At 44.0% G+C, this 71287-nt stretch overlaps 4 protein-coding genes and 4 long non-coding RNA genes across 21 annotated transcripts in view; 5 read left to right on the top strand and 3 right to left on the bottom strand.

Annotated features, from left to right (window-relative positions):
- LOC136351280 (uncharacterized) overlaps window positions 1–1030 on the top strand; it is a 1706-nt gene extending 676 nt beyond the window's left edge. The window contains exon 2 of the long non-coding RNA XR_010734246.1: window positions 504–1030. This is a non-coding gene — a long non-coding RNA (uncharacterized lncRNA). The remainder of the gene's footprint in view (window positions 1–503) is intronic.
- On the bottom strand, window positions 327–2011 carry LOC4345222 (peroxidase 40). Its single transcript, XM_015793466.3, has 4 exons — window positions 1595–2011; window positions 1308–1499; window positions 1032–1197; window positions 327–946 (listed from the first exon to the last, which is right to left on the bottom strand). Exons 1-4 carry the CDS (start codon window positions 1907–1909, stop codon window positions 516–518), a joined length of 1104 nt encoding a protein of 367 aa, XP_015648952.1. The 5' UTR covers window positions 1910–2011; the 3' UTR covers window positions 327–515.
- Window positions 2012–3933: 1922 nt separating this feature from the next.
- On the top strand, window positions 3934–6880 carry LOC136351544 (uncharacterized). Its single transcript, XM_066303723.1, has 2 exons — window positions 3934–4115; window positions 5596–6880. The coding sequence occupies exons 1-2, from the start codon at window positions 3934–3936 to the stop codon at window positions 6878–6880; spliced, it is 1467 nt and encodes a 488-aa protein (XP_066159820.1).
- Window positions 6881–26892: 20012 nt separating this feature from the next.
- On the top strand, window positions 26893–29967 carry LOC107281812 (uncharacterized). Its single transcript, XR_001547869.3, has 2 exons — window positions 26893–27440; window positions 29196–29967. It is a non-coding gene; the product is annotated as an uncharacterized lncRNA (long non-coding RNA).
- A 3238-nt stretch (window positions 29968–33205) lies between these two features.
- LOC4345220 (probable sucrose-phosphate synthase 4) lies at window positions 33206–46021 on the bottom strand. 2 transcript variants are annotated; one of them, NM_001422530.1, is made up of 14 exons: window positions 45588–46021; window positions 45384–45473; window positions 43585–43829; window positions 41622–41685; window positions 40749–41447; window positions 40541–40654; window positions 40299–40430; window positions 39947–40123; window positions 39579–39632; window positions 39425–39487; window positions 38410–39321; window positions 38182–38309; window positions 36735–37037; window positions 33206–33647 (listed from the first exon to the last, which is right to left on the bottom strand). In NM_001422530.1, exons 1-13 carry the CDS (start codon window positions 45825–45827, stop codon window positions 36755–36757), a joined length of 3201 nt encoding a protein of 1066 aa, NP_001409459.1. In that variant the 5' UTR covers window positions 45828–46021; the 3' UTR covers window positions 33206–33647; window positions 36735–36754. The 2 variants fall into 2 exon arrangements, with proteins under 2 accessions (NP_001409459.1, NP_001409460.1); NM_001422531.1 differs by having other exon boundaries at window positions 36739–37037.
- A 3771-nt stretch (window positions 46022–49792) lies between these two features.
- LOC107277737 (uncharacterized) lies at window positions 49793–52646 on the top strand. 2 transcript variants are annotated; one of them, XR_001548057.3, is made up of 6 exons: window positions 49793–49929; window positions 49994–50099; window positions 50185–50344; window positions 50616–50678; window positions 51023–51147; window positions 52416–52646. It is a non-coding gene; the product is annotated as an uncharacterized lncRNA (long non-coding RNA). The 2 variants fall into 2 exon arrangements; XR_001548056.3 differs by lacking the exon at window positions 49793–49929 and having other exon boundaries at window positions 49950–50099.
- Window positions 52647–60733: 8087 nt separating this feature from the next.
- Window positions 60734–63118, top strand: LOC9271909 (uncharacterized). The gene is made up of 3 exons (XR_010734468.1): window positions 60734–61013; window positions 62164–62331; window positions 62469–63118. It is a non-coding gene; the product is annotated as an uncharacterized lncRNA (long non-coding RNA).
- A 4501-nt stretch (window positions 63119–67619) lies between these two features.
- The window catches only part of LOC4345219 (pentatricopeptide repeat-containing protein At5g65560), an 8893-nt gene continuing 5225 nt past the window's right edge, over window positions 67620–71287 (bottom strand). For 6 of the 12 annotated variants that reach the window (XM_066303474.1, XM_015795500.3, XM_015795499.3 and 3 more), the window contains 3 exons: window positions 71050–71246; window positions 70865–70950; window positions 67620–67919 (listed from right to left, as the gene is read on the bottom strand). The gene's annotated coding sequence lies outside the window, so the exon portion shown is untranslated. Of the gene's footprint in view, window positions 67920–68889; window positions 69500–70864; window positions 70951–71049; window positions 71247–71287 lie in introns of those variants that run through there. The other 6 variants (XM_066303476.1, XM_015795507.3, XM_015795506.3 and 3 more) reach the window with 5 other exon arrangements.

Raw genomic sequence — 71287 nt, 5'->3', positions numbered from 1 at the left:
AGTTTTGAATGACTGGATGGCGCATCTGCTGGAGCTGGTTTTTTCGCTCCTATGCGCCAATTTAGGGATGGAGAATCGGATAGAGGAGCTGCTGGGATGCTCTAAAGGTTTCAGTACGTGCGCTATAAATTTTGTTTAGAATATAGCTTGTGCAATAAACATTTTTATTTTTTTAATGTGATTATTTGTATCACATCCTGTAATATATATGACTGAAAATGACTTGCCCGATTTTATTAGTATAGTTATTCGATTACATGCAGGATAGTCATATATATATCAGATAAGCTGATTAACTAAACAAATCAAATATCAGACACCATTAGTTAATTTTTTTTAAGATAATGGATAATCCAGCTATCATCTTTTTAGCTAATTAACGATACATGACTAGATTGAGAAACTAGCAGACACATACATATATAGCTGGCGCAATTATCTGATGCACAGATACTCCTAATTAATTTTGGGAGCATAATCAGCTTCCTTCTTGTTTCATGCAGCAACCTAGCTAGCTAGTTCACCACCCGGCAGTTGCGGCGGACCTCGCCGGAGGCGGTGCCCGCTCCCGGCGCCAGCCTCCCCATCCGTAGCATAGATGATGCGAAGTCGTCGAAGAAGAGCAACGCATCGAAAGCGTAGGCTGCGATGAGGCCGGCCACGTCCTCCGCCCCGGCAGCAGCTGCTCCGGCCGAGGCCAGCGCCTGGTCGGACGGCAGCAAGCCCTCGCCGGAGAGCAGGTTGACGTAGTACTGGTTGTCGAAAGTGGCCGGCGTGACAAGGTCCAGGTGCGCCAGCGCCGAGCCGGCGGACACTGCGCACAGCTGGTGCAGTGACTCGAGGAACGAAAGGTCACCTGGAGTGGCACCGCCGCCGGCCGAGGCGCCGACGCCAGCGAGGCGTGCGCTGAACGTCGTGCACCGCGCCTTACCAATGGTGTGCGCGCCTGCGTCATGCATGGACGCAATCCATGAACATATGCGAGCTATCTGTAACGTATTCGAATTCGAAGATGGAGGAGCCTTGGTTACCGGAGAGAGCGACCATGTCTTTGGCCGAGAGGCCAACGTTCCGGAACTTCTGCACGAGGGTGGCGACGCCGGACGTGGGCGCCGGGAGGTTGGTGTTGGCGCCCTGCAGGCTCGCCGTGCGGCTGTCCTTCCGGCCGACTTCCACCTGCCAGCTCGGCCCGCCTGACTGATCATTCGAAAAAGACACAACCACAACGTGAGCAACAATTACAGTTTGGATGGTTTACACACATGCGTGGTATATATCTGCTTGGCTATTAGCTAGATATGGCTTACTGCCACGACAGAGTCGCGCGCGGCGATGGCGAGGACGTCAGCGCAGGAGACGGTCTCCGGGCACGCGTTCTCGAGCTCGGCTTTGATGGCGTCGATAACCTCGAATCCCCGGAGCGAGTTTGCGTTCGGCCCGGCCGTCTTCTCGCCGATGAATAACGGCTTGTCGTCCAAGAGCACGGAGCCATCACAGCCCTAGCAAAAAACACACATCGACATGCTCACATCAATGGCCCTGACGAGTGACGACCACTTCACACATGTAGCGCGGCAAACAGAAAGATAATCACATTGACAAAGCAGTCGTGGAAGTGGAGACGGAGGAGGGACGCCGCCATGCGGGGGTCGGCGGCGACAGCCCTCTCCACGACGTCGCGGACGATCTCCTCGGCAAGTGGGCAGGCCAACCAGTACGCGTCGGTGCCAAGAGACACGCCGGCGCCGGCGCCAGCGCTAGCGCTGGCACCACCGTACCCTATGCTGACGGCGGCGCCGGTGCTACCATTGAGGCAGGACTTGTTGACCGGCGTAGCAGAGGCAGCAGCAAGTGCACTGGCAAGAGCAAACAGCGGGACTGCCACCGCCAGGGCCAGCAGCTGATCCATGGCTGGAAGAACAATGATAATGGCCAGTAGCTTTCAGCCCGGAGAGAGGTAGCGCTATCTACTCCAGTTGCAGTTGGTGTTTGTGATGGTATGATTGAGAGAGACGCCCTGGGTGATGGTTATATTATATAGACCCAGCCAGGAGATGGAGACCGGGTCAGGGGCTCAGGGCTACTCCTCATGGATGATGGTAGAGTAGGTATAAGTGGGTCTTTGGGGAGATGCAGGCTTCCTGCGTGACTGTCAGAGATTCGTTGGGCCGTTTTTACTGGGCAGAACTTTGTCGTAGTTGTGTTCATATACTCCATGTATATGTCTACGTCAACGATTTTGCTAAATATCTGTCAGCCGATTTTTTTTTTCTTGGGGTATTTAACGTTTTCTTCGCCGTAGGATCTTGCCACTACTACGAGAACCTTCATAGGGACCGGCACATAGCTTTTCCCACCTCCCCACGATGGAAAAAAATATATAACCGGCACCTTTATACACGCTAGAACCGGCACCTATACTATAGATGCCTGTTTTTTAAAATAACCGGCACCTATAGTATATTATAGGTACCGGTTATTTAAAGAACTGGCACCTATACCTTTGAGCCGAGACGGAGCCGAGTATCTCTCCTAGCCATATCTACTTGTATCGATCCCTCCCAGCCCTTCTCGAATGCCTCCCTCTCTCTCTCTATCATCTCCCTCCCCTCCCCCGTCTCTCTCTCTCGTCTCTCTCCCTCCCTGGCAGAGGCGCGCGGGCTCCCGCGGCTGGTGGCCGGCTGGCGGAGGTGACGAGCACCCGCGAGCGGTGGCGGCGAGCAGAGCAGGGGGTGGCGGGGGGCTCCCTCCACCAGCGGCTGCCAGGCGGAGGCGGCGCCCTCCCCTCCGGCAGATCTAGCGTGCTCCCGCGGCCGGCGGCTGTCGGCGGAGGCAGCTGCGGCGCACCACGGCGGCGGCGGCGGCCCCCTCCTCTTTCACCTCATCCTCCACCGCCCTCCCCTCCCCCTCCCCCTCCCCCTTCCACCTCCGCGACGGACGGCATCCCCCTCCCCCTCCGCCCCCCTCCCCCCGATGGGCGGCGCGTGGAGATGCAGCGCATCCAGTACTTCTGTCACGCCTGGAAATATACACCATTTCCAAACACTCGGTGCATTAATCCTCCTCCCAAGAGGCGAGGTACACATAGACATTGTTGATTTATTACAAGGCACACTTGCGGAAACATAAAACAAGTACTTTATTACATGGGCGACTCAAGGCCCTCACACTCTGTCAGGGTTACGGATAAGGTATACCCTATGTCCTTGGATATACGTTGTATACTGATATGGTATACCAGTGCGTATACGGATAGTTTCTGTATGCGTTAAGGAAATCTATCACGAAATAGATACAGAATCCACGGATGGAAGGAGTTCTACTCGGACAAGACTAGGTTTTTGCCATACCGTGTGGGGTCCGATATCTTCGAGTCCAACTTAGAGATCAACTGACCCGCGGTATAAAAGGGACCCCCTGGGCAGGACCTAAGGCATTGAATCTCACCGCCAACACATCCACCACAGCCTACGAAGCCAGAGCTTACAGGAGCCAAGTCGCCGGGTGATCTAGTCGAACCAACTCGACTACGGTCTCGTCGGTATCATCGAGTTCCATTATTCCCTTTGTAATCTTTAATTTCCATCACATAATCCCATACCAACTGGATTAGGGCTATTACCTATCAAGGGGCCTGAACCAGTATAATCCTTATCTTTCGTTTGCTTGATGTCGTATTACGTAGATCCTCGTTCCAACGTACCCCAATACTCTCTATATCCGGTCTACGGGTATCCCCCGTCGACAGTGGCGCGCTAGGTAGGGGGGCTTGGTGCTCAAGGTTCTACTACTATGACTTCAAGCCTTCTCGACGACAACGCCAACCCCGGCATCAACCAAGGATCTTCGACCTCAACGATACTGGTGTGGACCCAAGTCGGCGAAATCGTTTTCCCGGTCTATACCACGATGCCGATCTCGACTGGCCCAGCAATGGCCGGAAGTGAGAGTGACGTGGTTACGACCTTGACAGACTCCATGTCGAAGGATCCTCCCGCAGAAGCGGAAAACGGAACATCGACAACGTCTGAGCCCGAGAAGGATCCTAATGCGACCCAATCTTGTCCCTCCGACAAGAAGTACGAGCCGACAAGGACAACTTCCGAGGCGACAAGGTCCTAGTGTCCTATTCACAAAACAAGGAAACACACCTTGCAAGCTTGCTGGGTTCTTCTCAACGTACAAGCCGAAATCCGTGCCTGCAGAGAGCGCGGAATTCAACGTATTTCTCCAACCCGTGATGTCTATTGTCCTATCCACAAGACGAAGAATCATGACCTCTCAAGCTACAAGGTTCTTCTCAGCGCCATGAGGACGTCACCTCCTAAGGTCCAGCAGTCACAAATCTCTCCTAGAGATGCGGACAAGGAACGAGGAGCGGCAGCTATCTCGGATCGATTCGTTGGGGTAATCGATATCGATCCCCACGAGCCGTATGTTCTACATTTGCTCGAAGACCAGGCCTCATCATCAACAAGTACACCGCGCGACGTGTACGCTATCGATGGGACCAGCACGTCCAGGGGCGGCAACACGGAAGCGGAGGATCAAGTGGCTACCCCGGCCCAGCACATTAGTACCATCAACGCAATACTAAGGGAAACCCCTTATGATCCCGTTCTGAACGATGATCTCGAACAGTGGACAGAACGACTACGTGAATCAGTGGCCAACCTCAGCAACACGTTCGAGGAGGCCGCTGCCAGGGTACCGCCAGAACAACCGCCAACCGGTGGTGACAATGGCGAACTGCCTGAGCAGCGGGCGTCACCTCGTCAAGCCACCCCTCCGCCTCGTGGCACCAGTGATCTCCGTGACCACCTGAATGGTCGCCGAGAAGCACAACGCACGCGAAACAATGAAAATCGTTCCCAACATCGCCTCTTCGCAACGTCGCGAGAACGAAGAGCAAGGATGACATCCGAGCGAGAACTAAGATCGTGATAATCGCCACAACCGCCGCGAACACGATAATCGCGAACAGCGGATGCAGGGTGATACTGGTCGAGGACGCCGCCGTAATGATGACGACGACGGAGATCAGCGCCGGAACAACAACGGTGGGCGATGACAGGATTCTCGAGAACCCAGGTCTCATCCTTGTAATCGCACACCGGAACCGAGTAACTCATCGTCATCGTCATCATCCTCATCATCTTCGTCATCAGACAGACATCCACGGAGGACATATGATCGCCGACAACCCACCGCCCCCGGCGGCGGATGCAGGGCTTTCAGTCGTGCTCTACGAGATGTCCGATGGCCTGAGAGATTTCGACCGGGAGCGATAGAGAAGTACGATGGAAGCACCGACCCTAAGGAGTTCCTTCAGGTCTACTCCACATACTCTACGCTGCCGGAGCAGACGACAACGCATTGGCAAAGTATTTGCCGGCGGCGTTGAAAGGATCTGCACATTCATGGCTAGTCCACCTCCTGCCCTACTCGATTTCTTCATGGACAGATCTGTGGCAGCAGTTCGTCGCCAACTTCCAAGGAACATACAAGCGCCACGCAATCGAGGACGACCTACACGCGTTGACACAAAATCCAGGCGAATCATTGAGGGACTATTCGGCACTTTAATGAGTGCAGAAATACGATCCCCGAGATCACTGATGCTTCTGTAATCCATGCATTCAAGTCTGGCGTCCGAGATCGCTACACCACCCAGGAGTTGGCGACAAGACGGATCACAACTGCTCGTAAGCTATTCGAGATTGTCGATCGATGCGCTCACGCGGACGACGCCCTGAGACGCAAGAACGACAAGCCGAAGACGGGGGGAGAGAAGAAATCAGCCAAGGATGCACCTGAGTCAAGCAAAAAGAATAGTCGCAGGAGTGGGAAACGGAAAGCTCAAACAGAGGTCCTCGCTGCAGAATATGCGGACCCACCCAAACACCCAGACTCACAAGGCGACGATACGAAGAAAATATGGTGCCCTATACACAAGTCGGACAAGCACTCCTTGGAGAGTTGTTTCGTCTTCAAAAAGGCGCTCGCGAAGCAACTGGCGTTGGAGAAGGGCAAGAGAGTACGTGTAGTCGAGAAGGCCGCTGAAGCAGCTACTCAGGACTCAGACTCAGCATACCCAGACTCCGACCTCCATGTTTCACACATCTTCGGAGGTTCCACGGCGTACTCCTCAAAGCGAGAGTACAAGAAAGTGGAGCGTGAAGTTTGTTCAACATGGCAGGGGGCTGCACCCACAATGAAGTGGTCAGAGCAGAAGATCGAGTTCTCAGAGGCCGACCACCCCAAGACCGCTGTCATCCCAGGGCGATATCCGATCGTGGTCGAGCCCACTATTCGGAATATCAAAGCCGCACAGGTTCTAATCGACGGCAGCAGCTCCATTAACCTACTCATCGCCAACACCTTGGACGCAATGGGGATCCCACGAAGCGAGTTGACGCCCACCGATCAGCCCTTCCACGGAATCACTCCTCAGTCATCGTCCAAGCCATTGGGCAAGATTACGCTGCCTGTGACTTTCGGCCAAGCAAACAACTTCCTAACAGAGCAGATCACCTTTGATGTTGCTGAGTTCGACACAGCATATAACGCCATCATCGGGAGGACTGCACTCGCGAAGTTCATGGCCGCATCTCACTACACGTATCAAGTACTCAAGATGCCTGGACTGAAGGGAACAATCACTATTCAAGGGAATGCGATGCTAGCGGTACAGTGCGACAAGCGGAGCCTCGACATGGTTGAGCACACCCCCAACCCACCCGCCACAGCTGAGCGACCCAAGAAAGTGAGCAAAACAAACAAGACGCCGAAGCCAGATGGTGCAACCAAGATCGTTCCACTCTCCAGCGCCAACCCTGACAAGACTGTCAAGATCGGGGCGTCACTGGATGAGAAATAGGAACTCGCGCTCATCACCTTCCAACACGACAATGCAGACGTATTCGCTTGGCAGCCGTCCGACATGCCGGGGGTCCCCAGGGAGGTGATTAAGCACAAACTCATGGTGCGACCTGATGCCAAGCCTGTAAAACAAAAACTGCGGAGATTTGCACCAGACCGGAAACAAGCCATACGAGAAGAGCTCGACAAGCTTCTCAAAGCTGGTTTCATCAGAGACGTTCTCCATCCAGAGTGGCTAGCCAATCCGGTCATGGTGCACAAGGCCAACGGGAAATGGAGGATGTGTGTTGACTTCACCGACCTTAACAAGGCGTGTCCTAAGGATCACTTTCCTCTTCCTCGAATAGACCAATTGGTGGACTCAACAGCCGGTTGTGAGTTGTTAAGCTTTCTTGACGCTTACTCCGGCTACCACCAGATCAGCATGGTAAAAGAGGACGAGGAGAAGAGAGCATTCATCATGTCGTTTGGTGTATTCTGCTACATTAAGATGCCGTTTGGACTAATAACGCAGGAAATACTTTCCAACGCACGGTCCAAGGGGCACATAACGATTAGCTCGGGAACAATGTCGAGGCCTACGTCGACGACATTGTTGTCAAGACCAAGACAAGCGACTCATTAATCGATGATCTTCGGGAAACGTTCGACAACCTCCGAAGATAACGCCTTATGCTCAATCCAAAGAAGTGCACGTTCGGAGTACCATCGGGCAAGCTACTCGGATTCCTCATCTCTGGAAGAGGGATCGAAGCAAACCCCGAGAAGATCAAGGCAATCGAGAACATGAAGTCGCCCACAAGACTCAAGGAAGTCCAGAAGCTAACTGGATGCATGACGGCATTGAGCAGATTCGTCGCTAGGATGGGAGAACGAGGACAACCCTTTTTGCTCTGCTGAAGAAACAAGACAAATTTGTGTGGACACAGGAAGCCGAAGATGCATTCATCGCACTCAAATGCTACCTGTCAAATCCCCCTGTACTTGTTGCCCCCCAACCTAATGAAGAATTATTCCATTATATTGCCGCCACACCATATTCTGTGAGCGTCATTATTGTCGAGAGAGAAAAGGTGCAAAGACTAGTTTATTACGTCAGCGAAGCTCTCCACGACGCAAAGACAAGATACCCACAGATCCAAAAGCTGCTTTATGCAGTAATCATGACATCAAGAAAGCTACGCCACTACTTCCAAGCACACAGAGTCACAGTTGTTTCCTCCTTCCCTCTTGGTGAAGTCGTGAGAAACAAAGTCGTTGTCAGCCGCATCGCGAAATGGGTAGTCGAGCTAAGCCAATTTGAAGTTCACTTTGTGCCACAAACAGCCATCAAGTCCCAGGTCTTCGCCGATTTCGTAGCTGACTAGACTATGCCTGACAACAGGTCAGACGGTCAGACCGACAACGAGACATGGACAATGGCGTTCGACGGCGCACTCAATAGCCAAGGAGCAGGGGCAGGGTTCATCTTGACGTCACCTTCGGGAGATCAGTTCAAGCATGCAATTCACCTCAACTTCAGGGCAACCAACAACATAGCCGAGTTCGAAGGACTACTCGCTGGGATAAGAGCAGCAATCGCACTAGGAGTCAAGCGACTAATCGTGAAAGGGGATTCCGAACTAGTCGCAAACCAAGTGCACAAAGATTACAAGTGCTCTAGCCCTGAGTTATCCAAGTACCTCGCAGAAGTCAGCAAGCTAGAAAAAAGGTTTGACGGGATCGAGGTCTGACACGTATACCGCAAGGACAACACCAAACCAGACGACCTAGCATGGCGTGCATCCAGACGAGAGCCACTCGAACACCTTCCTGGGCGTCCTGACGAAGCCATCGGTGAAAGCGGCAAATGACGAAGATAGCACAGTCGTCCCCGACATCGGCTCAGGGGCTACAGAGGCAGAACGCGCTGTTGCCGACATCGAGACCACAGACGACTGGAGGACCCCACTCATCAAGTTCCTTAGTAGTGACGAGTTGCCCGAGAACGATGCAGAAGCCGAGAAAATAACCCGACAAGCCAAGATTTACTATATGATCGGCAACGATCTATACAAGAAGGCGCCAAATGGGGTACTCCTCAAATGCATCTCGTTCGACGACGGCAAACATCTCCTCCTCGACATACATGAAGGGATCTGCGGGTCACACGCCGCCGGTCGGACATTAGTCGAGAAAGTCTTCCGACAAGGGTTTTTCTGGCCGACCGCGCTCAAAGGCGCTTGCGACATGGTTCAGCGGTGTGAAGCCTGCCAATTCCTCAGCAAGCATACAAGGCTACCAGCGCAAGCGCTACAGACTATCCCTCTTATTTGGCCATTCTCGTGCTGCGGGCTCGACATACTCGAACCATTCCCACGAGGACAGGGTGGCTACAGGTTCCTATTCGTAGCGATCGACAAGTTCACCAAGTGGATTGAAGCGACGCCCACGGGGGAAATCAAGGCCGACAACGCCATTAAGTTTATCAAAGGGATATTCTACAGATATGGATTGCCTCACCGCATCATAACAGATAACGGCTCCCAGTTCATCAGTGCCGACTTCCAGGATTACTGCATCGGATTGGGAGTCAAGATCTAATTTGCCTCAGTTTCTCACCCTCAGAGCAATGGACAGGTCGAGAGGGCAAACGGCATAGTACTACAAGGGATCAAGACCTGTGTCTACGACAGACTCATGTCACACGGCAAGAAGTGGGTCGAAGAACTCCCCTCCGTCCTATGGGCCGTGCGTACCACACCGACAACGTCCAACAAGGAGACACCATTCTTCCTCGTGTATGGCTCAGAAGCTATGCTCCTCACGGAGCTACGACATCATAGCACACGAGTACAGTACTCCGACGAGGACCAAGAGGAGCAGCGAAGCGACGATGTGAATCTACTCGAGGAACATCGAGAAAGAGTTGCCATCAGAGCAGCCAGCTACCAACAGGCTCTTCGCTGATACCACGAGAAGCGCATCAGAGCACGCACACTTTTGATCGGCGATTATGTCCTCCGACGCGTTCAAAGCCAAGCAGGGCGCAACAAGCTCTCACCTAAGTGGGAAGGACCATACACGATCACGCAAGTCTTGCGGCTAGGTGCATTCAAGATTGCAGACGGCGATGGTCGCGAGTTAGCAAATTCCTGGAACATTGATCAATTAGGTAAATTGTCACGTCCGGAATTTCTATCCAAAATTTCAAACGCTTACATGTGTGTAAACCCTCGTCCAGGAATCAGTCGAGGCACACAATAACAAATTGATAATAGAGTGCAATTATTACTCTAATTAATAAGCGAATATAAAGTCATTACAGAGGTAGATAGTTCCTCTCAAACAATAAAGTTCTAAGCAGCGGAAAATAAGATAAACGGCGCAGACGACTCCATCCCACAAGAAGCTTGACCAGAGCTACGCCTAATCCTCCACACCATCAGCATCAATGTAGAACTCCTCCTCTGATGAATGATTGCAAGGTGAGTATATGACATACTCAGCAAGCCACGCAACAAATATGCAAATGCAAGGGATAACAAAGGATGGCATAATATAGTCTCATTTTCATAAACGGCATTTAATAAATATTTCAGAATTTAATAAAACAGTAAGGTATTAATTAAACAATATTAATCCAACACTATACAACATACCCGTTGCATAGGACCAACCATTCTGAACAACCATTCCCGGCTGCACAGTTCTATCTCCAAACCAGGAATGTACCATTCCAAACCAGGAGCTAAACAAATTATTACCAAATACAGCAGCGCTTATTATGGTGAGAGGTGTGAAACTAATCACGAACGACATTGTTAGACCCGCCCATAACCGCGGGCACGACTATTCGAATAGTTTTACTCTGGCCAGAGGTGTACCACTGTACCCACAAGACACAACCTAGCGACCCCCGTGGGCTTATCTTCGCCACTTCACAGTCTGGTGCTCTACAATGAACTATATTATACAGAAAGTAAAACCGTTGCCCACGTTGGCTCGTGGTTGGCACGGTTAATGTTTCACAACCGAAAATCGTGAACCGGTCCTTAATTGTCATGAGCACGACCATCAAAACCATGTACTCACAACCAACCATTATCAGGTTTTAGTTGGCAAATTGATTAATTAACCAATCACGATCAACCATCGTGAGCTACCATTAAGCCATCATTAAATAATAGTGAATCATAAGTATCCCATTTATATGAGCTAGTGTCTCTAAGCATGGCTAAGCATCCTAAACACTTTAGCTAAAACCATATAATGTTCAAGCTAATCCAATTATTAACCAAGTGACAAAGAATAGGTAATCAATAGCAAAAGGGCTGTAACAAAAACAATAGGTTATTCCCACCCAATGACATTCAAAAATAAATACAATAGTTGAATAGAAACAATAGCTTTAAACGGGATCAACATGCTCAAAGGGTTGTTTGGGATCTGTGTGACTTGCCTTGCTGGCTTTGGAACTCTTCAAAGTCTTCTCCTGCAAATTCGGACTCTCCGGGAACGTTGTAATCAAAGCAGAAAAGAACAAAATCACCAAAACAGCACATAAACAATCATGAACAGTACATGTGGATATTTTTAACATGTAGATCTCAATTTTAGAAAAATTTAGAGACTTGAACCAACTAAATCCGAGCTAAGATGAATTAGTTATGAATTTTTAAAGATTAAATCGGATTAAATCATTTATATGGATTTTAATTGAATTATGACGCAATAAAGAATTATTTTTGAAAAGGAAAAAGGATTTATTGCGTCAGCGGCTCGGGTTTTCGGTGGACCGGGTGCACGGCGACGGTCTACAGAACGAACGGCCGAGATCGATCTAATCCAAAACGAACGGCCGAGATCGACTTGATCTACCGCGGGTCTACGGCTAACGTCAGCGCTGACGTCGGCGATGACGTCATCACCGGCGGCGGCTCGGCCACGCATGCTCGCTGGCGAACGACGGCGCGGCGGCGCAAACGGAGGGCACCTACGGGTAGCGGGCGACGCGGCGAACTCACCGATGACACAGACGACGGCGGACGGTCAACGGATGGCGACGACAGCGAGGTCGAAGCGGCGGAGACGATCGGGTTGACAACGACAGCGGTGCTCTGGCGAGAAACGGCAGCGACGGAGGGGTTGTCACATCCTGATTTTCGTTTCAGGATTTATAAATTATTTAATAAATTATTAATAGAATTTATATTAAATGTTCTTTAATTTACAAGTGAAGTTAAATGTGGGAAATAAAATTTCTTAAATCTAAAGCATGGATGGATTTAATTTTTATTAAATTCTCCATGATTAAGTCAACTCTCTGAAATTTTCTCGGATTTTTCGGAGCTCAATTCTTAAATGATACAAAGAACAGTTCAGTAATTATTTGATCATTAATGATCTAATGATAATTGTTAAGAGCTTTTCTTGTTTAAAATCCTTAAATTATAAATTGTTGTTTAAAAGGAATAATTAGAAATGATTTTAAAAGCTTAAAAGAGAAGATCTAATTTTTAATTTGCTAAATCTCAATATAAAATTGGGCTAGATAAAATTTTGTTAAATACTTTGCTTAATTCTATAATTCCTAGATTTTTCTGGGATTTATTTGAGCTAAGGAAGTATTTTTAATAAATGGAATTGCATTTAAGAAATAATTTAAATTGAAAAAGGTTTTTAAAAGTCTGTTTTGGCTTTGGGCAGAAAGCCGGCCCAAAACCTCTCTCCTTCTCTCTCTCTTCCCTCGGCCCAGTCCGGCCCAGGTCGCCGCCGCTCTCCTCTCTCTCTCGCTGTCGCTGACAGGTGGGCCCCACCTGTCAGTCTTGTCTTCTTCCTCCGGCCGCCGCCGCCCGAAACCCTAGCCGAGCCGCGCCGCCGTCGCTTTCCAATTCCGTCGCTCCTTTCCATCTCCGGCCGAATTGATAGAGGGGAAATGATCTTCTCGATCTCCTCTTCCTTTTCTCTTATAGAAACTCCGGTCAATTTCCTTTGGAAATAGGCGGATTCGAGTTTGATTCGGATTCGTTTTTCCCCAATCTTTCCTTCTCGTCGCCGGCCGCCGTGGGCCTTCGCCGCCGCCTCCTTGCACCTATATAAGGACCCCCGAGCTCTCCTCTACCCGTCGCCTCCCTTGCCTTCGCCCGCCGTCATGTGTAGCGCCCTAGCCCCGTGAGCTTTCGCGCCGCCGTCGTCGCCGCCGCTCCAGTCGTGCGCCGTCGTCGCTACGGTCGTCGTCGTCACTCGGGAAGGCCATCGTCGTGGTCGCCAAGTCGCCGCCGTCCTCGTCCGCCCCTTCGCCGCCGCCGAAGACCGCCAGAGCTCCGTCGCCGCCGTCAACCCGATCTCCGCCGCCGCTTCTTCCTCGTCGCCGGCGCTGTCCGTTGTTCCTCCGCCGCTTCTTTGGTCACCGGTGAGTTCACCGCATCGCGCTCTACCCGTTGGTGCCCTCCGTTTGTGCCAAAGCGCCGTCGTTCGCCGGCGAGCTTGCGCTCCCGAGCCGCCGCCGGTGCTGACGTCATCGCTGTCGTCATCGCTGACGTCATCGTTGCCGCTCCCCGTGAGCCGGTCGTGGACCGTTCGATCTCGGCCGTCCGTTTTGGATAGGATCGATCTCGGCCGTCCGTTCCCGTGAACCGTCGCCCGTGCGCCCGGTCCACCGTGAACCCGAGCCCGCTGACGCAATAATCCTCTTTTCCTTTTCAAAAATAATTCATTATTGCGTCATAATTTAATTAAAATCCATATAAGTGTTTTAATCCGATTTAATCTTTAAAAATTCATAACTAATTCATCTTAACTCAGTTTAATGTGGTTCAAGTTCCAAAAGTTGTATAAAATAAAGATCTATATATTAAAATTGTCCATAAATTGAATTAAATTTATTTAATTCTTTTTAAATGGGCTTTAAATAGATTTAATCTTGTAAAATTCATAATAAATTCATTTGAAGTCAGAATGAGGCCGTTCAAGTCTCATAATTCATCTAAAATTATGATCTACATGTTTGTTTACTTTTTATATATTGTTTATTTGGTTTTTATTAGTCTTTTTCTTTGTTTTGCGTGTTAGCTTGTCGTTTCCGTCGTTGTGAAGGTTCGCGAGTGCGCCGGAAGTATTCAAGAAGATTAATTGAAGACCGATTATTGCAAGGCAAGTCACACAGATCCTAAACACAATCCTTTGAGCATGTTGATCCTATATTTATATTTTCTATTTATTTCAACTGTGCATTTATTTTCGAATGTCACTGGGTGGTGTGAATCTATTCCTTTGTTATGGCCTGTTTGCATTGATTACTTTAATCCTTGATACCTTGGGTTATTATAATTTGACTAGTTGAGCTTTATATATTGGTTCAGCTAGATATTAGATGTGATTGCTTAGCCATGCTTAGAAACATTAGCACACTATTGGGATAACTTATGATTCATTATTATTTAATGATGGTTTAATGATAGTTCACGATGGTTAATCGTGATTGGTTAATTAATTACTTGCCAACTAAAACTTGATAATGGTGGGTTGTGAGCACATGGTTTTGAGAGTCGTGCTCATGACAATTAAGGACCGGTTCGCGAGCTACTATTGTGAAACATTAACCGTGCCAACCACAAGCCAGCGTGGGCAACGGCTTTACCTTTTGTATAGCATGATTCATTGCGGAGCACCAGACTGAGAAGTGGCGGAGATAAGCCCACGGGGGTCGCTGGGGAGTCCATGCCTTGTTTTATAAGGGGGTGATTATGATCCAGGAATGGTGCACTGTGGTGAGTTGTGTTGTGCAGAGGGTATTGTCACAGCCTCTATTCGGGTACTTTCCAGTATCGCGACGCATGGTAGACATGATGTTGAGGCTGTGTCTTGTGGGTACAGTGGTACACCTCTGGCCAGAGTAAAACTATTCGAATAGCCGTGCCCGCGGTTATGGGCGAGTTGAGCAATGTTTTTCGTGATTAGTCCCACACCTCTCACCATAATTATAGATGTTATAACTGGTAATAATTTGCTTAGCTCCTGGTTTGGAGTTAGATCTGTACAGCCGGGTATGGTTTGTTCAGGATGGTTGGGCCTGTACAGCATGGGTGTGCTGTTCAGTGTTGATTAAAATTTCTGATTAATTACTCTACTGTTTTACTACTCTTAACTCTTTGCTAAATGCTGCTTTCGCAAATGAGCCTATATTATGCCATCCTTTGGTATCCTTGTGCACTTGCATATTTGCTGTGTGGCTTGCTGAGTATGTCATATGCTCACCTTGCAATAATCAATCAACCTCAGTTGAAGAAAAAGGATCCAGAAGGAGAAGACGTTTGGCTTATACCCCAGTTGAGCTGCCTGTGGGAGTGGAGCCGGAGCTTCGCTAGATTTTATTTTCCGCTGCAGTTTTCTTCATGGTGAGGACTAAGTGCCTCTTAAGTAAGTATTTATCGTTTTAGTTAATTTGATGAATCTGTATATTAAATTGTCAGTTTGTGTACCTCGGCTGATTCCTGGACGAGGATTTTATGCACAAATAAGTTCGGAAATTACTAGTGAATTTCCGGGCGTGACAAGTTGGTATCAGAGCCATCTCGACTGTAGGATAAGCCAAATGGTCAAACCTTAAGGACTAATTTTCCGAAAACATAATTTGTGAAAATTCCTCCTTTCTTCCTTATCTAGAATTCTTTGCAAATTGTTTCATTGTCTACTCTCCTCTCTCTTTCAACTTGAGTAGTTCTGAAAGTAGTTGTTGAAACTTGAAGACGCCAATGTGGTCTACTTGTGGAGGTTAAGTCAAGTGGATCGATGAATAAGAAGGTGATGGTCGATCTGAAGTGCCAAGTGGTCAAGATGGAATGAAGTTTGGATCCTACCTTAGAACCTATGCCGCCAAAGTATCTTTGAAGAATAGTTAGTAGGGTAGAACGTTTGTTGTTTGCTTGTGTGTAGGTATGGTTGCTTTCCCATCATTGGAGTAGTTCAATGATGAGTATGTAACTATACTAGGTTGCTTGCTTAATCAACTTGAACAATATAATGAACTACACACACCAGATCAGTGGTAACATGGTTAAGGTCTTAACTTTAGTGTAACCCCTCTCCTCCTATCTTCTCTAATCTGCAATAGATGGTGAACACTCGCGCCAGTGGAAGTGGAAACAATAATAATGAAGGGAACCCAACTCTTGCTCAAGTTCTGGCTCAACAGACTCAGTTAATGAACATGATGATACAGCAAATGCAGAACCAGCTCAACCAAGGGAACAACAATGCTCCACCGCCGCAGAACAAGCTAGCTGATTTTCTTCGTGTGAGGCCACCTACCTTTTCTAGCACTACTAACCCAGTGGAAGCAGGTGATTGGTTGCACACTATTGAGAAGAAGTTGGAATTGCTCCAGTGCACGGATCAGGAGAAAGTCGTGTTCGCTTCACATCAGTTGCAAGGACCTGCATCAGAATGGTGGGATCATTTCCGGATGAACAGAGCAGAAGGACAACCAATCACATGGGAAGAGTTTACCGAAGGATTCAAGAAGACACACATACCTGTAGGAGTTGTTGCTTTGAAGAAGCGTGAGTTCAGGGCATTGAAGCAAAAGGATCATACCGTGGCAGAGTATCTTCATGAGTTCAATCGTCTGGCACGTTATGCTCCAGAAGATGTGCGTACTGACGAGGAAAGGCAGGAGAAGTTCTTGGAAGGCTTAAAGGATGAACTGTCAGTTACGTTGATCTCTCATGACTATGCTGATTTTCAGCAGTTGGTTGACAAAGCAATTCGACTTGAAGACAAGAAGAACAGGATGGATAACCGTAAAAGGAGAATGACTGTATTCCAGGAGGCACAAGGTAGTAGCCAGAGGCAGTGTATCAAGCCACTCCAAATTGGTGAACCTTCTTCCGCTGGTCAAGGACAGTCGCAACAGTTGAACATCGGTGGTGAGATCAAATCAGAGACTAATGAAAGCAATAAAGTTAACATCGAGCAAGCTAATCAGCCGGTGCCAGTTCAGCAGGATCAGTCTCAGGAGAATAACAGTAGTGGAAGGGAGCAGCAGGTATGTTTCAACTGTTACAAGCCAGGCCACTTTGCAAGAGAGTGTCCGAAGCCGAAGCATCAGCAGCCGCAAGGTCAAGTCAACAACATTGTCGTCACAGGAGCCAATGCAGTGCCAGTTGCGTCTTCAAGAGTTGCGTCTTCAAGTGTTGCAGCTCAGCCACCAGTTTCAAAGCGGCAGCAGTTTTCATTAAAGCCTTAGAATAATTATCGGAGTTATGGAATAAGATAGACTGCAGTTTACCTATTCCCTTTTTCTTTCTAGCCGTTCCGAATCTCGGGACGAGATTCTTTGTAAGGGGGGTAGTTTGTCACATCCTGATTTTCGTTTCAGGATTTATAAATTATTTAATAAATTATTAATAGAATTTATATTAAATGTTCTTTAATTTACAAGTGAAGTTAAATGTGGGAAATAAAATTTCTTAAATCTAAAGCATGGATGGATTTAATTTTTATTAAATTCTCCATGATTAAGTCAACTCTCTGAAATTTTCTCGGATTTTTCGGAGCTCAATTCTTAAATGATACAAAGAACAGTTCAGTAATTATTTGATCATTAATGATCTAATGATAATTGTTAAGAGCTTTTCTTGTTTAAAATCCTTAAATTATAAATTGTTGTTTAAAAGGAATAATTAGAAATGATTTTAAAAGCTTAAAAGAGAAGATCTAATTTTTAATTTGCTAAATCTCAATATAAAATTGGGCTAGATAAAATTTTGTTAAATACTTTGCTTAATTCTATAATTCCTAGATTTTTCTGGGATTTATTTGAGCTAAGGAAGTATTTTTAATAAATGGAATTGCATTTAAGAAATAATTTAAATTGAAAAAGGTTTTTAAAAGTCTGTTTTGGCTTTGGGCAGAAAGCCGGCCCAAAACCTCTCTCCTTCTCTCTCTCTTCCCTCGGCCCAGTCCGGCCCAGGTCGCCGCCGCTCTCCTCTCTCTCTCGCTGTCGCTGACAGGTGGGCCCCACCTGTCAGTCTTGTCTTCTTCCTCCGGCCGCCGCCGCCCGAAACCCTAGCCGAGCCGCGCCGCCGTCGCTTTCCAATTCCGTCGCTCCTTTCCATCTCCGGCCGAATTGATAGAGGGGAAATGATCTTCTCGATCTCCTCTTCCTTTTCTCTTATAGAAACTCCGGTCAATTTCCTTTGGAAATAGGCGGATTCGAGTTTGATTCGGATTCGTTTTTCCCCAATCTTTCCTTCTCGTCGCCGGCCGCCGTGGGCCTTCGCCGCCGCCTCCTTGCACCTATATAAGGACCCCCGAGCTCTCCTCTACCCGTCGCCTCCCTTGCCTTCGCCCGCCGTCATGTGTAGCGCCCTAGCCCCGTGAGCTTTCGCGCCGCCGTCGTCGCCGCCGCTCCAGTCGTGCGCCGCCGTCGCTACGGTCGTCGTCGTCACTCGGGAAGGCCATCGTCGTGGTCGCCAAGTCGCCGCCATCCTCGTCCGCCCCTTCGCCGCCGCCGAAGACCGCCGGAGCTCCGTCACCGCCGTCAACCCGATCTCCGCCGCCGCTTCTTCCTCGTCGCCGGCGCTGTCCGTTGTTCCTCCGCCGCTTCTTTGGTCACCGGTGAGTTCGCCGCATCGCGCTCTACCCGTTGGTGCCCTCCGTTTGTGCCGAAGCGCCGTCGTTCGCCGGCAAGCTTGCGCTCCCGAGCCGCCGCCGGTGCTGACGTCATCGCTGCCGTCATCGCTGACGTCATCGTTGCCGTTCCCCGTGAGCCGGTCGTGGACCGTTCGATCTCGGCCGTCCGTTTTGGATAGGATCGATCTCGGCCGTCCGTTCCCGTGAACCGTCGCCCGTGCGCCCGGTCCACCGTGAACCCGAGCCCGCTGACGCAATAATCCTCTTTTCCTTTTCAAAAATAATTCATTATTGCGTCATAATTTAATTAAAATCTATATAAGTGTTTTAATCTGATTTAATCTTTAAAAATTCATAACTAATTCATCTTAACTCAGTTTAATGTGGTTCAAGTTGCAAAAGTTGTATAAAATAAAGATCTACATATTAAAATTTTCCATAAATTGAATTAAATTTATTTAATTCTTTTTAAATGGGCTTTAAATAGATTTAATCTTGTAAAATTCATAATAAATTCATTTGAAGTCAGAATGAGGCCGTTCAAGTCTCATAATTCATCTAAAATTATGATCTACATGTTTGTTTACTTTTTATGTATTGTTTATTTGGTTTTTATTAGTCTTTTTCTTTGTTTTGCGTGTTAGCTTGTCGTTTCCGTTGTTGTGAAGGTTCGCGAGTGCGCCGGAAGTATTCAAGAAGATTAATTGAAGACCGATTATTGCAAGGCAAGTCACACAGATCCTAAACACAATCCTTTGAGCATGTTGATCCTATATTTAAATTCTCTATTTATTTCAACTGTGCATTTATTTTCGAATGTCACTGGGTGGTGTGAATCTATTCCTTTGTTATGGCCTGTTTGCATTGATTACTTTAATCCTTGATACCTTGGGTTATTATAATTTGACTAGTTGAGCTTTATATATTGGTTCAGCTAGATATTAGATGTGATTGCTTAGCCATGCTTAGAAACATTAGCACACTATTGGGATAACTTATGATTCATTATTATTTAATGATGGTTTAATGATAGTTCACGATGGTTAATCGTGATTGGTTAATTAATTACTTGCCAACTAAAACTTGATAATGGTGGGTTGTGAGCACATGGTTTTGAGAGTCGTGCTCATGACAATTAAGGACCGGTTCGCTAGCTACTATTGTGAAACATTAACCGTGCCAACCACAAGCCAGCGTGGGCAACGGCTTTACCTTTTGTATAGCATGATTCATTGCGGAGCACCAGACTGAGAAGTGGCGGAGATAAGCCCACGGGGGTCGCTGGGGAGTCCATGCCTTGTTTTATAAGGGGGTGATTATGATCCAGGAATGGTGCACTGTGGTGAGTTGTGTTGTGCAGAGGGTATTGTCACAGCCTCTATTCGGGTACTTTCCAGTATCGCGACGCATGGTAGACATGATGTTGAGGCTGTGTCTTGTGGGTACAGTGGTACACCTCTGGCCAGAGTAAAACTATTCGAATAGCCGTGCCCGCGGTTATGGGCGAGTTGAGCAATGTTTTTCGTGATTAGTCCCACACCTCTCACCATAATTATAGATGTTATAACTGGTAATAATTTGCTTAGCTCCTGGTTTGGAGTTAGATCTGTACAGCCGGGTATGGTTGTTCAGGATGGTTGGGCCTGTACAGCATGGGTGTGCTGTTCAGTGTTGATTAAAATTTCTGATTAATTACTCTACTGTTTTACTACTCTTAACTCTTTGCTAAATGCTGCTTTCGCAAATGAGCCTATATTATGCCATCCTTTGGTATCCTTGTGCACTTGCATATTTGTTGTGTGGCTTGCTGAGTATGTCATATGCTCACCTTGCAATAATCAATCAACCTCAGTTGAAGAAAAAGGATCCAGAAGGAGAAGACGTTTGGCTTATACCCCAGTTGAGCTGCCTGTGGGAGTGGAGCCGGAGCTTCGCTAGATTTTATTTTCCGCTGCAGTTTTCTTCATGGTGAGGACTAAGTGCCTCTTAAGTAAGTATTTATCCTTTTAGTTAATTTGATGAATCTGTATATTAAATTGTCAGTTTGTGTACCTCGGCTGATTCCTGGACGAGGATTTTATGCACAAATAAATTCGGAAATTACTAGTGAATTTCCGGGCGTGACAGGGGTGGACGAGGACGGCGACGACTTGGCGATCCCGACGGTGGCCTTCCAGAGCGACGACGACGACCGGAGCGGCGGCGGCGCACGGCTGAACTCGCGGCGGCGACGGCGATGCAAGGGCTAACGCGGAGGCGGCGCTACAGGCGGCGGCGAGCTGAGGCGAGGGTGGCGGCGGATAGAAGAGGTCCCGGGGGTCCTTTTATAGGGGCTAGGCGGCGGCGATGGAGGTCCACGGCGGTCGGCGACGAGAAGGAAAGGTTAGGGTTAGAGGAGAGAGACGAATACGAATCAAACTCGAATCCGACGATTTCCAAACAAAATTAGACGAAGTTTCTATAAGAGAAAAGATAGAGGAGATCAAGGGGATCATTTCCCCTCTACCAATTTGACCGGATCGGGAAAGACGCGGCCGAATTTGGAAGGGGCTGCGGCGGCGCGAGGAGGAAGACGGCCCTGACAGGTGGGCCCCACCTGTCAGCGGGAGAGAGAGAGGAGAGCGGCGGCTGCGCACTGACTTGGGCTGGGGAGAGAGAGAGAGAGGGTTTTGGGCCGACTTTCGGCCCAAAGCCAAAACAGGGACTTTTAAAACCTTTTTCAATTTAAATTATTCATGAAATGCAATTCCATTTATTAAAAATACTTCCTTGGCTCAAATAAAGCCCAGAAAAATCTAGGAACTATAGAGTCAAATGAAGTATTTAATAAAATTTTATCTAGTACACTTTTATATTGGAATTTAGTATTTAAAATTAGATCTTTTCTTCTAGGCTTTTAAAATCATTTCTAATAATTCCAATTAAACATCAATTTATATATTTGGGGATTTTTAGGGTGTGACATAAATTTTATGTATAAATCAATAGTATTCATATTTGTAAGACATCTTACGATTTCAATAAAGTTGATTTCAGGTAAAGATTACGGTCAAAGTGTTCCTTCCCGACGATCCCTTACCACGACGACACCTAGCGTTGAAACCAATCCTCATGTCCCTTTACGCTGTCTTGACAAGGCCTCTGAGGAACCTAAGGGAACTTCGGCTACGGACGCCCTGAGCGGATAAGGCCTTGTCGGATCATGTAGAAACAAACGACCATGTAAGATCTGGTCATGTAAGAGTTCTCGCCGTGCGTATTAACCAAGCCGTGTAATCGGAAATTGAGTTTTCCAACTTCACGGCTGGGGGCTAGGGTCAGTGCTTTTTCAACCAAGGCAGGTCAAGGGTCCAAGAGCTTTATCCTCCGAGAACGTTTCTCCGACGACAAGGCTGGGGGCTAGGGAGAGTGTATGACTCAAGTGACTGATCAAAGTCGCAAAATGAGAAAACACTCATACACAACATATCCAGAGTAAGAGAACTTAGCTAGATAGATTTCTTTTCTATTTCACAAGTACCTCTTACAATTTGTAAATATTCCAAAATATATTACATGTTTCCTTGAGATATTTTCTACAGGACACAAAGACTACCAGGACGGCCAACGCCAATCCATGGACTGAAAGACCTTCTCGGCAAGCGGCGCCATCGACTGCGCCAGTTGGTCAATCTCTGCGGGAGTCCTCCGAGAACGCGAGAACCCTTCATGGAGGAACTCGAGCTGCAGCTGCGGGCGGTGATCTCGGATACAGGCCAGCACATGCCCTCCGGCATAGTGGCTCGACCGACGACACTCCTGCTTCAGGGCCTCGTCGATGCGCTTGCCGATCCCTTCGAGCTATGTGCAGGCCCCATTCAACCATGAGATGTACCCGGCCACCGACTCCTCGGGATTCCCGCGAGGAACTCGGAGCTCCCTACAGACTCCAGCCATTGCCATGCAGCAGCTCCTGAGTTACGAATTGAACCATACCTCGCGACCTCGGAGGGCTTCCACAGCCTGGTCTTTCTTCACTCCCGTCAAGGTCTTCTCGAGTTCGGCCACCTCAAACTTCGTCTTCCAGTATTGGATTCGACGATTTCGGTCGGCCAACGCACTCTCGAGGTCTGCCCAGCATGGAAAGGACTGAGTCAAGTTGTTCTTGTCTCCCGAGAACACAGCAAACTTAGTCAATCCGAACAAAAGAGTGAAGGAAGTAAAGCCAAAAATGCAAACCTAAGGACGTCATCGCCGTGTTCGTCTCCACGGACAGTCTTTGCGACATCCTCCTGCTGCACGTACGTCTCAAGTGCAAGTGCCGGGACGACCACCGGCATCTCAGGCTGCCCGTGCTGCTGGACATCCTCGATGTCGACATCTCTACAACGACAACAAAGTGCTCGGAATCACATGCTAAGAAAACAAAGGAAACAACTGCATACATAAAAGCAGTTCGAACCCGCAGAAGTTTTTACAGCATGTTTGTTAAGGGGTACAAGGCAAACAGAATCCTACTCTTCAAAAAGGGGGAGAACATACTCCCCCAAGTCACTGACTTCCTCCATCACGCCCTTGCGCGTGTCATCGGCAGCCCCCCGATCCAGAGCCCTTTTGAGGTCAAGGTCGGGATAGGCCAGCTTCACGCATGCGAGGACGTGGCACGCCCCAGTGTAGATCCCGTTGGACGTCTCCTCGCCGATCCTGGTTGCATGCTTGAAGGGGATCTCCTCCATCGCCGTAGCCAGCTCCACAAGCGAGGACGTCAGCGAGAACTCGTCGGGGTTCGCCGGGATGGTGATCGTGACGCCGCACTCCCCAGCAAGCTGGTGTAGGCTGGTGTAAGATACCCGCAACCAGCCGCGGATCTCTGACAAGTTGTTCTTGAGCTCCGACATCCGGTGCTCGAGTCCTTGTCGCTGCCTTTCGTTGCCAGCCACCAGCTCCCTCATCTTCAGGAGGTCCTCACGGGCCTCCACCAGGTCTCGTGCTGGCTTGTCGGCGCGTTGGTTAGCCGACGACGCTGCCGCCCTGGCCTCCTCGATCTCGGCCTGGAGCTCCCCCCAGGTGAGGGCATTAGCAGGCGGGCCCCGAGTGGGCACAAGGCCGCCGGCGGGGCCGCTTGGCGTCCCCTCCCGATCCCTAGTCACGACCACGACATCAGTCGAGGCTACTACAGGGGACGCGCTGGAGGCCGCCCCGGACCCATCCTGCGCCGCCTTCGCCCGCGCCGCCCTGCAAAGAATTTCCACTCTTTCATAAAATCAGGCGATCAAGGTTTCATGAATGAAAAGACTTCGGAAACATCTACTTACTTCTTGTCGATCGTCACCAGCCTCTGTCTTCGCTGAGGCGGGGGAGACGCGTCCGAGGCCTAAGCAAGATAACATCGTGTGAGGTCAAAACATTCCGACTACGCGCTAAAGAAAACCAGAGAGGCCTACCGACGGATTAGGCGCCTTCCGACGGGTCCCGAGTACAAAGGAGAATTTTCCTCCCCTTCTTCGGAACGTTGCTGCCGCTTGTGGTAGCAGCAGCAGCAACGTCGAACGCCTTATTCGCGACGCCCTCTTCGCGACGCCCTCTTTCAATGACGCTGCTGCCTGATGATCCGCAAGCGGCCCGATGACATCTGTCAAAGGGATAGCCTGCGTAACATGAAGTCACAATGCGATCCTGGAAGAAAAAGATAAAGGAGTCATTGAGTACACTCACGTTGATCGCGGCTTCGTGTTCGGCCGGACCCTTCTCGCAAAGAGGGACGGGGATGTCGCTCGCCATCGCAGGGCCACTGATCATCACCTGGCCGACGCGGCGTGCCACGGTGTCGCTATCCAAACCTGTAGATCGAGAACAGGAACTCGATAAGTCAGGGGAAACAGGCACATCCGGAACAAAATCTGGATTACAAGAAAAATACCCCGAGGAGAAACCCGGGTCGCGTCCTCCGGCCCAGAGTAGTCAAAGGCCGGGTGGGCAGCGACTTTGTACCCCGACAACCCCCGTACTCGGAGGTCATCGATGATGTCGATGAAAGATTGGAGGGAGGGAGTCAGGTCGGGTTTGGCGGTCCACTCAAGGATCTTGTCTGGTTGTTCTTCAAAGACAACAACAACAGGATCCGAGTTCTCTATCTAAAGATAGAACCATCTCGCTCGCCATTTGCTGCGAGAAGAGAGGCACTGGAAAGGGATATATCGCGACTTCAGGCCATCCATCCCGTAGTCGGAATCCGATACATCCGGATACCTTTTTGGGTTCCATCCAGCGCAACTCATAATAAAAATAGAAAAGATCAAGGAAAGGCTCTACCCCAATGTAGGCCTCACAAAGATAGGAGAAAATGCTAAGGAATGCGATTGAATTGGGGTTCAGCTGAAGCAAGGAAAGACCATAGAAGTTCAAGACGAGAAGAAGAAATTCGGAAGGCGGAGGAAGAAAACCACAAGAAATGTAATCTTCGACCGCAACCATACTGCCCAAGATGGGTTCGAGTTCAGTACCTCCTATCTCCCTCTGCATGGTCCCGCGAGCAGGGAGGGTGTCGTCGTCCTGCAACTTCTTCAGGGACGCTGTGGTGGAGGTGGACTTGTCGAGATCCATCGTCGCTGGAGGATCGCCGGGGAACAAAGCAAAGTGAAAGAGGCAAGCTAGGGTTTTCTCTGCGGGAGCGGAGAAGACGAAGGGTGCTTGAAGACTGGAGAGTTATGTGGCAAACGGACTTCAAAATGGATCCCCAAAACTCCTTTAAATAAGCCCACTACCGACGGTGCGTATTCCAAGGAAAGGAGAGAGATTGCCGTCGGAAAATTCTGGGTTGACTTCAATTTAAATTCACTCATGACCGTTGAACTTCGTACGATGTTGTCGATAACTCTTTGTCTCTACAGTTCTCACACCGAGATCGACCAGATGAGAACGACAACGATTCCGACAACAGAAGTCGTGATCGGTTGCATGAGTTCATATAAGCAGAAGTCAAGGGCTACTGCCAGGGTTACGGATAAGGTATACCCTACGTCCTTGGATATACGTTGTATACTGATATGGTATACCAGCGCGTATACGGATAGTTTCTGTATGCGTTAAGGAAATCTATCATGTAATAGATACAGAATCCACGGATGGAAGGAGTTCTACTCGGACAAGACTGGGTTTTTGCCATACCGTGTGGGGTTCGATATCTTCGAGTCCTACTTGGAGATCAACTGACCCACGATATAAAAGGGACCCCCTGGGCAGGACCTAAGGCATCGAATCTCACCGCCAACACATCCACCACAGCCTACGAAGCCGGAGCTTACAGGAGCCAAGTCACCGGGTGATCTAGTCGAACCAACTCGACTACGGTCTCGTCGGTATCATCGAGTTCTATTATTCCCTTTGTAATCTGTGATTTCCATCATATAATCCCATACAAACCGGATTAGAGGTATTACCTATCAAGGGGCCTGAACCAGTATAATCCTTGTCTTTCGTTTGCTTGATATCGTATTACGTAGATCCTCGTTCCAACGTACCCCAATACCCTCTATATTTTCACAATTACATTACTCTACTCTATGCAATGTAATTGTGAAAATATACTCATGTGTTGCTACCAGATAAAAATGCCTAAAGTTAAATTGATCGACACATCTAAATCGTGGCATATCAAAATTATATTTTTCTTATATTTTTCTTGTACTCTATCTATGGTTGTCCTCATTGGGAGCCCAAATTTGATTATAGCTATAATGATTTATTAGCGATCAAAATATATTTTACAGATAAAACATTTATATATGTGTTCTTAGTGAATTAAAAAACAATGCTGAAAACCAAACTACATAAAGAAAACTTTAAACTTATGTTTTAAAAATTAAATTAAAATTCAAAATTATATTAGAGAAAATATTTTTTCCATTTATCAATTGCATTTGAGGTCAAATATCTAGATATAGACAGTGAAAATAAATAGAAGTAGAGCAGATAGGGAAGGAAAAAGATCTGAAATTCGATGTGACAGGAACTTAAAATTTAAATTTTAAAATTTAAATTTTAGGCTGAGTTTAGTTCCAAAATTTTTCTTCAAACTTCCAACTTTTTCATCACATCAAAACTTTCCTACACACATAAACTTTCAATTTTTCCGTCGCATCGTTCCAATTTCAACCAAACTTTTAATTTTAACGTTAACTAAACACACCCTTAGTACTGGATCCAAACATCACATTACTCCTGTTTAGTGAGCATAATTTTGTAAAGAGGATGGATCCATATATACTCGTATGGTAGTAGGCTTGTTTGATCAAACCGATGCGACGCAGAGAGAGAGAGGTTGGGAAGCACAACAAGCAACTGATCCACCGATCCATACTCAGCCTTATCTCTTCATCGGTTCATCCGGTGCCTGTTGTCTCTTTCTTCTCTCTCACATACAGTCTCTCTCCTCTTGTTTTTTCTTCTTCTCTCCTCAGCGGCAGGCGCCCTCCATCTCCGTCCCTCCCCCCATGTCGGCGTTGCTCCCCGTACCCCCCAGTCGGCAGCGCCCTCCCCCGAGCTGACGACGCCGTTCCCTCGAGCCGGCGACTCAGCCGTGGCGCTTCCTCTCTCCCTATCCCTCTACGTGCGACCCCATGCCAAGGCAGTGGTCCGCGACGAGCCGGGGAGCTATGGCCGAGAGCAGCGACGGGCGGCGACGCCTCTCCGCCCCTCGCCTCCTCTCCCCTGCCATGGGGCTGCGGGAGGGCTCGACCGTGGCGGGCGGTGGCAGCAGGCGACGGCGCCCTCCCGGCAGGAGGGGAGGGGGCGAACAAGGGCGGTGCCCTTCCCTCCGCCGGATCCAGCGGGAGGGGAGGCGGCGGCAGCCCGTCGGCGTCCCAGCGGCGGTGGCGCCCTCCCCTCCGTTGGATCCAGCGGGAGGGGAGCCGGCGGCGGCCCGGCGTACCTGCGACGGCGGCACCCTCCCCTTCGATCTAGCTGTATGGGAATTTTTGGATAAAATTTGTGTGTATATGCTTCAGTTTTTCTTGTCTCTGATTCTATTTGTCTGATTCCGAGTGGGATTTAGGGAGGGGGGATTTGTGTAATGTGAGATTTGGGGAGGGGGGGGGGGGACGGGGACGGGCGATTGAATCGGACATGTGAGATTTTGGGAGGGGGGGGGGACGGGGACGGGCGATTGAATCGGACTTTCTTTTTTTTGGCTCGCGATTGGGATTCGAGGGCGGGGGCTGCTGGTGCGCACCGCCGACGGACGAAGGCGGTCCTGTGACGATTGTGATGATGTGGGATTTGAAGAGGAGGTGTGCTCAATGTGGGATTCTATTTGTGTGATATGGAATTCCGACTGGGATTTTAGGGGGGGAAGGGGGTGTCGGACGAAAAATCACCGCAAGGATATGTATGTATGAAGATATTAGCAGAGTTCTCTCTTTTATAAATCATCCCTTGGATTGAATAAATACGATACCTTGGAATACTTTTGAGTGAAATGTTACAATGGTGTATCCGTGCGTTTGAGGATTATTTCTGTAACTATAAATATACCATGGCTATTTCTACGCTATTGCTAGGAATTCATATTTCTAATGATGTCGTTTAAAAATAGTAACATGTACTCATGGTGACAACTCCTCTACACCCGTCTAGTTTTGTCGTGTCACTGATGGGAGGTTACGTCTTCACCATAGACTGCCTCTGCTAATGATGCGTGACCTCATCTTTGGCTCTTTGCCACTTACTGCCTCTGCTGGTTTCTTACGTCACCGCCAACAGATAGCTTTGCCCTCATGGTTGGCCGACACCGCTACTGTTTATGAGTGACCTCGTCTTTGCCATATGTTTCCTCTACTACTGCCAATAGGAATTCATGGCCATGAGCCTATCTCCTACACTCAAGCTTTCAATCAATTGTTATGCCCCACGAGGGTCACTAGCCGAGTATTTGCACTAGTCAGTATTCAATTATCACATTTACTTCGGTATATCCCACAAGAAATAACCACTTGGATCAGAAGCCACTCGGATAAGATGCACTTAGTCTACACCATCCGGGAGATTTGTCACTCGAGAGTAGATTAAAATGCATGCTACACGCTTAAGTTTTCAGGTGTGGTGGAGCTGTATGTCTTATAGGGACTTAAGCATACTCATTTTTGTGATATATGCACTGTGTTAACCTAATACCTTCAAAATTCCTTTGCTCGCTGCAAAAAAGAACTTTTTTATTAAAATTCATTGCTATGCACAGTAATTTTTAAAACTGGCCAATAGCATGCTTTCATGACTTCTCTAAAACTGGTTTTTTCTCCATAGAAGTCAGGTGTAATTTGGTATCATTTTTATGACGTGGTTGGCCTAGAGCTACATGCATTATATTATGTCACGGTTTGCCAAGTGCTATCGGGTTTATACCCATTATGGCTGCGTTCTTTTCAGGCTATTACTCCTCGTTTTCCGTTAGCACGCTTTTCAAACTACTAAACGGTGTATTTTTTTGTAAAAAGTTTCTATACGAAAGTTACTTAAAAAAATCATATTAGTCCATTTTTTTTAAAAAAAATAGCAGATACTTAATTAATCATGTGCTAATGGATCGCTCCGTTTTCCGTGAGCACTGTTGGGGGTGGGAAAGAACGCAGCCTATATATCGAGTTTATCTCGTTCTAGGTTTTCTTCTTCCCCTTTTGTATACAACTCGAAAGAAGTTAAACGGAGCTTTGTGCTGTTCGCAGGGTTGCTATGGAGGTTTGTACTGGTGTTTGGATCCACATGTCAAACAGATTTGCCTTGTGGTGGGAACTCTTCTTCCTCCACAACGATGAAGTGGCGCCGTTCTTTCAAATCATCTCCGGTGGGGTTGTTGCTACTGGTTTGATGTTGTCGACGTTTTAAGTCATGACTACGGTATTTGCATGACATGGGGATCGTTGGTACTAAAGTATATGCGAGATTGAGGTAGAGTATATGCGAGATTGAGGTAAAAGAGTCAGAGACAAGGATTTTTATACAGGTTCAGGCCCCTTCACAGGAAGGTAACGACCCTACTCCTGTTGGCCGAAGCTGGTATTGCTCTTTGTTCATCTGAATCACACAAGTACAATAATTGGGATAACCTATCTAGCTGTCGTTGACTTGGCGGTATGGATCACCAACACATAGTCGACGACAGGGCAGTCTTCCTCCTCAAGTACGAACTCATCGAGATCAGAGGTGGCGCTAGATCCCCCTTATCAGCCTCCGCAGGCACCAGATTGGATCTGTCTAGGCTAATATCTGATGTCGATGTTTGGCGGAATATTGGTTTGTTCTGGCTTATGTGTCCCCTCTCCTCCTAGGGGGTCTTGTATTCATACCCATAGATGTCCCCTTGTCCAAGTAGAACTAGGGAGATAAATATGGATACAATCCGAGTAGTCCTTATCGTTTCCAACTTGAACTCTATTTGTCCTACCTTATCCGGAACTCCTTCTATATACGAGGTACGATTCCATATAAGATTTGGTATATGGTGGGCCCTGCTGAGCTTAGTCGATTACTATTGGATATGTGCTATTCATAACCCTGATAGAAGCCTCCGACTTCAATGCAAATGATCGACTTGATGTTCTCAACCGAAGACCTTGGAATATCAGTTTTTGTGCTCGCTTAACCATTCTCGGACAACCGAGGAGGTGAGGAGAATGTGACTTAATTCCTTATCTTGCCGTAATCAAGAATTTGGATTGAAGTCAGAAAATTTTGTCTCAGCGGGTACAGCGTTACTTTATTCCGTAATCCTTGTCGAACTCCACCAACCATTCTCGAGTAATCGAGTAGTTATAAAGTCCGCGACAAAGCCCTGAAGTCTGACATTCCTGAAATCAAAACTCAAAACAAATTGTTAGATACAAATAGCCCCCGAGCGAACGCTCAAGGGTAACACGATATAATATGAATTTGAAAATTGAAAATAAATTGAATTTGCATGTGACAATAAAAGAGTATTCTAGCTAAAGCTGTACTCAATAATTGGAGTATGGTACACTTCCTAGCCCTCACCTGTCTTTATGGAAAAGTCATTTTTCCACAAAGGCAGCTTAAATCTTATAACAAACCAAGTTGAAGCTAACAAAATCCTAGCCCCTAGCCATGAAGTTGGGAAAGCCAATTCCCGATTACACGGCTTAGTTAATATGCATTTAGAATAGCGTAAAGGAATAATAGGACGACTTCAAGATAGGGCGATATAAGAAAAGGGGATCAACGGAAAAATATTGCACATACAAACACTTACAGAATTTGACGCAAATGGGTTGATGAGGTCACTACCACACAAGGCGAAGACCGAGTGTGTAGTTGTATTCAATAAATCATAGAGGTAGTGGGAGAATCGCTACGCCGCTGATGATCGAAGACCAGCTGTAATCATACCTCAACCACTAGGAGTTGAGGTGCGAGGACCGCTACGTCACTGGTCGAAAGACCAGTTGTAGTCATCGTCTAGACTAATAGAAGTTGAGTGATAGGTGGCGGAAGATTGCTATGACCGACTAGTCGACAACCAGGAGTAGGAATCTCTCGATCACCTATAGACAACTGATAGATGGCGAGAAATCGCTACAACCGACTGGTCGAAAACCAGGAGTAGGCATCTCTCAATCACCTGAAGAGAACTGATAGGTGGCAAGAAATCGCTACAACCGACTGGTCGAAAACTAGGAGGAGGCATCTCTGAATCACCTAAAGAGAACTAATAGGTGGAGAGAAATCACTACAACCGACTGGTCGAAAACCAGGAGTAGGCATCTCTCGACCACCTGAAGGCAACCGAAGTCGTCGACTAGTTTGTTGTCAGAGAATCCATCTCTTGAACCCATCTCGTCAAAACCTTGGAGCACCAAAATTCCCCTACCTGGCGCGCCACTGTCGACATTTTAGGTCATGATTATGGTATTTGCATGGTATGGGGGTCGTTGGTACCAGGGTATATGTGAGATTGAGGTAAAAGAGACATAGACAAGGATTTTTATACAGGTTTGGGCCCCTTCACAAGAAGGTAACAACCCTACTCCTATTGGCCGAAGCCGGTGTTGCTCTTTGTTCATCCGAATCATACAAGTACAATAATTGGGATAACCTATCTAGCTGTCGTTGACTTGGCGGCATGGATCACCAACACATAGTCGACGACAGGGTAGTCTTCCTCCTCAAGTACGAACTCGTCGAGATTAGAGGTAGCGCTAGATCCCCTTGTCGGCCTCCGCATGCACCAAATTGGGTCTGTCTAGGCTAATTCTGATGTCGATGTTTGGCGGCGTATTGGTTTGTTCTGGCTTGTGTGTCCCCTCTCCTCCTAGGGGGTCTTGTATTTATACCCATAGATGTCTCCTTGTCTAAGTAGAACTAGAGAGATAAATATGGATACGATCCAAGTAGTCCTGGTCGTTTCTAACTTGAACTCTATTTGTCCTTTCTTATCGGAAACTCCTTCTATATACGAGATGCGGTTCTATATAAGACTTGGTATATGGTGGACCCTACCGAGTTTAGTCGATTACTATTGGGCATGTGTTGTCTCCGACGAGGCATCTCCAAGGTTCGACCGAAAGTTCTCATGTTCATAGAGTTCGCTTCAACATCCGATTTTGCAAGGCCCGTATTGCGGCTCGATGCAATCTTTTGCAGTCGACCTCGTTTTCGCCGTAGCCGTTGTCGGCTTCATTGTCTAGGTCACTGAATCAGGAGAAGAAGCGAAACGAGGCTAGATTGCTTTTCTGTTTTCTTTTGGAGTCCTTATCTGCATATTTCAAGAATCTTTTGCAAGTTGTGTTATACTTCTACCTGCTTGTTCTACTAAGAGCAACTGAATCTCTCTTTGAGAGAGGCCTAAATCACTCAATACTATATATTGAACTAAGTGATTCCTGCGGAAATTACTAAGCAATTCTCATTTCTATTTTCTTGTATATACATATATTTCTATTAGTATATGTATATAAAATTGATTGAATGATGGTTGGGAATAGTAAATATGATATGATATCTTGGTTGTATTATTGTCCAATTGAGTACCTGATTAAATATATAGCATTTAGATAGGGTGGTGATTAATGACGTTGTTTAATTGGTGAAGAAGTGGAGGGGACTTTTGTCTAACGGTTAATCCTGAAAAACTTGTCGATCCAACAGTTAAAACTATTTTGATGATGTCACTAGACGTAGTGCCTGTTTGTGGTCTCACTTATATAGAAAGCATAGATAAATACTTCCTCCGTCTCATATTATAAGATTTTCTAGCATTGTTCATATTTATATATATGTCAATGAATTTAAACATGTATATGTGTCTAGATTTATTGACATCTATATGAATGTGGGCAATGCTAGAAAGTTTTATAATATGAAACGGAGGTAGTACATGAGTTTTCAATACAGAAAAAAAAAGGCCAGAAAAAAAAAAGGCAACCGCATTGACCGTTCAGCTATCATAGATTTAGTTAACAAAACAAAAAACTAAATCCCCGCATTGTTTGTTATCGTAGAACACTAATATTTGAATATAGTGCGATGTGGCTATGCCCTTGGAATGCATTGCAACGGGATCTAAAGAATACGTGTTTTGTAGGGTATAGTTTTTCAATTTGGTTTTTCTAGTTTGTTAATTTTCACTAAAAAAATATATTTTGCAATGGGATGAGGATATCTGCGTCATATGATTCACAGAAACCATGAAGGCATGAACCGCTTGGCCTAGGGGGGTTGTGTATTTGGTTTTTATATCAGTGAACATTTGTCGAGAACTTACAGTAGTCTGAAGGAGAGCTGAGACGAACCAACCAAAACGGTGAAACCTCAAACAGGTGAACATATCCGGAGTCTCCGGACGACCGGACCCAAGCAATACTTCAAAATATTCCGATTGAGCAACAAAACAATGTTATGCACACAGTGCCTTCTGTAAGCACCGGCCTTATTGCGATATACTATACAGTTAGAGAACTCATCATCATCAGTTTTACATTGGATAAACAGAAGCAAGTCTGTATCCCCCATCTCTGGTTGCAGCAAGGGCCATAGAACGATAGCCCAATGTTCACCAGGGTGCAAAGCTTATTGGTGCCGTGTGAGATGATATAGAACCGCAGAGAGGGAGCCCTACTGCTCGTTTCTCAATCTCGATCACGTAGAATAAATGCTACTTGAAACTGCAAAAAATTAGAATAAGTCAAACAAATAGTATTATTAACCGTTTCAGCGTTGTGTGACGGCCCATTTTTGTTTCAAAAGACATAACTACTAAACCAAATTAAATCCTCTTGCATCAAAGGATGGCGGAGGAATTTTAGGAGTTCCGCAGGCTAAGACCCAGTAAGTTTGTAGTTCAAGTTATATTGCTCTGAGATAGAGATACATGTAAGATTAAGTTATTTTAAAAAGTTAAGATTAGTACGGTCCATTTTACTTTGTAGGTGAAGTAGATACATGTTTAACTAGGTATAGGCGTATAGATCATAAATAAATCATAAACAGTGTTCAAAATCAATTACTCTCACCGTCCCATAAAAAACGAATCTAGAACTGGATGTAACACATCCTAGTACAACGAATCAGGACAGAACTGTGTTCAAAATCATAAACAGTGTCCACTGCAGTTGGACTATTTGTTCTATCAACAACAAATGTAGAACATGCACTACCATAACTAGATAAATAAAATGAAATAAAATAAATCAGTTCTAGTTGGATGACATTCAGTTGAGAAGTGCTAGCTAATTAGATTTTCAAATTTCAAAAGCATAATAATTGACAACACAACAGAAGGTGACAAAATAAAAGCAGAGCTGTATATTTGAGAGCATAACTTCCAATCAATCAAACCCCGAACTAAAAGCGCCGAGACCTCTTTACTGTACCAAGCAATCTGCTCGGTCGCGCTGAGCACTCCTCACAATGCAGCCTCGGCAAACAAATAGCCCAGCTCCCTCTCGTCACAATCCTACCCTTTCTGTCCAGCATCTGATGTGTCTGATGACCTCACATCTTGTTGGGCTATTTAGGCATGAAAACTTGTAAATACTTAATTTGTTTGCTTCGTTAAACTTAAGGTGATACATGGGTGTCGAGATCTAAGATGATGCAAATAAGCCAACATTAGTAGTTTCGTCAAATTGTGGCATCCACAACACTATAGTGGGTGTTATAGGCAAGGTTTTATTGGGGGATAAACACCGCTGGTAAGATAGCCAGACGACGTTGGCTTTTTTTTTGCCTTGAACACGCAGGAGATCTGTGTATCATTATATTAAGGAGAGGATAAAGAGTCCTGAGTAAAGGTTGGTAGGAAACCCACACACCCGAGCTTGGTTGGGATGAGTGAAGACTAAAGGTTGGCGAGAAGAACTCAAGAGATTCATATTTTGCCTAAAGGTTGCCTGAGTATATTTTGATTCATTCCTTGATTACAATTGACTTAAGGACTCCACCTAATCTTATCGCCTAACAAAGATACACTAATTGAATCGACACTACGTGGGGTCGCACAGGTAGCGTCTACCTGGGCAGGTATTCGGCTGGTCGTGGGAAGAAAATTGCACAGGACCTAAGTCCTTTATCCAGTCCGAAAGACTACGCTGCTTGCATGATACGTTATGTGTGAATCTCAAAGCAACACCCTATCTTTCCCATCCCTTCTCTTCCATCTCCCGTGTCTAAACCATCTTTTGTGATTTTGATGAGGTGTCCAGGACTCCAGGTCACACCCAAAGTCGATTTCCACGTCTCCGGCTGCAGGGGCCACAAGTCTAGGAGCAGCATCAAAGTCAGGCCCGTCATGACAGACATGGCTAGCAAGCCGCTCTCCAGGCAACGTCTTAGAGCTCCAACTAAACTGCCGTGGGCACGGTGGCTAGCAGCAGAGTCCATTGGCTCCATTAATTTAAAAGCTAACGAAATTATAATCATATTTTCATCATGCAGGTAACTGTTGAAGGATTGATCAATTTTCTCAAAAAAAATTAATAAAGCAAGAAAAAAAACAGTACCCAACTATCCTGCAAAGATAAAGCAGTCACATGAGAGCTCGCGCTATGCCAGCCTGAGGTGGTGGTGGTTGTGGTAGGGGCTGAGCTAGTGAGCTGAATGCTGCTCGCCTAGCGCTCTGAGGCAATCTCGACGCTGCTCGCCCACTGCACCCACAGCTCGATTCGACTCCTCGCCGAATAGTTTGAGAATGGAAGGGGTTCAGCGAGAGAGAGAGAAGTGTTGGGAGAGAGACTCATTGCGTTGAGATTCCCACATAACACGTGCCACGCTAGTAACGAAGTCCTTTTGACTTGGTAAAGGACTTGGGTCTTGTGTAATTTTCTTCCCTGGTCGTGGGCCTTGACCTCCTGGCCTAACGCCCATGACAGAGGATCAGTAGCTTCATTGTTACTACCTCCAGATGGTATTATTTGATGCTTTGGACAAAGAAAATGGCTTGAGTTTGATAGGTTTTGGCTGTCGAAACATCGAGTTATCTTTACCGGAGGGAGTAATAATTGATAACTAAGGTTTTAAGTCTAATAAAAATATTATATGTGATCATTGTTTTTTCAAATCATATCTACATAAAAATATTGTAAGAATGTAATGTATGTAAGGTTTTTTTTATAACAAATCTACAATTGATATTTTTGACATATAAAATCCTAGTACTTTTGCATATATTATTGAATTGAAGCTGACCACATGCATTCTAGGATGTGATCTATTTGTGAATAGAGAGAGTAAATCTCACTATGACAAAACAAAATGGTCCATTGTTGGAGTACAATTAAATTGCCCACTTTCCTAACTTAGTTTTTGTTTAAATAATTGGTGTACGAAAAATAATAGGGTGTATTCACACAATAACAAAAAAAAATATTGGTACCATTTCTAGATAAAGTCCCAGCCTCATATATGTCTGAGACTGTTGAAGCGTAACCACGCCTTCCCTTACAGTTTAAACTGGTTGGTACACTCAAATCACACATAGTAACCTTTGAAAATTAACAGATATATTTAATATAGAGTTATAGATGGTGATGAAGTACTCCGATGGAGTACAAGGTACTGCAAGATTTCTAATTGATGGACATCGCAAATTTAAGAAGTTTACGGTTGAGAAATTTCTAGGAAATGGCAATTTAGATCAACCAACCAAGGAAGAATTTGAAATTTAAGTCTACAGAAATTCAAAAGCTACTTCAGTTGAGTAATCAAAATAGTGAAACGATGTTCAAGATTAGTATAGTAGTGTGTGTGCATACCTACTTGATTTCTCTCAAAGTTAAACATTGTCTTTCAGTATACCAAATTGTTGTAGAGCTGACTTAAGGTTATCTGGACCATATCCCTCGATTGAAGTAATTCCTGGTTTGTCAAAGGATATGACATCCTGTAATGAATAACTTCTGGCAGCATGGACTTGGTTAGGAACAGCATTAAATGAGCCTTTGAGAATAATGGTCTTGTGCACGCCTCCTAATAGTCCTTCATAATCAGTATCACCACTTTCACCAACAACCACTGTCATATTTGACAGCTCTACCCCCCATCTTATATACAAGTACCTACAAGAGAGCAAACATAGATTGTCACATCCGTAGTATAGGGAAGCTGAAAAGGCTGAAAACAAAGTTGATAGATGATACTGCATAAGTTTCATGCTGAAATATGAGAGGTCGATTGCTCTCAAAGACATATTCAGACTTTATGGCGACACTACAAGACAACTATTTTTTTGCAATTCCAACTTCTGTTTTGTTTATATGAATCCCCTGTTAATTCCTATGGTAACCCTGGAAATTGTGCACTCACGATCCTAAAACTTCAATCATTCATGTATCTCGACCATATAAATTGACTACTCCCTCCGTTTCAGTCAAAGTCAAACTGTTTCAAGTTTGACTAAGTTTATAGACAAATATAGTAATATTTATAATACTAAATTAGTTTCATCAAATCAATAATTGAATATATTTTCAAAATAAATTTATCTTGGGTTGAAAATGTTACTACTTTTTTCTATAAACGTGGTCAAACTTAAAGCAGTTTAACTTTGACCAAAGTCAAAATGTCTTACAACCTGAAACGGAGGGAGTATATGAGAACAAATAGTACTAAAATTGTCTAGCAAAATCCTATTATTTTTACTGGTAAAGCACAATTCAGAACTTTTGTCAAAGTCTTTGATTGGGGACCATGAAAAGTCAATAATGGCTTGCATGTTCAGACGGGACTACAATACATGCTCTTACAAGAACAAACAAAATATTGTTTGTGACAGATTTCCACTAAGATTAATTTTCGCTCTTTAGGCTAATCCTCAAAATCTTAACTTGCTACTATATGCAAAAAGGTTAGATTTTATACATGAAAAAAATGATTAGTACATTTTCATAAAAATACGTTCATGTAGTTATACATTTAATTTTTATGGATTTATTATCAGGAAAGACAGTGATCAAACTTTAGAATTGGAAACTGAGTATATGATGTTAACACTCACAAAAATAAATATTGATGGGAGTATATATGACCAAATATAGCAATAAAAAATATATGTTATCTAAGTCTTTACTTGTTTACTTTGCGGAATGAAAATTATATGTAAACTTTATTTAGTGGAAAACTGAGTATAATATTTTGCTCCAATGAGGAACATGGCAACATGAGGAGAAAAAATGGAAGAGCAGTTGAACAAAGAAAGTCGACCTTAGAGCCTGCGATCGTGATGCTAAAACAGGAATAACATTCAACTTGCTACCATCATGACTGTACAAAACATGACAGCGCAGTGCTTGAATTCTCATTGTCTTCCTAAGCTCTTTCACAGGAGGTACCTGAAACACATGAAAATCATAAAACATCAGGTAACTTACAAAATGTCCGAGAAAATCAGAAGGCTATGAGAAGTGGCTAACAGGACGAAAAGAAACATACAGCCTCAGCATTCTTCACTCTAAATGAAATACAATAAGTGGATGAACATTCTTCATCTTCTACAAGTACCACTTGACCACCCTCGCTTTTTTCTGCTGCCCAACAAATTAGTGTCTTCCTTAAACCTTCTCCACCCCAACGGTACTCAATTTGAGTGTGATAATCAAGATCAATCATAAATGGGAGCTCTGCAGGGCTAAGCATGTCTTCAGAATTTGAGGATGGATAGCAAAGATCGCTACCACTGTTGCATATGAAGGCATCAAAATCAGTAGCTTCTATGCCCCCAGATGTTAGCAAAGAATGTACCTCTGATATTGCTCGGGATGTTGACAAAACAAAACCAACAGAACCAGATAATCTCTCATTGCTTGAAGCCACAAAAATATTTTTGATAATCTCAACCAGGTTAGCATCTTGCACAGAATCTATAGCAATGACTACAATGTGTTTCCTTCTTCGCAAAGATGGCCATTTATTGCCTGTGGTAGCCTCCATATTCTCAACAGACTCTGTCTTTCTGTTGGCACTAACACCTCTTGACAACTTTTGTACAGCATCCTCAAGGTTTCTTCTTACACTATTTTCCTTTGTGCTTGATTTCTCACTGTCCAAGGAAAGCTTCAAGTTAAGAGATATATCATGAACATCCCTCAAGGAATCTCCAGGTGAGTCAGCTTCGGAAACTTCAGTAGCATCATCACTCTTTTGCCATCGAGGATGTCGTGGCTTGAGTGTACCAACCCGTGACAAATAGTTTTTGCAATGTTCAGGCCAAGAAAATTGATGAATATTTTTCAGACCATTTTGGCGGCACTGTGCCCACAACTGCTTATCAGAAACAAGCTTATAAAGTGCCTCAGCTATTTCATTTTGATTGTGGGGATCAACGAGAATACCATTGTCAAGAACCTGAACAAACAAACATGATCAGAATAAGAGAAATATGTATGACACCAACAACTGGAGCATTTAGTTTCAGCAAAAATGTATAATAAGGATTGGGCCACAGTACCCGATGTATATCAACGGGCCCACCATTTCGAGTAGCAACCATTGGTAGACCATAAGCAGCAGCCTGCCAACCAACAAGATGTTAAGATTGCATAAGCATATTAATTCACATATAAAGTTGAGCAACAACAGGAAATCCCACAGCAGTACATAACCTCAATCAAGGTTAGTCCAAATGGCTCGATAAAAGCACAATTGATAAACACCCCCTGAAATTGATAAGATTCAAACAATAATTAGTTCAAACATGAAGATGTGATTGAGGCTGGCATAAAGAAGCATAGAAGCAGCATAATCAGTTCCTTGCTGAAAGTAAAACTGGGATAGGTAAAAGGAAGCAAATATCCAAAATGACAATTATGTAACTATCAATGCATATGGCTCATCATAAATCCTATTGTCAACACTTATCTGGATCACCATACAACTAATCTCAAGAACCACATGTCAAGAGTCCACTAGAATACTTATTGCAGAAACCATATGAAACATTTCAACATATGAAGATATAATATTTGACTACCTTTGTTCTTGCCGCTAAACGATAAATATCTGGAACTTCAGATTGCTTATGGTGCTTGGGGTATGCCACTTGGCCATATAGATCATACTTGTCAATTAACTTGAGTATTGATGTCAAAACAGCTGAATTTGTGCTTGACATTTCATCAATAACATCACGGTTACCCATGATAAGTGTCTGCAGAAAAAATAAATGAAGAGAACAAGCATCATCTAGAGAGTATAAAAAATACTACAAAAAGAATGATCACCTAGAAAGGACATAGAAGCTTCATTACTAACTAGACCACTAGATAATGAGAAAAATAAGAATGAGGGCAACTAGGCAAACCACATTAGACAAGCTCACGCACAAGGTTTGCTAAATTTCTCAATTCACGATGTTCACCAAATGCCTTGACCAGTGTAGTGATGTTCTTCTTAGGATCTGGACGAGCAAGAGCTAGAATCATGGGCTTGCGAGGGTTGGAGAAGAATCGCATTATCTGAAAATATTTCAAACAAGATAGCGAGTAAATATAGCAAGGATCTCATGTGGCACATCACCAAAGTTATTCCTAGATATCCTATTGTAGAATATAAAGGAACCACGCACATCAGCCCAAATAGGTGGATCTGTTGAACCTGAACCATCTTCATTAGCTTCTTCACCATCCTGATCAACATCATGAGGCACTATATGGCTAAACTCCATGCCAGGAGGAACTGCCTAATAATTTAATAAAACAATAAACATCAGAAATGTTATTGTTAAAGCAATGAACTGCATTCAAACTGAAAAGAGTTGATGCAGATGTACTTACAATCATACGAGGCATGTAGCGACCGTAGCAGCTCACACCACGCTTTATTCTTGCTCTAAGTTTCCTTGCCATGGTTAAATCAAAACCATCATATAATCCCCATTGTTGTTCTATCTCTTGTCTAGTGCTTGTAATTATGATTTCAGATGCATCAAGACAAAGTTCCTCAGCCTCAATTCGACGCATTATCTTGTATATTGTATTTATTTCATCCCTGGTTTGACGCCCTTGCTTCAAAAGTTGCTCCAACTTGTCTCTGCCAAGAGAATGACCTGTGAATATCATTGGGACATTGAGTGCCCCAGATAGCAAAGCAGCAGAGTCACCTGCATCGGCATAGTGTCCATGGATAACAACAGGCCATACTAGCTGTCCACTGCCAACTTGTTCTCCAAGAACCTTGGACATCTGCATGATATGGACAAGTGCACCGTCAACAAATTCCTGGATGTGGGGCCAGAGATGCTCTTTGGGGATATATTTATCTCTTGGTCCAAAAGGTATCCTCACAATATAAGCACCACTGCTTTCACCCATATCATGCCCAAAATTCTCTGAATTTCTTGGACTCAGCATCTCTGTAGGTTCCCCATAACTCCAATCAACATCAGGTGCAGAAATCTGCCTTGTCAGAAGATCAACCCTATATACTCCAGGTGTTGAACCTAATGCCCGAGCAAGTTCTACAACATATTTGACCTGCACGTTAATCAACTAATTAGTAAAACTCAAACATTGTTGGAATATACTCCAACCTGAAGGTAACCAGCAGACAAAATAACAATCATGTCAAGCAGGTATAACAAAATCAGGCACAAATATCAAGATGACACAAAAGCATTGACATGAAAAACAGGAGACGCATTTAAGCACCTGACCACCAGTGTCTGAATCACGCCCAAGCTCCATATTTTCACCACGTATAAGACCATGAATGCTGCAAAAAAAAATAGCAATGATTAAAGAAAGGGAGAAAAGCTTTTATGCAAATAATGTCCACATGAAAAAGCACATAAAAAATCAACTGGTTTCTGAGGTATAGCTATAAAGTCTAGCAACATCACAAAAACAATACTTACTGCATTTGTTTTTATTTTTCACGTTGGACAATGATAAATCCTCCAAGACATGAGCTATAAATCTAAAAACGTGAACTCTCAATGATAGAGAACCATTTTTTTCTTACTTTTTATCAATACCATTTCCATGTGACAAATTGAAAGGCTTTTATGTACACAGGTCAAAATTTTAAAATGTTAGACTCACATTGCATCCTAGGACAACAGGCAACAGAACAAATAGATTAGCATTAAGCTTCCTCAGACTACTATGTAATACGAGTGCAAGCACAGAGCCGATATGCAGCAACTGCATCTCAAATAAAAACACCATATGTTGCTACTGATCTCAAATAAATATAAAACAAATTATAAACACAGAGATGGGGAAAAGCAATTATGTTCATGCCTTCAAAACTGCAAACATAATTCAAACCACATCAACTGGCCATTGACCATCCTATGGACTATGGATGACACATGTACCAACATAGATCCATCCAAGATAGATTTTCAATGTTATGCATAGACCACACAATCACAACACAAACTCCACTTTTTAAGTAGTAGAGGTAATCAAACATTTCTCAAACCATGACTCCACAAGATACTAAACTAAAGCATTATAATCACATGCTACCAGTCTACTCTGGAACATGCAAACTGTTTGAGAATAGCAATATAAAAGGGCAGAAAAGGAAGGATGATTGAAGTAGTTATGAGGCCTCATGAAATACATAAACAAAAAAAAAAGGGCAAGCAATGCAAGCAGGGACGGAAGTATAATTCACAAGATTCAAGAGGCTTAAAGGAATTCCATTATTATCAGTATTGTGCATGCGTGAGTGTGGATCTTGATCCACTCATTCACGCAGAGGACAAAACCTATTTCAGAAAAAGAAATGGTAACATATTTGAATAGTAAAACTTGTTTACTAATTCTTTACAGAAAAGTGTGAAAGCAGCATTAATTCAACTAAAAAGGCACTGATCCTGTATTAAATACATGTAGCATGATCAAGCCTTAGCGACCATGTCTTGCATATACCTGTGCTCTTCAAAATATGAAAAGATGCATGCAAATGCGTACTGATGGGCCAGTTCTAGCCATTTACCATGTTTGTGCTGCCAAGTACTACAACTTTTGGAAAGGGTTGGGTGGAACACTAGAGCCAATTTGAACAATTTGGATTTTGGAAACAGTGACCCATATGGCCCATGCATACCAGTTGGTTCCATATGTTTCTTAGAAAGTGAGTTGTTATCATTTTAGGGGTTCCATATGTTTCTTAGAAAGTGAGTTGTTATCATTTTAGGTACAGTAAGGACGAAACTATACGCATGCATACATTGAAACTAAGTTATAAATCTGGGCCTATGACATTATAGGTAAGAGTGCAGGAAAAATATCCTGCCTAAATAATTACCATTCTACGGAATAATAATTACTACTTAAGAGTATGAGAAAGGAATTTTCTCATGACAAAATTGATAGCTAAAGCACCAAATATAAGAGGGGTCACAGATGAAATGGATAAATACAGGCACTAAGCTATTAACTATGAATGAACAATAAAAACAAAGCTTAGCAAAAGAACAATATAAAGCTAAAACGTCCATGGTCACATATAACAAAATATACAAACACTAACCAATTGACTGATGGACAGATTCTATATCTATTCCATGCACCAAAGCACGATACGCCCTTGAATATAAAAGAGAACAAATAGACCAAGATCAATATCATCTCAAGAGCAGAACAATTAGCACCATACCTTATCAGAACAATGTATAGCTTTTTATCCTTGTGCTGACTTGCCCATGCCTCAATAGCATCTGTTGAACCTATCCTAGGCATTCTCCCCCTTGTGCTCTCGTCATGAGTAGATGATGATTCATTAATGTTTTCTCCCTTTTCACCCTCAGATAGGTCTTCAGACATATCGGCAGCAGCATATCTACGAGCCTTCTCACGCTCAAGACGTTGTTTAGCTAAACGGGAGGCTTCTTCACCTTCAATCTGTATTAAGCAAATTAAAACTCGGTAATGAAACAAAATGCTGGAATTTTATCAAGTTTTAATGTAACAGAAACACTTAACATTTACAGCTGGAGAATAAAGAACAATAATAACGTTTTTGAAATTATCTTCTTTGCTCAAAACTCAAGTACACCATTAGGTCAAGTCACTTTAGATTTGTCCGGAAATTTGATGAAATATGGTTTCAGACACAGGTCTAGTCAGTTCAGTGTGGAATAATGGAGACGGTTGGAAATAGCAATTTTATCAGTAACAGATCTGATAGAGTGATCTAGATGCACAATTTTTAGAACAATGTCAGTAACAAATAGTCCATCCTTTCCAAAGGAATTTTGCATTTGCATGTGTGCTGGTGAATTTCAACCATCAAAGTATTGTAGGTGTCAAAACTAGGCACAATAATTAATTTAATATTTTTTCAAAACTTTGTTGATAATATTATTCTGCAAAAATTACCAGTTCAAGCTGTTCACTAAAGCATTCTCATAACATAACATTGTCGCACGTGATGGGTTTAAGCATCATGAATTGCATTAGAAAACCTAGAAAGAAAAACATTAGTTAACTACATGACAACTGTAATCCTACTCATCAGCAGGTAGTACCCTAGTTTAAGCAGTGACATGAAACCATCTATTTGGATGAAAACTGCACTGTATAAATTAGAGAAAGGCAAGAACATGCATATAGTTTCATTCACAACTAATCTGTTTTTATTTGATGTATATAATATATAAACAATCAATGCAGCTAAAGCAACTTCGTTCAACCTGAACGCCAAGATACACAATGGAGTTCCACTCTTGTACATACACACTTGTACAGTGTACCTCCTCAAGCAGGGATATGTACGTGTTCTCTGGCACGAGAGAAATTCCTCCAGATACACCAAAAGACAGATTTTCTAGCAAATACTAGAATCAGCAAAAAAAAAAATAACACACAGCTAGCAGGCACTTGAGACAAAATGTGGATACCCACGATACTATCATGGTAATCTACAACACCACCAGAAGAGTCAAGTCAAATGCAGCACAAGTAGCATGAAGTATTCCCTGCATGCAACAAAGGCTAACATGGTAACAACCCATAAGGCCACAACTAGCAGTATTTTACCAACGGCAGTTAACACAATCTCCATGCCAAGGCCAGGGTGCAGAGAGTTGACACTCCCCCCAGTCAAACCAGCGTCACTATACAATGTAACTGTCGTAGAAATGTTTATTAAAGGCGCAGTATGCTGGGCAAAATATTTACTCCCTCCGTCCCAAAAAAAGACAAACCCTGAGTTTCCATGTCCAACGTTTGACCGTCCGTCTTATTTGAAAAAATTATGAAAAAAATTAAAAAGACAAGTCACGTATAAAGTATTAATCATGTTTTATCATTTAACAACAATAAAAATACTAATTATAAAAAAAATTCATATAAGAGAAGGGAAACCCAGGACAACCAGGGTTTGTTTTTTTGGGAAGAGGGAGTAGATAATAAGAGAAGTGGCTCATCTGTCGATTCACCGGAACATGCATATACCTGCTTCTTCTTTCTGGCAAGGTTCCAGATCCTCCACGACATGTTCTCCAGCCGCGTGTTCCTCTCCTGCGGGCTCCTCATCGCCGCCGTCTAAACAGACAAAAGCAGAGTAAGCGAGATTAGCGAAAACTTTGGGGCAGATCAGCGAAAACAAGGGCAGCGACGACGGGTGCACGGAGAGTGAGAGAGGCGAGACGCGCTTACGCGGACCCAGGTCTTGTAGAGGTCGGTCTCGTCGAACCCGGAGATGACCTCCTCGACGAAGTAGCGCGCGGGGCTGAACCGGCCCCGCTCCCGGAGCATCAGCGACGACTTGTCCCGCTTCTCCCCGGTGGCCGCCGCTCCATCTCCACCTCCCCCCGCCGCGGCGGAGATCTCCCCCGCGGCCCCGCCCGCGTCGAGGATCGCCTCCAGGTAGCTGTTGATCCAGTCGTTCCCCGCCATCGATCGCCTGCTCCCCTCCCTCCCCCCTCCCCGATGCGAGATGCGGCGCGACTACGCGAGGTGGAATGGTTGAGATTTGGATGGAGAATTCCGGAGTTGTACTGAGGTGGAGGATGAATAATGGAAGGGGGAATGGCTGGCGCAACTACGCCTCTTGCTGTGCTGCGGTGATGGTGGGGAGTACTACTGAGGACGCTAATGAAGATGACGATTCCTTCCTATCTTATCAATAGGAAGGGAACGGGATTGCGCGTACAGTAGCGTAGCGCCACTGTGAAAGCAAATGCGTTCCCGTTTTCACGCAACCTTTTTTTAGCGTCAGCGCGCCACGTTGCGGTCGGGTATTAGCTGTATCGACGCGCCCGGTCTCCGGGACGGCATCAGTTGTCAATGTCCCGTGCCATGCGTCAATGCGTGGCATATGTGTGCGTGCGCTTCTTTTCGAGATCGCTAATTAGCGCTCGCATGGGGCGATCGATTTTTTCCCACTATTTTCTTCTTTTTTTTTTCTCCATATAGTTTATCTTTTTTAAGTTTAGTAGCATAATATCCGTACGTTGCAACGAGTGCTAAATAATATTCATTGGCATAAATTAAAATCCTAAAGGATATTCTATAGTTGGGCATAAATGATGAAGAAAGTATAAACGTATAAACAACAATATTGAACTACAAAGGAAAAATTACGTTTTACCCCCTGAACTATTCTGACAGTACGAATTACCCCCCGAACCATAAAACCGGATATATTACACCTCAAACTATTGATACCGGCTGAATTACACCCCCCCCCGACTCAATACTAAGCGGTTTTGCTCCTACGTGGCATACACGTACCGTCGACGTGGAAATCCAATCAGCAAAAAAAAACACACACACACAAGGGCCCACCTGTCATTACCTCTCTTCAGTCTTCCCCCTCCCCCTCCTCTCTCTCAGGCGTGCGTCAACGGGCAGTGCGCGACGGCAGCGGCACGCAAACGGGCGGCGAGCGCGGCGACGGGCGCTGCAGGGAATGGTGGGGCCGGGGCAAGCGGCGGGCGGGTTGGGGGCGCAGCGGACGTGGTGGAGAGGCGGCCGGTGGCCGGCGGGCATGACGGCGCCCGTGCCCTCCTGTCGTGGCGGCGGCGACGCGCGGACGGGCGGTGAGCGGGGCCGCGAGAGCGGCGGGGAGTGGTGGGGCCGGGGCAGGCGGCAGACGTGGTGGAGAGGCGGCCGGTGGCCGGCGGGCGTGATAGCGCCCCTGCCCCCCTGTCACAGCGGCAGCGGCGCGCGGACGGGCGCCGAGCGCGGCGGCGAGCGCTGCAGGGAGTGGTGGGGCCGGGGCAGGCGGCGGGCGTGGTGGAGAGGCGGCCGCCCGCGCCCCCCTGTCACGGCGGTAGCGTCACGCGGACGGGCAGCGGGCGCGGCGGGGAGTGGTGGGGTCGGGGTAGGCGGCGGGCGTGGTGGAGAGGCGGCGGTGGCCGGCGGGCCGGACGTCGCTCGTGCCCCCCTATCGCAGCGGAGGGCAGCGAAGTGGCGAGGGCGACGAAGTGCCCTCCTCTCATACCTCTCTCTCGGACCGTCGGGAGGTCGGCGCGCACACCCCACCGCGCCCACCGGAGCTCGAGGCGGCAGGAGGAGGGGACAGCGGAGGGGAGCCTGGACTCATCGTACTCCGGCGGGAGCAGCTCGAACGACGACGGCGACGGCTGGGGGATGACTCCGACGACTCTTCCGGCCTCCACGCTCCCTCGCCGGTCTCCTCCCTCCTCAGCCCGCTCCCTGGCCTCCTCACCTCCTTCCTCTCTGCCCGCCCCGCTATTGCCGGCATGCTTCGGCCACCGCCACTCCGCCCGCTCTGCCACCGCTGCTTCGCCCCGCCGCTCTGCCGCCGGCGCGCGAGCCGCAACCGCTGGCATCTAACGGGAGAGAGAGAGAGAGAGGGGTGAGAGGGAAAGAGAGAGAGAGAATATTATGTCATGACAGGTGGGCCCTATCCTTTATTTAATAAAAAACTTGCTGACTGGACTGCCACGTAGACAAAAACCGCTTACAAAACTGCTGGGGGGGTTTTCATCCGTATCGATAGTTGAGGGTGAAAAATGACTGGTTTTCAGGTTTAGGGGGGTAATTCATACTCACCCAATACTTCAGGGGGTAACTCGTACTTTTTCAACTACAAATAAATAACTTTGTCCGGAACGATAATAAAGTTATGTAATTTAATCCCATTTTTAAATTTAGCTATAAATAATCTAATATAGAGAAAATTATAAGTTACAATAAAAAAATTTTAGTGGATAAAATAGTGCTAAAACTAATAATGTAAATGAAAAAACAACTGAAATTAGTTAGGAATTGAAAAAACGTTTTTAGCCCACATATGAAATCTGATTCATTAATCCTAAACGGATGCCTCTGTTTCATTAATATAAATTAGAATTTCCATATTCTATTCATACTCCTATATAACATACTGATCAACATATATAAATATCCTATTTATAGGAGTATATGCTATGCTTAAGAGGGTTCTCTAATGGTTGGTCTGATTTAATTGTAAAGCTAGAGTACAACCATTCAAATGGATCGTATCCGATCAAGGTGTTTAAAAGTGTGCTCACAAATTATATTAGTCTAGGAAAAACAGGGCCAAGTGCCCTAGCTATATTATTTAACATTTCCTATCATTAACCAGACCATCAACCCACTTAGAACCATGCATCCATTGCATTTTATAGATTCTGATTGCACATGTTTTCTCCGTTCACACCTAGTCGATGAGATTGAAAAATCGCCTCAAACATTTTATGGGTTATCGATGAATGCTTTTTCGATAGGTGTACAAAATGGTGTGCAGATTATGCATATCGTTTGTTATGTTGTTATATGTATCGGCTATTCAGATGGTAGATTTGTTTCTCTTCTTGCTGAGACATAAAAAACTCCTCGTGCATTAAAATGGTTCAAAAATAAAAAGTCCATTGAGTTTTGTTTTTCTAGGAGTAGTAGATCATGATTTTTTAAAATCCGACATCTATATTTATATTAAAAATACAAATATAAATGTATTTATAAACTCAAAAACCGACCCTATAAATATCTATATATACTGGTTCTTAATAAAAACTGGAAAATCTTTTATAAGAAACCGATATATATAGTAAGTTATGAGTGTTTTTTTAAATAAACGCTCATCAACCGAGAAAGGACGCGAATCGTCTGACTTTATATATATATATATATATATATATATATATATATATATATATATATATATATATATATATATATATATATATATATATATATATATATATATATATATATATATATATATATATATATATATATATATATATATATATATATAAAAGAAGAGTTGTACCTCTCCAATTCTACATGCCAAATCACCGATCAATATATATATATATATATAAAAGAAGAGTTGTACCTCTCCAATTCTACATGCCAAATCACCGATCAATCCCTACCGTCCATCCGCATCGCTATGATCCCTCCGCATCGCTATAATCCGTACCGTCCATCCGCATCGCTCTGATCCCTACCGTCCACCGCGATTTCACCCTACCCACAGCAACTCTATCCTATCGAGAGCTGAGTCTTCGCCGTTCGATCCCCCTTCCTGCCACTCCCTGACCCGCCACCGCCGCCGCGTCCTACTCCTCCCCACCCACAACCGCTGCATCACCTCCTCCCACCACCTTCGCGTCCTCCTCCTCCCCATCGCCGCCACGTCCTCCTCCCACCCACCACCGGCATGTCCGCCGCGTCCTCCTCCCATCCACCACCGCTGCCACTGACGGAGCCAAGGTCGTCCCTAGCCGCCGCCGCTGATTCGCCACGCATCAACTCCACCATCGACACCCCTGTGCTCAGTCCTCAACCGTGGTCTCCGCTCGATGCACAAGCAGCTGACTTCCGCGCCCAATGCCGGACGGCCGTGCTGCCCAATCTCGCACGGCTGCGGCCTCACTGGCTCTCGATGCCCCCTGAGCACTACCGTCGTCGAGGACGCCACTATGGGCCACTCCACTGCCAAGGCCAAGCGGATCTGGTCACTTCACCACCAAGGCTGCCAACCCCGAGCCCTTCCACCGTGAGTCCGCAGCCTGCTTGATTATTGTTGCCGTTGCCTGGGTCCCTCACCGCCAGGGCTGCAGGCTTCAGCACACTCCACCGTGTGGTCGCTGTTGCGTGCCTCTCCGCGTCCCATTTGGCGGACAGCCTTGAGCCTTGTTGATCACCAGAGACGTTCTCCAACCCTAGGTATTTACCCTAGCGATCTCTTGGGTTAGTGCCAATTTTGATTGCAAATCTACTGCAAATGAATGTGCCATGATGTTGCTCGCAGTTGTCATCGCCAACAGCTGGCCATGGTGGAAACTACTGACACAGTCCTGGCGCGCCTAATGCATCTTGCTCTGAACAAGAAGGAATTCACCAAAGAGGGCAAGGAGCTGGCAAGCAGCAATAGGCATGATTGAACCAAACTTAAATATGCATAAATCAAGGTGATTCTCATCTTCCAAATCTTTCCCTTAATTTTTCCCCTAGGGATTAGAGATTCCAAATCGATATTAACCTGCATACAGTAAGAATTATGAGCAATTTACAGAAGAGGGGAGGATATCAGGTAGTTATAATTTAGAACAGTTTATATGTGCATTTCTGAATATATATTCTTTGCTTGCTTTTTTTCCAATCTGCGTCCCTCTGTAACGGGTGATGATCTTTGTGTTTTTCTTATGGACACATGATTGGTATTTTCTGTTGTTGGTGCAGATGGGTGAGCAAACATGGATGGCGATGATATCCTGACATTCAAATGTGAATCAACCAACAAAGGTCACCACTATATTGCATTACATATGAGTATTATATAAGTGCTCTCTTGCCATCCTTAGTTCAACTAAACATTTTCATTTTAGCGTTGTTCAACTTTGACATTTCTATAATTTTTTAATTCGTATGAGATGATGCCATATTTTATATGAAATGCACGACTAGCTGGCAATGCTACAAAGTAATTGTCTTTGTAACTTGTAAGAATTCGTATGCTGTCCAAAGAAATTAGCTGCAGTGATGTGCCCCAGTTGTTCTCAAACCCACAACCTTAAGGGAATAATTTCATATTTTCATAAAAAGAATCATTCTGAAATTTTCTCAAGTTTTATTTTTACTGCTTGCAGACAGTGAGTTGACACCATCCATAGGTGAACCAAACGGTAGCATGCAAGGAGTCCCTGTTGGCAATGGTCAAATGCATCTAACGCCAAATGGTGAATATATACACCAACGTTATGAGGTGCAACCGGTAAAAATTTCCCATCGTTTGAGAAACATTTTTTCCTTTTTGGTTAGCACTTCCCATTCTTCAATGTAGGCTGCAACTGTGGATGATGGTGAAATATTCCCTTCACATGCATGCAGGATGCTACAATTAAATGCAAGTCAATATTTTTTTCACAAATATCACATGGGTCCTTCCAGGATAAACATGCTCTACTTATTTAGTCAGGTTTAGGTTTCATCATTGTCGATGTTTGATGTCGCGATTCCGGTATTTGCATAGAATGGGGATCGTTGGTACTAGGATATATTTGCATAGTATGTAGAACTCTATTCATCCTTCCTTATGCGGAACTCCTCCTATATCCGAAGGTTGTTTCCGTATAAGACATGATATGTGGTGGGTCCTGCCGATATTTAGTCAATTACTATTAGGTATGTGGTATCCATAACCCTGACAATCATATATAACTAGAATTATTCTATATCCGAAAATTATAGGAGCAAATGGGAATCAAATCTTTAGAAGTAGCCATATCTTGATAGACTGGAACTAAAATATTTTGTATGAAGAAAATTTTAAATTCAGAAATTAAATTCCACAAATGTAAATTTCATCCACGAATGATTAGAGTGATGGGTGATTAGAATGATGCGAGTGGTTAGTCGTGATTATACTGTTTGACAAACATTTTTTTAGACAACAGAAGCTTTAACTATTTGACAAGCATGCAGCTCTTGTCAAGGTCAGAGTGATTTTATATCTTGATGTTTTAATTAGTTGCAAAAAACTTATGATATTGTATTACTGTAGTATGTATGAAGCTGTATTTTTCTTTGTTTTGATACAGTTTCTGGGTAGTGTGTCCGTGGTTGCTATTAATCAAGCTTGATGTTTCTTTTCTTTTATGGATTTAACTATTGTATTTATTATTCTTAGAATTTTATATTATGGTTGGTGCTTTGTGTTGGCTTGAGAACACACTTAGGCTGAGTTTGTTTGTTGCAGTCGGGAACTAATTTATTTGAAGGTATCACTTCACTTAATTTAGTGGCACTGTCGAACATTGCATTGTTCCCTACTTGAAATTTAAACATAGTAGGGGTGGGACTTGTTATATGATTATGTTTAATGTAGGCTGATATGGTAACTATAAGCTTTGGAAAACACCACTGAAGCTAAACTCAAATGAACGGATTAATGTTGATCCATGCCTTAGCCTTTTGATTTGTTTAATTATGGTCAAACCACCTTTTAATAGTTTTTAATATACTTTTTTCACTTCTCTGCAGCCCAAGTGAAGCAGGACATTCAAAGTGGAATATGCTAGAGCATATTGTTTTGCTAAATAGGTCTGAAGCATGTGGTTGCTATATATTTCAATTTTTCCTGTTCCTAACTATTTTCAACCTTTGTAAGTTATAATATTTGTAGATATCTAAGTAAGTTCCTTAATTATGGATTTTTCAAATTGATGTTTGACATGGGTCCCATTTATATGAATTGGCGTTCAAGTTCAAGAAGCATTTGTAGATATCTAAGTAAGTTCCTTAATTATGGATTTTTCAAATTGATGTTTGACATGGGTCCCATTTATATGAATTGGCGTTCAAGTTCAAGAAGCATTCAGTTCAAACTAAAGAATTCAAAGCATTTGATCAATTTAAAGTGATCTTGATGAACTTTTGTTTGGAGTCATATGAAATAATCATTGATTTATAATTTTATATTCTCATTAGTTTCGAAACTCATTAGTCTCATTCAAATTTCACTCGGTTGTAAGGTCGTACTCCCTCCATCCATATTTCGTTTTCTGATTTTTTTTTTTCAAATAGGATGGGAATATTTGTATTCTTCATACATCTAAGACTTAAATGTCCTAGAACCTGGGCAACCATCTTATTACTTATTGGTTGCATGTATCCATACAATTTTTTTTTGTCTCTCTACACAGAATGAATTGATTTGTCCTTGGTTTCGCTGAAAAAAGTAATATGCCTTAGAGGGTGTTTTTTTTTTTAATTTCATCGCCGCATTAGAATTCCATGTGCACTTGTGTTTTGGTTGTAATGAGTGAATATCTTTTTAATCTTCATTTTGTATGGAAATAAAATGAGGTTTAATTTCTTCTTTGTTTTAGTGATTTATTTACTGTTAGTTGTATTATTAGTTGAATGCAATAATATGTTGTATTTTTCTTTTTCATTTCGACTTAGAATGGAAATAAAATGAAGCTGGATAACTTTATTTCATCACTAAATGAAAATGAATATCCTGCATATGTATGGAGACCATAAAATGTAACGTTGATGTTAGATGTGACATGGAAAACGTGCATTGCACGTGCATGATTACTAGTTATTGTTTAATTAGATTCATTAATCCTCGATTAGAATCAGCAAGCAAATAATAATGAGGCCAGGAAGGCAGGAACCACATGCGGGAAATATCCTCCGTCAGATGAGACGGACGGTGGATATGGCCTGAAAGTCACACTGTGATTTTTACATCTGCGTCCGTCGAGAAAGCGGTGGGACCCGCGCGCCTCGTTTCTTCCACCCACCACATGCCTCGTTTCTTCCGCTCGCTCTTATCCTTTCTCTCTTTCTCTCAGTCTATCTCCTCCGCCAGCGCGCCTTCTCTCATTCTCTCCTTCTCCGCTCTCCCTCCCTCTACCAGTGACCCCGCAGGTGCTTGACGGTGGTGGGTGGCGCCCTCCCTTACGGCGGGAGGGGAGGCGGCGGGCACGGGCGGCGCCCTCCCCTCCACTGATCCAGTGGGAGGGGAGGCGGCAGCGACCCGACGTCCCGGATCCAACAGGAGGGGAGGGGAGGCGGTGGCAGCCCGGTGTCACGGCGGCGGCGGTGCCCTCCCCTCCGTCGGATCCAGCAGGAGAGGAGGCGGCGGCAACCCGGTGTGCCAGTTCCGGCATCCCGGATATGGCGGAAGGGGAGGGGAGGCAGTGGCGGCCCGGCGGCGGCGTCCTCCCCTCCACAGGATCCAGTGGGAGGGAAGCCGCCGGCGGGCCAGCGTTCATGCGTCCCTGCGACGGTGGCACACCCTCCCCTTTTCTTCTTGTGTTCTTGTGTTAATGTTGTTCTTGTTCTTGTGTTCTTATAGTTGTGTTTTCTCTAGGATTTGGATCCAAATTTGATGCAGACTCGTATTTGTGTTCTGGGATTTTTTTTTTGGGGGTGGGGGACGGACGAAAAAGTGCACGGACGAGGTGACGATCGGAAAATATGAATCTTTTAATTAGTTAAGATAAGATGTACCTAAAGTTTATGCATCTAAAGTTTACGCACCTAAAATTTATAGGTTAAAAGTTTATATACCCGATTCAAATTTAAATTTGGATTTAAATATTTTCTATATAGAATATTTCTATACATAAAAGTTTATACGTACGAAGTTTACGGTATATATTTATAAGTGTAAAGTTTATGCACATGAATATATTTTTAAGGGTATTAGATTTTTCTATTTTTTTTATTTTTTTGTAACTAGTTTTTTTTGGGAAATTTACGGTGCAGTAGGGAAAGAAAGTAACGTGCGTGTTAGAGGGAGGGACGGGGGCGATTGCTGTGGACGATCACCCGCCCATTAGCCCTCCCCCTTCTTTTTCGCTGTATCGACCTCCGATGGGAACAAACAACTAATGAATTTCACGATAATTAAGTTTATAAGGACATGTTTATATTTCAAAGTAACCAACAAAGCTTTGCAGCCCAAATGGGGTTTAAGGCAACACAGGATTAAAAAAAAAAAAACAAATAGAAAAAGAATACAAGATTTTGATACGAGCACAAGTACAAACTGAAGATTCACGAAACAAAGAAAACTAAAGGAACGGTAGTTTGAATAAACCACATGAGAAACGCGGAAGAAACAATGAAAAAAATAGGCTCAAGAAATTTTATACGATGATCGAAGCTTTTGCTAACTTTTCTGTTAGAGTACAAGATTGTCCATTTCATAAGAATTTCTAAGAAATAGATAGGATTTAATATTTTTTCCTAATGCCTTTGTATGGCTTTCTATAAGATTAAAATCCTAAATTTTCTATGTTTTCTCTACAAATTAAAAAGGGCTTTATAAATCAAACAGTGTCTTGGTTTAATATTTTTTAAGACAAGTATATATTCAAAGATACATGAGTTGTTGAATAAACCATCGTTGTTGCTAACTCACGTATGTTAAAATGTGCATGACGCATCTATGTTCCAATATATTATGGTAGTCCTAGTGACTTATGTTAAAAAGTGAAAGTGCGCCAATTTGATCTAAAATAAGTGGAAAACTCGTGCACACCATGTTACACGCAAGTAACACTCACGCACCAATGAGGACACACTAAAAAAACGTAGGACAATGATAAATACATGACCTTTACTAAATTCTCTATTATTGAGAGTGCATCTTTGTGTATAGAACTATTTGTATGCATAGATTCAATGATTTGGCATAGAGTTTATCAATTCTTTTACAAGCCGGGTGGACAACTTTTCAAGAATGCAAAAAAAAGACCTTCGATTTATCCTATTAGAAGTTTCAAAACATCATGATTTTTCACTACACTGGATCAGGTCAGCACTGACGGGCTCAAACCCTCAACTTTGACGGGTTCAGCTCCCGGTCAGAGATTAGTGGTCACTGATGACTTGAGTCACCTTTGACGGGTGAAGACCCGTCAGAAGTAAGAGCCACCTCAAACGGCCCCAACTAAAACCCGTCACAGGTGAGAGTTACCTCTGTCTGGTCCCAACCAAAACCCGTCACAGGTTAGAGTCACCTCAAATGGCCCAACTAATTGGGGCCGTCACTGGTGTGAAAAAAAGGGGAAAAAAAAGAGAAACACCGTCCTCCTAGGTTACCATCACATTCATTTCGACCGATTGCATTTGGCATTCACAAATCAAAAAAATCGTCACAATTCTTCTTTGTTCCATCACAGTTGTCCCAATCACAAAACAAAATCATAAGAATCTCAATCACCATAGGACTCAGAATCATCAATCACAGTAGCAACAATTGGAACAATATGAACAACACAAGATAAAATACATGGGTGAAAGAGGACTTGCTGGCAGAGGGCGGAGGCGGAGGCGCGGCTGGAGGCGTCGCCGGCAGAGGCGGCGGAGGTGGAGACCGCTGCTGCCGTCGGGCCTCGGCCGCCTCCCCTCCCGCCGTCGGCCGCCACCGCGCCACGGCTCCAGATCCGTTGTCCGCCACCGCGCCTCCCCTCGTCTCTGCCGGATCTGGCGGCCGGACCGCCGCCGCGCCTCCCCACCCGCCCCTGCCGGATCTAGCGGCCGGGCCGCCGCTGCCACCCCCACCGGCTTGGCGCCGCCACGCCTCCCCTCCGGCCCCTACCGAATCTGGCGGCCGGGCCGCCGCCGCCGCCCCCGCCGGCTCGGCGCCGCCGCACCTCCCCACCCGCCCCTGCCGGATCCCTGCCGGATCTGGCGGCCGGGCCGCCGCCGCCCTAGCCGGCCCGGCGCCGCCGCGCCTCCCCTCGCCATGGCACAGAGAAAGAGAGGAGAGATAGAGAGAATAAGTGGAAGAGATAGATGAGAAGTGGAGAAGAGGGAGCCGGCCGGCCTTATCTCCTCATGTGGGCCTCGCTGGGAGAGGAGACATATATATACAGTGGCAGAAGTCATCTCAAACGGGCTGGGACTTAAAAGCCGTTTGAGGTGAGTAAACCTCACCTCTGACGGGCTGTCCAGCTGCGACCCGTCACAGGTAACTAGTCACCTGTGACGGGTTAGGACTTAAACCCGTTTGAGGTGAGGTAACCTCACCTGTGACGGGTTCTATTTTTAACCCGTCACAGGTGACTAGTTACCTGTGACGGGTCGCAGCCGGATGCCTCACCGATGACGGCATCCCGTATGACCCGTCAGAGGTAACGGTCATCAGTGACCATTTTGATTGCCCGTCACAGGTATCCCGTCAGAGATGTGAGGATCTGGTGTAGTGTTTAAGCCTCCTTATACAACATAGAGTTTATGTATGTCTTAAATACAATACTTTTGTGTTGTCATTTTTATGTGAATCATTTTTCCAATACTAGTTGCTGCACAAAATATTTTTACTATTGTCTTATTATCTTTTGTGTAGATGGTTTTCTCTCTGATATGCCACACAAAAATATTATTTCTTAAAAGTAAGAAAAGTAAATTACATGAAAGAAATCTTGAATACATAAAATATCTTGGAGTCTTGGGTAGTTTTGAAAAATATCCGACTCAATATTATATTGCAGAAACTAGTCATATTATAGAAATGAGCAATATTGTTGACCCAATACCAACTCAATGGCATAGGTTGGGCTCTTTCAGTTAATTTAAAGCCTAGTGAAGAATTATGCTCCCATAACTTTACCATTACCATGACACACTCTTCAACACAGAGCCTACTGAAGTTGGCCAAAGATTTTGAAGAAAGGGCAAAAGCTTTACCTCTTATATATTGATAGAGCAGGAGAACAAACCTAAAAAAGTTATTTACAAAGCCCGAGGAACTCGAGCCCAAAGCAAAAGGTAAAGACCTACTCTCCCACTGGAATAATCTCGGTTAGCTTAGTCGCTCCCGCTACGATCCAAGCCCGCGCCTCCTCTTTGATTTTTGCGATAATGGTGGCAGGTGTAGATGCCACTTGTCTGAAAATTCTGGCATTGCACTCACACCAGAGTTCCCACGCTACCAGGATGATTATCGATTTAAGGGCCTTCCTTGGGCAGTTCACCATGCGTGAAATTTTGTACCACCAGTCTTCAACCATTGCGCATTCCCCCATTCTTGTAGGCGGAGGTCTATACCAGTCCACCTTTGTGCTTCAGCCCAAATTCTTTTGGAGAGCCTGCAGCTTGCGAGTAGGCGAAGTGCTGACTCCGATACAGTACGACAGAGTGGGCATACATGCTGATTAGCCCAACCTCTTTTCTGCAGTCTGTCCGCTGTCCAAACCCTATTCTGAATGATAAGCCACGAGAGGAATTTGCATTTAGGTGGGGCCCAACATTTCCATACGGTTTGGTTGTAATAGTACTAGCTGCTCCATGAAATTGCGGTCTGTATGCCGAACTAGTAGAATAGATGCCATTTGCTATTAGCTTCTAGACGATGGAGTCCTACTGGCCGGAAAGTGGGCCAACCTGTTGGATCAGATTCCAAAGACGGACATATTGGCTCATGAATTAACGACACTAATAAGTGATGCTATGAAGTGATTTTAGTTCTTTTTCACTTCATCGCAAATAGGGGTGAAAACGGTTCGGAATTTTTCCGGATTCCGAACCTGTTTTTGGAAACGGAATCAGCCGGTCGGAATTTTTTCGGAATTTCTCGGAAACGGAATCGAAAACGGAAATATTTTTTCGGAAACGGAATCGAATATGATAATAACAGTTTCCGTCGGAACTCAGAATCGGTCGGAAAAATTCCGGAAAGTTTGTCGGAATTTCCGAAGTTAAAAAGGCCCATCCAAATAGTCCATAATTCCTCCCCAAGTTCCCAGCCCAACCCAAGTCCCTAAGTCCCGAATTGGCTAACCCTAGAGAGGAGAGAGAGATCGAGAGAGGCGGCGCATCCAGAGATTGAGAGGCGGTGGCGGAGCGGCGCATCCAGGGGTCGAGCGCGCCACCGCTGGCCGCCTGGCCGCCGTCCTCGGCTAGTCGGCTCCTCGCGACCTCGCCCCCGTCGTCTCGCCGCCATTCCTCTCTCGCTCCGTCCTCGCCCCCACCATTTTCTGTAGCGACCCTCGTATTCCACTTCCGAGGTAGAATACCGGTCTATGGCTCATTCCTTAGTAAGAACCAACTTACCAAGAACTGAGCACACCAAAGTAGCATAGTAGAAACAATTGTAGCGAAACCTAATAAATAAAAAACCATAAGAAATTAGCTTTTTATCAAAATACTAATACTAACAGTACCTTGCTCTTATAGATCTTCATCACCTTCAACAGTAAATTGATGTAGAGATATGCAACACTTGATCAATTTTGTAGAATCTTCTCTTCACCTAATTGTTAGCTCAACACTACAAGAAATAATATATAGGGGATAAGTACGAATGGTACTCAACAAGTCCATCTATAGCAATCCAACAAATATATGCCCATAATCCACCTGCATAATACATATATATCTCCAAATCCCATAATCCAACAAGGAGTTTAGTTTTATGCATGTTCATAAAACAGTGTAGTAAAATCTCATATTAAGTAACTATAAAATCTACTGCATATAAGGCACCATAGGTATTAGAACCTCCGATAGGTTCCTTTCCTGCCGCGTTCGCAGTTTCTACCTGAAACAGGTAGTGACGTATCACAATTCATACACTCTGCAGAGGTGTGTCGCTGTCCCATAGACGCCTTAAACCTTTTAACGCCCGCGCTACACCGCCACCACGCCAGCGCCTAAGCACACTTCATGGTGTATGCCGGCAAGGCTAAGGTCACAAGCTTTTCATCAATCCCATCTGGCAATTATCTTTGCAGGTGATTCCCGCAACAACGGCGAATCATCGGATCCCGCAACAACGGCGATCCACATCATCTAATCGGATTCTGCAACAACGGCAACCCTCATCGCTAGCCCACGCTCACGGGATTCGTGGAAGTCCTTAAGCCACAGGATAAAGCCATTAAGAAAGAACTACTAAGCCAGCCTGTCCCATTCTAGGTCATATGGTCGACACGATCGCTACGGCGCTTAAATGCCATATAATAGTTGTTGTTTAACCTTATGATGATGATAAATATATGCAACTGAACCCCCACCACATGGCAAGTTCAGAATACATCTATAGTATGACCGACTGCTCCACCAGTCAATCCAATCCATCAGCATATTTATTTTAATCATAGAAAGTATAATTTAATGCAATGTGATACATATAGATTGCAATCACAAAAATATAACAAGAGATGATCAAAGATGTTGGACTTGCCTAAGATACCCGAAATCGAAGAACGAATAAACCAATGTAGAACTCCAAGAAATCCGAGATAAACATCCAACTGAAAGAAACAATAAAACACAACTAAATACGAGAATGTTTGTATGAATGAGATGCACATGATATGTCTAACCCGAATGCACATACATGATCTATATAGGTTATGGACTTGCTTTTGTTAAACTTTTATTTTAAGAAAGAGTAATTATTTTATTTAGAAGAAATTTGATTCACTGTACAGATTTTATTCAACAACCCCAAGATATATATTGCTTTCATAGAAATAAATATATTTGTTTTCTTAGAAAAATAGTTTATAAGATATATTTCAAGGAATACTTTTATTTAGATTTCTAATATGAAAGATTTGGTTGTACATATATCTACTTCAAAAAAGACACACTTTAATTTAATTTAAAAATCATATGGAGTGAATTAAAATAGTAGCTGCAATAATACATTAGAATATGCAAGACCTAAATTTGAATTTAAAGAGTTTAAATGTCATATACTAATTTTCTTTATTTTCTAACTCTACCTCTAAATTCTATTAGCCCAACTACTAAAGCCCACAACAACACAACCCACCTAACCCATCTTCTTCCTCTTCTCTCTTTTTCTCGTTCTCTTCCTTCCTCCCGTTTTCCCCTTTCTCTTTCTCGCTCTCTTCTCTCCCTGGCGCACGAGCGCTGCGCTCCCAGGGCGCATCGCCGCCGCTTCCTCCTCTCCCCCCCTTCCTTCCTTCCTCTCTTTCCCTGTTCAAACCCTAACTATCCCTCGCCTCTCCAATAGCCGCTGCTGCCGTGGAGATGGCCGGTGCCAAGCACTGCGCAACTCCGGCGGCCCTGTTCTATCCCCATGAGTGTGCTCTCGGGTCTCTACTTCTTCCTCTCCCCCTCTAATTTCTAGTGTTTATATTGGTAAGGTGTTATTCCCTTTTGTACTACTGATATATGATTGTGGGTGTACTAAAGATGCTTGTAAATTAATCCTAATGGTCAACTCGATAACTCTATGATATGGATTGTCATTACTGACTCTAGGGTTCTAGGTCATTGGATTTGCTAGATTGGATGATGCCTGTATGCCCATGATGTATGAATGCTCACATGAATAAACCTATGAATTTTATTACTGAAATAGAAAGCACATTAGCATAATTCTGTCCTTATATATATACTTGCATGATGAAATAACTCAATTCCAGAAATTTGTGACATAGTAACAGAATTAGATCCTAGAATAAACTTTGTTGAATGATGCTGAAAATTACATGATTCTACACTTGGAATATCATGAGAAAATCTGTACTATAACTAATTAAATTATCACCTATGAACATTATCATGAATACAAATAGATGGCAATTTTGTCCTCTATATGATCTACTGCTACTGCCTCTTGTGTTCTGTTTATCATCTCCATATGCTGTAGTAGTTAATAACCCAATTTATAATTTACTTTATTACAATGGTTGATGAGGACAGTAATTAAACTATTGGTCTAACTAATTAGATATATGCAACTTATCCAGATGCTATGTTCTAAATCTAAACAGTTGCTATAGACTATCTACTGTAGAAATCTATGGTTTTCTACTCATTAATCTTGTCATCCCAATTTGATTCTTTTTACTGGAACACACTACTCATCTTCTATATCTGTATATGCACATGTCAATGTTATGCCCTGTTTACATGACTAGGATCTGAAAGCTTATAAGTTCACATGCATGATTTGGTTCTTCTATATATGCTCTATTCCTAAATAATTTATGTCATGAACACCAGTTGATTTTATTCAAGAATTATATCTACAGGCATTTATTGTTACTATTCAGATTTCTTCTATGATAATTTATATATGTCAGGATTTAAAAACATGCACTTATCTTTAACTTTATCCCCAAATTTTGTTACTTTTAACCATTTAGAATTACTAAGGTTTTTGGTCAGGATGGATGGTATATATCTGCATGAAACTCTAGTTCTAACAAATGCTGATACTATGTATGCAGGATCTACTCTCCTCCCCTATTTTAATTTTTGGTTACCTCTGATGATTCTACAGTGATTGAAAAATGTGTGGTTCAGCCCCTCCTTCAGAAACCCAAGTCTTCTCTTCTACTGCTGCTCTTCTGGATCAATGGTAACTCTGCTAGAACACCACTTGCTCCTTCTTCAGGTTGGTCTCTCTGCTGTCTCACTTCAGCATCTTCTTGCTGCTTTGGTTTACATGGTAAGATATGTGAAAATCTTGATTGATATCTGGATCTGCTACTTCCCTTGCTTTTCCTGGTGTTGATCCTCTTGCTTGATTGCTGCTCCTTCTTGCTTCTCCTACTACTCCTCTGACCTCTCATTCACTCACTCTAGCCTCTCCTGGCTGCACACACAAGGCTGCTACGGCTGTGGTGAAGCATGGTTGAGATGTTGAACTACTGATCTACTAGCTGTGATTATTTCTCTTTCTCCCAATCTCCACTGATTTCCAGCCGAGGCTGCTTGCTGTTGCTGGGATCTTACTACTACTATGGCTGCTGTACTACTGGGAGTTGCTAGCTGTAGCTAGGTGTCTATCGTTGCAACCAAGGCTGGCTCTACCAGACTGTGGATAATTCACATTGTTATGCTTTATCTCAGTGCATTTGGTGCTGGTGATTCACCTGCTTGGACCACATGGCTGCTGCTAGCTTTGAAACCTCACCAGGGCATGTTCGGTGGAATAATTTTGAGAGGCTCACTAATTTACAATTTAATGGAAATCTGGTGAAATTGGGATACTTAGTAATTTTGCATTCCAGTCCATAAGCTTTTGGAATTTTGGAGGTTACTCCAGAGTTAAGGGACTGATTAATAATTGCCCTAGAACTCAGGGAGTTGTATGCAAAAATGGATAATTTTGGAAGTTGGCTTGAGATGGCTCAGTTTGTAGATTTTTGTGTCCCTAAATAGTTGGATGCAAAATTATAAATTGTAGCAACTCAAAAATATTCGTTTATTGTTACTATTTCGACTTTCTAGAATGCAAACCTCCTAAATTTAAATTTGCGATCATAAATCACACAAACATTTTCTAATACATTTAATTTTGTATTTTAACTTGTATGCATGGCGTGTGAGTTTATACATTAATGTTGTATATAAATACAATGTATAAGATGCATATGTACAATATCTATAATGGATATGTGTATGCATGGATATATATATTATGTATGTATGTATCGCATGCATGCAACCGATAACCAGATAGTTTGTGAATAATTTACTATAGTTTCAGTTGTGATTTCTACTGTGCACGTGTACCTTGCTTTGTGATGACTAATCCACGCTATAGTTTAACCCAAAACTAAATTATCCCACTCCTCACCAGGTTTACTCTAACTAAAAATAAATCAATAATGCATATGGATATGACTTGATAAATAAATGACAAGGAAACGATCGAAAAATCATTTAAGATCCATAATAGAACAACAATCAACATATTTATATGTCCTAGCCAGCATCGTGGCCCAATCAACACCACTCTCAGCCAGTGTGATCAAGTCATTAGCGTGACTAAAACTATAGCTAAAACCTGGGATGTTACATCTTCGCCGCCGCCGCCACCACAGACAACACGGACGACGCCAGCCACTGGCCACACCGTCGATGACGGCCACACACTAAATCGTGAAAAAAAAATAAAATTCCAAAAAGAATTCAAAAAAAGAAACCCTAGCCGTCGCCCGAGCTCGCCGGCCGCTCTTGCCGCCACCTGCCCCCCACCTCCTCGTTGTCATCGACGGCGGAGGTGAGGAGGAGATGGTGGTGGCGCCGCCGCCCGACGAGACCCGTCGGATTCGGGCAGGACGAGGCCCGCCGCCGCTGGATCCGGGCGGGACGAGAACCGTCGCCGCCGGATCTGGCCCGTCGCCTCCTCCTCCTCGTCGGCGGCGGCGGTGAGGAGGAGATGGCGGTGCCGCCGCCCGAGGTCGCCGCCCACTCTTTGACCGAGGTCGCCGCCCCCGCTGCCGCTAGCTCCAGGCCGAGCCGCCCCTACCACCGCCAGCTCCAGGCCGGAGCCCAAGGCAGCCGAGCCGTGCCGCTGCCACCGCCGCCAGCTCCCGTCACCGCCGTCCTAGGAGGAATGGAGAGGAGAGAAAGAGAGTTAAGGAAAGAAAGAGAGTGAGGGGAGATGATAGAAAGAGAGAGAGTGAGTAGAGGTAAAAATATCAGGATAGGGAGAGAGAAGAGGAGATGAAAAAATTTGAAGGGAGGAGGAGGGAAAAACAATTAATTTCAAAATATTAAAACTTTGAATCGAATTTTATGATATTAAATAAACTTGTGTGAAAAAGTTGTCAAAAATAAAGTTGTAGAACTCGTTAAGATCTACCAATTTTCTTTTGGTCATTTCTCCATCCGAGTTTGATTGGACTATATAAAATTTGAATTTTAAAATATAAGAAATTCAAATAATTTTTCGGGTAGTAAATGATTTCAAATGGGAAAGTTGTCAACAACAAAGTTATATAACTCATCAAGATATATAACTTTAGTATTGGTCATTTTTCTATATGACTTTGTTTGAACAATTTGAATTTGAATTTCAAATTATGATAACTTCAAACAACATTTTCAAGTACTAAATGATTTCAACTGAAAAAGTCATCAATAACAAAGTGGTATAACTCATCAAGATCCATAACTTTTATTTGGGTCATTTCTTCATCCGATAAAGTGATTTATAAGATTGTTTACAAAATGTATATATCTCTTATATAGTTTATAAACTATAGGAGATATATGTAAATTTTGTGAACAATGTTACTATCACTTTGTCGGATGAAGAAATAAACAAAATAAAAGTTATAGATATTGATGAGTTATACATCTTTATTGTTGATAACTTTTTCAGTTGAAATCATTTAGTACTTGAAAATATTGTCTGAAGTTGTCATAATTTGAAATTCAAATTCAAATTATTGAAACAAAGTCATATAGCAAAATGACCAAAACAAAAGTTGTTGATCTTGATAAGTTATACAACTTTGTTATTGATAATTTTTTCATTTGAAATCATTTACTACCCTAAAAAATATTTGAATTCAGGAGGAGGCAAAATAGACTTCTCGGCGAGGGAGGAGCAAAAGGGCTGAGCCGGCGGCCCGAAGAGGGAGGAGGGGAAGGGGAAGCCGGCCCATGGAGGGAGAGAGAGGCTGCGGGCTACGGGCTAACAGTGTATACTTTATACCTTATACCATGGTGTTCTGCTGAAATTTTTTTAGAATATTTGTTATGCAAATTATATGAAGTTATCAAGTTATAGAAGAATATATTTTGCTGTTGAGACTTAACAATTAGACTTCATATAATTGTGTTTTATGATGAATTGTTGACTCCTAAGGCTTGAGAATTGATCTTGACAAAAGTTTGAAGCTCAGTTTGAGGGGTTTTTGTATTCCGATAAATTTTCTTTACCGTATCTGCGCCGGTTCGTTTTCGCTCCATTTTTGGTTTCGATAACATTCTTCCGTTTTCGTTTCCGGGGTTTCCGATTACGAAAAAAATATGGAAACGAAAACGATAAAGGTTGTTTCCGTCCGTTTCCGTACCGTTTTCACCCCTAATCGCAAATATAGTAGTTGCACGGACTCGAGGTTATGTGGTTTTAGTTGAACTTATTTTGTCTTCCCATTTTAATTTGGGCCCCACGTGTGATGCCACATTTGATTTTGATGGTGTTAATGAAAGAAAACCGAAGGAGATACGAATTTATAACGCAAGAAGCTAGTATACCCGCGGGTTTGTTCTTAATAATGCTTAAAAAAAAGAAAAAATACGAATTACCCCTTAAACTATCACGGTCAACAGAATTACCCCTTTAAATTCATATACCAGATATTTTACACCCGCAACTATTTATACCGGACTAATACTCCCAACATGGCAGTTCAGTCAGAAAAAAATTTAAAAACCTCCCTAGGCCTAGCTGTCATCCATCTCCCTCAGCCCAACACCTCCCCAGTCCACTACTTCTTTTTCTTGCGCGCGCGCTCAGGCAGCCGGCGACGGAGGCGGGCGGAGCTTTCCCAGGTAGCTAGCGACGGGGCGGCGCAATGGAGGCTGCATGCGACACGGACGTCCTCGACAGTTCCCTGGCGGCAGCTGCGCGGACGTCCCTGACTTGTTCCTCAAGTCTACGTTCATCGACGGCCTCCTCCCCGAGTTCTAGGACAGGGTGGCGAAGCCGTGGTGATGGCCCTAAGTTAGGAACACACCGAGAGCATGCTGGAGGCGCAACGCGTGGCGAAGACGGCCGGGAGGCTTGCAGTCTCCATGGATTCCGGCGAGCTGTTGGTGGATTGCGGTGGTGGTGGTGGTGGGGTGTGGTTCATTGAGGCCGCTATCCGGGCTAGCTCGAGGATGTGGATGATGTCGACAAGGGTTTCTGATCTTCTGAAAGGTTCTGATAAACAGTTGATTTGGTGAAGTCGCAACACAAGTCGATCTGGCTTCTGAACAAACACGCTATTGAGCCCCGCAATCGCAACACCACGTCTCCTCTGGTTATCAACTGTGTCGAAACCTGGCTGACCTCGCCGAAAAGGTTAATCCCTGCTTGCAAATCGAAGAACACAAACAAGAGCGATAAAGAATGCAACCAAAGTTGCAGATGAATGATTAAGCTCACAAGTTGGGGACTTACAAACCGAAGGATCGGCGAAACTATTCTTGACATATTAATCTAAGCAAAACCTAAACCCTAAAGGTGGCGACGAATACTGATATATGGAGTTTAGGGTCGTGCATATACTCCTTGAAGTTTTGCTCCGAGATCAATTTGGTCCCTAATCTTTTATATTGTCCAAACGAGCCTTATAATTTGTCACGTGGGCTAATATAGTCCTTGGGCCCACTTAAATTGCCACGTGAATATCCTCTCATGCAAAATATATGGTGAAATGTCCAATTTACCCTTCCATATACCATACAAAAATAATGAAAAGAATTTAAAAACTTTGTTCAATGTGACTATGGATATGTGGCTAACTTTTTTCACTGGATTATACTACTACAAAGTTAAGTTAGCTACAACCACTAAATATATAATTACCATGCCAACTAAATTCCATGTACGTAGTTGCATTACAATGTTAAAACTCTAACGGATATTTAATATGCAAGATCACCTTTTTTTTTTTGTATTTTCTCCTTTTTTTTCTCTGTTTTTCCATATGATATGTTTAAGGGAAAATTGGGCATTTCATCATATATTTGCATCGAAAGATGACATGGCATGCCCACATGGCAATTTTTGAAGAGCCAAGGACTGTATATGTCCACATGATAAAGTTTGGCTTGCTTGGACAATTTGAAAGGTCGGGGACTAAAATATTCTCGGAGCAAAACTTCAGGGACCATAATAGCTATTCTCCCAATTTCATAAGAATTTTGCAGGAAGTGGATTTCTCATAGCATTCCTGACGGTATGACATGCAAAATATTATTGTATCATGCATTTTCAAATCGACTAGGTTATTCAAACTGGTATGATCCACTATCTGCATTTATTTCTGTCAAGAATGTATTGATTGAATCTCTATATACAATTGTCAAATAATTAGTCCATGTTCCGGTCAAAAAGAATATTCCACGCCTGCAAACTATTAACACAAGTTGAATGCTGTGAATATCATTTACTATATAGAGCTTAATACTAACTTCCCCAGAGTTCATATAGGCAAAGGTTCAGAACTTTCCAAGAACCTCGCCCAAGTTCTGCAAAATGGGGGCCAATATTCCATCATGCTGCCTTTCATGACATATCTTGAAACTCTGCACAAGCGAAAGATAAAACATGCTCATATAACCCCTACAGTGGTCATAAACAAAAAAGAATAAATACAGACTAACAAGTACTAGTATGAGGCTTTCCAATGAACGAAAAGATGGTATTGGTGGTACTAAATTCTGATGCCATTTTGGAAAATTATATTTATTAAAAGTGAAACACATAATTCCCTGGACAAGGTAGTTGTGAAAGACAAGTGAAAATGTCTGACAGTACTTTGCCTATTTTGGATCCTCTTCTCCTAGTAATCAATTAATACAACTCTATGATTTAGCATATACCAAACAAACAGTTGCTCCTAGGACTGCCATATACTGGCTGTGTTCGGCAGTATGTTTTTCCAACTCCCCTCCCTCATGTTCCGCATGCACGTTTTTTCAAACTGTTAAATGGCGTGTTTTTTGCAAAATGTTTCTATACAAAAGTTGCTTAAAATAATCATATTGATCTATTTTTGAAAAAAAAAAGTTAATACTTAATTAATCACGCGCTAATGGACTGCTCCGTTTTCTGTGCGGAGGAGATTTGTTCCCAACAAGTCCTACCGAACTCAGCAAAGTAGGATCAGCACTAAGCCACTGATACAACAGAGCAGTTCATGCAAATGAAGTTCTGCCACCTTCGGCTCTAGCTATCTTTCAGTGGGGCATGGGGTGACTTAAAATCATACCGTCTATTTATCCATTATACAATATCAGGAATTCATAATGTATTTAATATAATAATATCTTTTGAGCACCAAAATGTACTGAAATTGAATTCTTTACAGGCTCAATCATAACTAGAGTAAAAATACACTAGCGGTCCTTGTGCATGGGTGTAATCTAGGTCCATTAACTTGGAAAATGCAAAGTTAATACCCCTAAAATTGTTAAATGTACCATCCAAGGTACAAAATCCAACGTGGTATTGCCCATGGAGATACAGATGTAAACCACCACTCACATAGTAACATAGATAGAACATGTTTTCATCACAATATTAGTCACAATCGTCTCACTTGCACCTTCACTAAATTTACTTCTACCATTGTCACAATGACAGTGACCTAATTGTGAAAAAATCATGACACACGGACATTTGTTCTGAACACCTATTAAGACTCAGTGTTTCTGATATGATTGGGCTCCATGACCATGGCATGTGCCGGAGTCAGCTGAACCAGCAGCTTGAATGGGAGAACTTCTCAGTTCTCATCTCCTTTTGCATTTCAGTGTGTCAGTGCCCAAGCCACATTTCAACCCCAGATTTAGACATAATACTCAGACCCAGACCAAGAGACATTACTCCTTTTGCATTACGTTGAATTTTACCTCTCTTCTTAGAAAAAAAAATTATAAAATTTTCAACCTACATACAAATGCAATGAGGATCCAAAAGAACACAAAATGCCATAACTCCTGGGATTAGTAACCCTGTTAGCCTTTGCTAGGTGAACTAGGAAGAAATTTCTGTTGACAAATCCTGATAGGGTCCATCTCAACCCCATCGGATAAATGCCTTATGTTGCCACTGCATATTTGCAAATCTCTTGTTTCACTGACAAGACAACTCACCAACATGTCTGTCATACAAGTGGCATAATGGATGAGAGCAAGCATTGGTCAATTTGATGAACAAGCTAAAATAAACCAAAACAGGCATCAAACAAAATAAAAAATAATTATCTAAGTTAATGAAAGTATCTCAATCAACCACTGGATTGGTCAATTATGATGCAATCAATTGCTCTCCTGTAGATTTCACCTTTTTATGAAGGATCTGCACCTATTTACCTATCTACTCCCTCTGTCCCAAAAAGAATCAACCTAGGAGGGGTCACATCCCCTCCTAGGTTAATGCTTTTTGGGATGGAGGGAGTAGGTGCTATCAGAAAAATGTATGACACAGTGATGCACTATTGCGCAAAAAAGAATTTTGAGAGATTAAAAGACCAGGGAATGACTTGGTTTGTCAATCTGACTCTCATGTGCGATATATCAAGGGAAACCTATGCTCAGAGTAGTGTACAACATGGTTCTGCAGCATGACAGCATCAATAATTCCCTAGGGAAGTTTTTTATTACTAAGTTGTTCAGTGTTATTATTTGGACTGATCTTATATACAACTGTTAGGAAAGTCCTCTTTGTATGGGGCGCTGGGGATCAACAAGGCCTTTGATTCGGACTCCTGGAGCTGCTCACTGAAAGTTCATTAAGGGCAATATTGTATCTTTCTTTAAAAAGACACCAAACTATTGTCATGACCCAAGGCCATGACGGGATAAACACCGCCGGGAAGATAGCCGGGCGGCGTCGGCTCCTGGAGAAGGGATGTAGATTTAGGCTAGGGAGAAGAATATTATTGGGAGGGAGAGATTAGACTAATTGATATTCATTGCTTAACTAGAGATGAATACAATCCATCCCTTATATAGAGATGATATGACTTGACCCTTAAGAAACTAACTCAAACTAACTCTATCTAATCCTATCCTATGTCCTAACCAACTGCTACAGTACTCGTGGTACTGTTTATCCGCTAGGACTTGGCCTCGTGGGCCTCGGCCTCTCTGCCCAACGCCTATGACAACTATATTTTCATAGAAATCTGACCATTTTGTATGTACATTGGATTGTTTTGACCAACATTTTAAACAGCACCAATCGCTCCATCTGGACTGGGTAAATGCACAATCACTATGAACGGTAGTTCTCACAGAAAGTCAACCTTCATAGTAGTATTTTCATCTTTGGAGTAGTTTTGATTTTTATCAGAGGTTCCAAAACTAGGAGAGTATTAATAGAAAACATAATGAGCAACCATAATAACGCAGAGATGAATTATGATAATTGTAAATTTTGATCATGGTATTGCACCCTAAAGCCTAAAATTAAAGTATGGATAGAATAATCACCATTCTAATATTTAAGGTACTGCCCAGCCTACCTTGAAAATAAACGAAGCTTAGTCAGTGCATGGACCATGAAAAACATCTGTAGCATTTTTAAGGAGTCGATCACCTCATCTATCTGCTGAATGAAAAAAAAAAGTAAAATCAATTAAACTGAAATAAATAATAAAAAAAAAGAAGAGGTGATCTACTTAAGACAAAATCAGCAAATGGAACTTACATCCAGTTATTTTTGGAGTGACCTTCTCAGAACATACTCAGCCATCATTCTATGTATATGTTCTTCACCATAACAAAAGTAGAATCTAGTAATTTCATCATGTTCCAGTCTCCTGCGAACCATTTTCACAAGCAATTACACTTCAACTTCTGGATATATAATGTATATGGATATCTCTTTTGACCTGGAAATTGATCCTGAAAAATAAAGATAATGGAGGAAAAGAAAAAGGAGAAAG

The sequence above is a fragment of the Oryza sativa genome, chromosome 8 (genome assembly GCF_034140825.1).
Source record: "Oryza sativa Japonica Group chromosome 8, ASM3414082v1".
NCBI lineage: Eukaryota > Viridiplantae > Streptophyta > Magnoliopsida > Poales > Poaceae > Oryza > Oryza sativa.
The sequence above is the reverse complement of the archived record's forward strand: the minus strand, read 5'-3'. Positions and strand labels throughout refer to the sequence as shown.

Coding starts and splice junctions, on each gene's coding strand:
- LOC4345222 (XM_015793466.3), bottom strand. CDS start 1,909: ATGGATCAGCTGCTGGCCCTGGCGGTGGCAGTCCCGCTGTTTGCTCTT. Junction 1,198..1,307: donor CGCGCGACTCTGTCGTGGCA/GTAAGCCATATC, acceptor TCGAATGATCAG/TCAGGCGGGCCGAGCTGGCA. Junction 947..1,031: donor AGACATGGTCGCTCTCTCCG/GTAACCAAGGCT, acceptor TGCATGACGCAG/GCGCGCACACCATTGGTAAG.
- LOC136351544 (XM_066303723.1), top strand. CDS start 3,934: ATGGCCGGAAGTGAGAGTGACGTGGTTACGACCTTGACAGACTCCATG. Junction 4,116..5,595: donor ACAACTTCCGAGGCGACAAG/GTCCTAGTGTCC, acceptor TAATGAGTGCAG/AAATACGATCCCCGAGATCA.
- LOC4345220 (NM_001422530.1), bottom strand. CDS start 45,827: ATGGCGGGGAACGACTGGATCAACAGCTACCTGGAGGCGATCCTCGAC. Junction 41,448..41,621: donor ATTCAGACACTGGTGGTCAG/GTGCTTAAATGC, acceptor ATTAACGTGCAG/GTCAAATATGTTGTAGAACT. Junction 37,038..38,181: donor TCACGATCGCAGGCTCTAAG/GTCGACTTTCTT, acceptor GCTCTCTTGTAG/GTACTTGTATATAAGATGGG.